Here is a 60948-nt window from a genome sequence, read left to right as displayed (position 1 = left end):
CAGTTGCATGGCCATAAAAATATTTCATTTGATTTAGACCACATCTTAATGTGGTTTAAAATGGGGCTGATGTTTGTTAAGACGACCCAAAGGAAATTAGAGTTGAGTCATACATTATATTCGAGTCACTTCAAACTGCCAATATGAACAGGCCTAGATTAGACAGTGAAAAATGTCTGTGCTTTGGCAACCCCATTCACACGCAGGAAGTATTCACAACCACATTTCCCCAGGTTTATAACACACCGTTGCTTCTTTATTTCTTAATCATACTGTACACACCCAAAAAGTCTCACAGTTAAAACATACAAATATTCAATTATAATTTCATCCGGGTAATCATTAAGTTGGTATATATGCAATATACAAATGCATGCCAACAAATCTTTTTATTTAATACCCCACACATTCTACTCATTTATACAAAATCCTCACACTTCACTTCCTGCCTTGTGTCCTCAACTGAGCTACTCCTACTGTTCTGTCTGGGGCTCATTATAACTACACAAACCACTCCGTCCTAGACGTCAGTCCCACACAATCTGCTCTTACTAACAAAGCAACATTGTAGCCTAAAAACTTGTAATAATTAGTCAATAAAAGTCTCATGTAACTCAAGTGAAATTTGTAAAAAGCTTGTGGTTTTAGGCACCCAATTTTCCTTGCCAAAAAATAACAGTTTACCCCACATTTAAAACATTATGCTTGCATAACATATACTGTACGCATCTTAAACGCTCAGTTCACTATGAGCTCATGTCGATTCAAACAAAAGGCGGTATATTCGGACTCTATGTAAACTTTACAGAATGACAAGACTTTACAGCATGACCAGAGTATCTTTAGCCTCCTATTGATCAGTTATGGGTCCTGCAGTCCACATTCCAAGTGCGGTCTCTTCATTATAAAAAATGTGTTTTGGCAAAGAAGATAGAGATGCTACCGTGCCTGGCTGAGGTATGGACAGACTGAAAACTATGATAACGTAGGCTACTGAGATCCGTATTAAAGTATTAACAAAGTATGAATGAAGCTGGCAGCCCTAATCCACATTTAGGCTTCCACTTGTTCCGTAAGCTTCTGCCGACAGTTTACTCCACCAGGAATCATCTTCTAAACTGTGGTCTTGATAGGATGCAGAGGCACAGACCTGGGACAAACACTGCAAATATTTGAGGTGCATTTGATCTCCACTCCCGTTCGCACCTCCGGGACTGTTCCATTGGTTTCCTTGCACTTTGAGTGGAACTAAATCAAGCGCTCCTCTCGGCAAAGCAGTATTCTGTGGAGACGAGCTATAGGCCGCAGGTCAGCAGGAAGAAGAGGAGGCCGGTGGAGCACAGTGGGAGAGGAGAGGAAGGGTCAGTAAGTAAAGTCTGTGTCAGTAAGAGAGCTGTGACCATGGCTAGCCCTTAGCCGCTAGGCCCCATCTGCAGCCTTTCCTGCCTATGCTTGTCCAGCCACTGTAAGATCTGCTGCTTGAGCTCCTCGTTGGGCCTGATCTGGTCCATGGTGAGAGGGCTACGGTTGAAGGGGTCCGTCTGATCGCTGTGGAGAAACAACACCATACGGTTTACTGTTACAGCCAACACTTACAACACTGACAGCTGCCAATGATGTTTCCCTATTCTACCTTCACAGGAGGAGGGCTGACACTACATCCAGTTTCAAAAGGGGGAGACATTTTGACAAGGATCTAATTACCAAGGAAGGGAGACAGACAAAGGAGCTGAGCTCTGGTCTTCCCAGGGTAACAGGGCAGCTGGCTGAGGCGGAGAGAGAGAATGGGTGTCTCACCTGAGCAGGTGTCTGGCGATGGTGGATCGGTCCACAGTCACGTTAGACGAGGGCAGCAAGACCGGGTCCAGCATCAGGGTGGACATGATGGGGTCCAGGAAGTCATCTGGGGCGTCGGCGAATGTCTCCTCCTCCTGCTGCTGCCGGTCAGCATGAGACTGAGTAGGGGAGGGAGGGAGACAGGTGGGTGGGGATGCAGATTAGAGAGATAGAGAGACAGACAGGTAGGCACCGAGACAGATAGATGGGCAGACAAAGACTTCATCACCATGGCAGCAGCTCCTACCTTGATCTTGTCGGCCACGAGGCCAAAGCCTACGATCATCTCTCCGGGCTTGTTGATCTTCTTCAGGACGCGCACGGTCTGGGAGAACAGAATGGGGGAGTAGGAGCGGCCATCTTTAGGCACCGTGGCACAGAAGTTCTCCTCATCCCTGGGACATGATGAGGAATACAAGACGGCAAACAGGTTATGGAGAGCCAGGGAGTATGGGATACCTACTGTACCTGGAACAGCTGCAGGTGAGTGGAGAAATGAGGGGCAGGGAGAACCTGTGTGTGTGAGGGAGTTTACATGTGTGAGAGAGTGCATGTTAGTGAGAGAGTATGTGAGTGAGTTTGTATTAGAAGAGTATGAGTGAGTCTGTGTGTGTGTGTGTGTGTGTGTGTGTGTGTGTGTGTGTGTGTGAGAGTCTGTGTGTGTGTGACTTTGTATGTGCTTGAGTGCGTGTGTAGAGAACGTACCCCAGGTTGAGGTAGATGGTGCAGATGTCAGAGACCAGTTGCTGGGGTTTGAAGTCAAACTCGCTGAAGTCCTTCACCTTCAGGGCCCCCATCTTTGGCCCCACCAGATGCTGCAGGAAGTAGTTCAACATGGAGATGATCCTCTCAGCCAGGAATGGGTGGACGAAGATCCCCTTTATCTCTGGAGGGAGACAGGGGGAGGAGAGGAAGGGAGAGAGGGGGAGGAGAGATAAAGATGGATGAGTGAGAGCTCAGACACATCCTATTTCAAGACATCCTTTGAACACAACATTATCACATAATCTTACATCCATAGCCTACAATACTATAGGATTCAACAAAAACACTAACCACCCTGCTACAATGGGATTCCAACCCCAGGTCAGCTCAGCTGGTCTCTCTCAAGACTGGTAGGCTTTCTCTGGGTCTCTCTAAGCTAAGTAGGGTTCATATTCTGGAGTGTTCCGTACCAGAGGTGAGGAAGGCCAGAGTCCCGATGGTCTCGTTTGACATGATGTTGTGGAAGCGTCCGAGCTGACCAAACATCTGCAGGCTGGACTCCTTCTCCTTCCTGGCGTCCGGCGCTAGGCCCTCCCACTCGCCACGGTCCCTCTCCAGCTGCAGCAGCTTGATCTTGCTCAGATACTGACAAGGACATAGGATGTGAATACAGACAGAGTTGAGGACCAATAAGGGGGCAGCATTAGGAGTACTGACAGGGACGCAAGCCAATCATTACAAGGTCAGCCCGGGTCTTGATGACAACATAACCCGGCCATGGCCTAGAAGAAGGGAAAAGGATGGTGGGTGTATGGGGGGCGATCAATGGAGGTAGAGAGCTGAAGGAGTGGTTCTGACCTGTATGGCCTCGTCTAGAAGGAAGATGGCATCGTTCATCAGCAAGTTGAGGTACCGGAGGAACAGAGGAGGGTTCATGGCCTCCAGGTTCTCAGACGCGTACACAGCCAGTCGCTGGCACACACACACACACACAGTTAGCATACTGGTGCATGACGTGGTTCATGCTCTGTTGACTTCCACAGGGTGCATGAGCCAACCCATGTTTCTAGTGAAAGTTCTATTGTGTTATTGTTTTTATGTGAGCATAATGTCAGCGTGTGGAGTTGTCTAACCTTGACGCTCTCTCGGTAGCTTTCCTTCTCCCACATGTACCGGAGGATGGGGTACATGGGTCTGCGGTAGTTGAACTTCTGCTCAAACTGGTGGGGGTCACCTGTGTGTGTGTGTGTGTGGGGGGGGGGGGGGGGGGGGAGTTAGGGACGAGAAGAAGTTTCATATGACTGTCCAGAGGCCTGTTCCATAAAGCGAGTTTACCGAATAAGCCAGACTTGTGTCAGTTAGTCTGACTCATTTCTAGTTCATTCGGTTCCATAAAGCTAGCTCAACGTAGTTCAAACTCGGTTACTATGGCAACTTAGGCTGCGAAACTAGTCTGGTCCGGGGCAGGTAAACTGTCAGGCTTAGCATGACTTGGTGCTTAACCAGACCTTCCTGTAACACTGACCCAACGGGAAAACGATGATTTACCATGGATATTCTCATTTTCTTATTCTCATCAGTTCAATATGTTCAACATTGATAGAAAATCAACTTAAATAGCCTACAACATTTAGCCTAATGTATTAAACGATGATGAACAATGATTTGATACACGCCACGTTAAACGTAGCCTATGGCTAGCCTAGTTTGTGATTTCAAATGTTTAGGCATCAGGGATAGGCCTATCTCAATCTAAATTATCAGAGTATAATTATCATAGCTATATAGTTGTTAACAGTAGTCTACAATTGCAAAACAAACCTAAATCCATAGGCTACATCTATATCCTCCATTTTCCAGACACAACCATGTTAAAAAGTTAGGCTACTGGGTAATGTATTGATTAATAGTAAGCTATTTATTTAAAACAATGTCAAAAAAGTAAATTTACATGTGTTTAGAGGGTGTCTGTTTTTTAATCAACGAAGTAAAGGTCTAAAAAAGGACCTTGACCTACGTAGCCTATCGTTCACTTCAATCATGGCGTGTCGTTTCATTTTGATGAAGCGGTGGATGAGGGAGCTGTCATAGTACAAGGCTTAAAGGGAACGTTCTTTCTGGAAGAAGTCACGTGGTCGTGTGCATTGCTTTTGCCGTGGTGGATCAATATGATCCATGTTTTACCTCTCAGGCTGCTTAAGAATAGGGTGCACGCGCAATTAGCTTGACTACTTAAATCTGACTTGAATTAGTAGGACTGCGTGAGCTGAAATTGGCCTTTATGGAACCGCTTTAGCCCCGCTTGACTTGTTAAGCTAATTCAAGTCTGGTTTGGGACTTTAAGTCCAACTTATTTGAGCGGCCTTTATGGAACAGGCCCCAGGTCTAGGAAGACTTTCAAACACTACGCTCTCTCACTCTCTCACACACACACACACAGTTGCCCTGCCTCACCAGTGAACTCGATGTCCACGAACACAGAGATGAGAGCCTCGGCCAGGTTGGGGGCGTGGCGATAGGAGCAGAACACCCTCTCCCGCTGAAACATGATTGGCTGAGTCGTGCCTGGAGCCGCGGGTTCCATGTGCGGCATCACAGCCTCCAGGACCTCTGCCAGCTTGGCCCGCAGGTGAGGGTTCTTCATCCTGGAGGGAGAACAAGGGAACCAGGTGGAACAGAGAACATGGTGAACCTCGGTGGCAAGATGATAGGTTCTTCCTCTCATTCTTTCTCCCTCTCTCTTTCTGCTCCTTGTCTACATCTGTTCTCTGATCTCTTTCCCTCTCTTCCTGCCTTCCACCTCCTCACCTCTCCACGTTGCCCATGAAGACAGTGATGAAGTTAAGCACTTGCTCCAGGCTCTCAGCAGAAGACTCCAGGACCTCGTCAGCGAACCGGCGCAGAAAGATGAAGAAATCTCCCAGGTTCTCCGCAAAGAACTCTGAGGAACACGCAGAACAGAACCACCTTAGATTCAGAACCTGGGCTACGCGGACACAAGCCCTGTCAGACGGTTGGAGGAGACAGGAGGAAAGGGAGAAGGCTGGCGGAGAGACAGCGGAGAACAAGAGACATGGGATGAAGAAAGAAAAAGAGAAAACGAGAGAGAGAGGCAGACAGAGAGAGAGAGAGAGAGAGAGAGAGAGAGAGAGAGAGAGAGAGAGAGAGAGAGAGAGAGAGAGAGAGAGAGAGAGAGAGCACAAGAGAGCGAAAGAGACATGCAGAAATTGCAAAATCCGGTTTCTAAGTGTGCCATTGGTGGGCCTAATAATGTCAGAATCATTTTGGTAGTAATGCTTAAATAGAGAGAAAAAAGCTAAAGATACCCACCAGGAACACAGCAGAGCATGTTATTGTTTAGTGGCAGCAGGGGGAAGTTGAGGGGCATGTGCTCCGGCCCCTGGTTGTCCAGGCCCAGCTGCACCAGCAGGGCAGCCGTGGAGGCCTGGAGGTTGAGGCAGCACTGCAGCATGGCGGGCTGCGTGGCGGCAGCCTTGGTGGACAGGTAGACCGTCATCAGGCGCTCAAACTGCTCCCGGAGCTGCTCCGTCACCGTGCCCCCCGCCAGCTGGGCCTCTCGCCACGTCCCCTGGAGGCGGTGAAGGGACTGGTTCATCTTCACCATCTGGTCGTGGAGCCTGGAGGGACACACACACACTGGAGTAAAAAAAAAAGTTGCGTAGGAATGTACACACAGGTATTCCAAAATGTGGACGCCCAGGTGTGTGTTACCTGTGGAAGCCCAGGTGCAGGGTGAGCTGGGTGAGGATGAGGTTCTCCGTCAGCAGGCTGTAAGACTGGGCATACTCCACTGGTTGCTGGGGCAGAGCAGGGATCAAACAGGTCTCCTTATCTAGACCTGGAGTAGACCACACACACACACACACAGGTCTTAGAGCCAGCAAAATTGCTTTACACACTCAAAACATAGACTCACTCTCACCACACCCACAAGTGTATTCAGCACACACACACAGACACTTACCCCGGGCATGTACATTGCGGTTGCGTCTCTCCTCCTCGCTGAGCTCTTTTAGGGCGCAGTAGCTGGGGTTAAAGGTCAACAGTTTGGGCGAGCGCGGCCGACAGAAGGGCTGGCAAAGCTTAAGGAGGGCAGAGCCTAAGTTCAGGAAGAAGGCGTCAGAGGCGTACATCTGGAAGAAGATCTCCGGCATCTGATTGGCCCAGATCTTGGTGCGTCCGGCATTGGCCTGGAGACAGCCGCCCAACCAGGAGAGAAGGAGGTGTCGCGTCTCCCCAGAGCGCTGGAGCAGGTTCTTCAGGATCTGGTGCAGCTTGTCATGGAACTGACCCATGAACTGGAACACAGGACAGGAGTTCCAGGGCAGGGACAGAGGGTCAGGGGTCAGTCACTAAACCAAATACATTATTTCTCTTTCAAGATCTCCTGGCATTTCATTGTAATTGCAATTATTTTGACCCACAGACTACAACGTCTTTAAAGCTCAGCCCAGCAGACAGAACAAACCAGGCCAGACCAGACAGACCAGAGGACAGGAACCTCACCTGCTGTATGTTGGCCTCCTGCACCTTCATCTCCTGGGGGCTGGAGCTGGAGGGGTTGAGGAAGTACCCGTGTCCCTCCACCACCCCAGGGGTCTTCAGCAGGCAGGACACGCTCAGCACCGCCCCCAGCAGGCTCTTCTGGTACTGCAGCCCGTTGCTGGGGTCCTTAGGCTGGATGTACTCCACCAGGACCTGAGAAGGAGGAGGGAGAGAAAAAGGTGGGTGGGAGTTGGAAGGCGGGAGGGGTGAAGGAGAAAGGAAAAGAGAGTGGAAGAAAAAAGGGAAGGAGAGTGGAAAGAGAGAGGTAAGGAAGGAGAAGTTAAGGGGGAAGAAGAGAGACGGAGAAAAGGGCAGTGGAATGGAGAGATGAATGTGGAGAATGGAGGGATGTAAAACAGGTTAGGTGAAAAAGTCAAAAGTTAAAGTGAGATAAGAATTGCTAACAGCTCCTCTGAGGACAGAGGTTATATAACCACACAAGTAACTGTGTGTCGACTGAATGCATTGAACCACATCCTCCGGCATAGTTTGGTGTGTACAAGCAATATCGACATACAAGTTAATATAAAAGTATGCGTGTGTGTGTTGGCCTCTTCCTGTGAGGAGTTTGGTGTGCTATGACAATCAGAGTTAATAAAAAAATTAAAAAGTATCTCTGTGTAGTCAGCTTCTGACAGACTTAATTAAAAAATCGGCTGTGTGCAGCAAACGCTTCCCTGGGGTGGGGGCTGACCTTGGCGATGTCCTTCTGGTGGCTGAAGTAGAGCAGGATGTCCAGGTAGGAGTAGAACAGAGGCTGGCACAGGTCCAGCTCCTTCAGCCTCCCCTGGAAGATGTCCAGCACAGGCACCACCACCTCCGCAAACGTACGCACCTCCTGGTCCGCCAGCAGGCCGACTATCACCTCCTCCACAAACTCCACCACCTCCTCTGGTTCTGGGACAGAACACACACACACAGAGATAATGTTACCAGTCAGGAGAGGAGGGGAGGGAAGAAGAGAGAGGAGAAGAGGAAGAGGAGAGGAGTGAAGAGTGAAGAGGGGAGGAGAGAGTAGGAGGGGAGCGACGAGGGACGAGCAGGAGGAGAGAGAGAGAGAGAGAGAGAGAACCTACGCGCTCTGCGGACGCCCTCCAGCAGCAGGTCCAGCAGCTGCTCGTAGATGTTCTGACTGACGTACATCTCCGGCGTGAGGAGGACCGTGCGCGTGTTGGACACCGTGAGGTTCTTACAGCGCACCGCGTTGGGCAGCATCTTCTCTGGGACCTTGGTCACCTGGAACAGGGAGGACAGGAACAGGGATGAGCTGAGGAGAGAGTGTGTATGTGTATGGGTGTGTTTGTGTGTTTGTGCCCCACCTCTTCCTTGGCCCTCTGGTAGCAGGCAAAGAGGTAGGGAATGGCGGACATCTCTCCGGCGTCGCGGTCAGCTGACAGGTTGACCGTGCTGCAGGACGTCATGTAGATCAGGTTGTTCCCTGGCTCCAGCAGCAGCAGGCGGTTAAACAGAGCCTGGGGGGGCAGCAGGGAGGGGGGGGGGGGGGGTCACAGACAGCTAGGACAGGTACCACATCATCTCCACTTCACTGTGTTGCAGTCTGCCGATTACACAATGAGGAGGTGATGAGTGAAGGAGTGAGCGTGACAGAGAAACTGAGAGAGAGAGAGAGAGAGAGAGAGAGAGAGAGAGAGAGAGAGAGAGAGAGAGAGAGAGAGAGAGAGAGAGAGAGAGAGAGAGAGAGAGAGAGAGAGAGAGAGAGAGAGAGAGAGAGAGAGAGAGAGAGAGAGAGAGAGAGAGAGAGAGAGAGAGAGAGACGTAGAGTATGAAGGCGTGTGTACCTGCTCTATGTTGTCCATGTCCAGCCAGTCCTGCCCGTCCAGGTCGGCAGCCATCTCCTCCAGGTACACACAGCGGGGGGGGATGCCGTTCCCCCCTCTCAGACTGGGGTCACCTGGGGGAGGAGGGGGCAGCTGCTTACAACAGGAAGCTCAACCAACAGTTCACACAAAGACACAAAAAGCTCAACAGAATTATGAATCAATAACAACATCAAATATGTCACTATCATGACATGTGTCATCTGAAACTCAAAGAGGAATACAAATATATAAAAGACATTGGGAAAACCGATGAGTTTGTTTACTTCACAAACCCTCAACAATACAGCAAGTATACAGGAAGCTGCCACATGATGACGTCTTGATCAGCCCTGCCCTGACGGGCTGCCAGTGAGTTCTGGGTTAGCAGCAAACAAGACAATAACTCATCTGTGATGAGTATCTCCAGGACAGCAGCAGCTCTGAGCATCATAATCACCATCATCACTATCTATCATCTATCTGCGGGGCAAGGCTGCCTGACTCATCCAGGGCCGGCAGCAGACTGAAATCAGGTGGCACTCTACACTACAGCGAGGCTTAGCTTGAGGTAGATACCAGTAAGCTACCCAAATCTATATCACCCGCTCTTCCCGTCACTGCCAGAGATGATGAGGTGGAGGACGAGAGGGGGAGGTGGGGAGCAGGGCAGGGCTTTGGGAGCAGTGAGGATGAGCTCCCGATGACATCAACTCTCTGAGTCAGAGGCTTGATGTCCTCTAGCTACGTCAATCACTCTCTCTTCCCTCCATCAGAGGGGCGGGGTGAGGGGAGCTAGCAGGAGGAGGAGGGGGGGGGGGACTCTCTTGGGCCAAACACGAGGCTTCACTCTTCACCTCTTTCCTCTCCTGTCCATTATCTCCCCCTCCTCTTATCTTCTGTCCCCTTTTCTTACATTACTTTTTACATTTTAGTCATTTAAGCAGGAGCTTTTATCTTAAGCAAAACACAAAGGAGAGAAGGAGCGAGCCAGACTCTTCATCTACCCACACCCCTCCTTCATCCCACCCTCCTCTTCTTCTATCCCCATTTCTCTTCTTCTTACCCCTCTTCCTCTTCCCCTCCCCAACCCCCTCCCCACCCTTCCTCGGTTCATCTCCGACACTAATCAATTCCAGCAGACTAATAAGAGTGCAGGAGGCCGCCAAGGGCTTTCCATCAGTCTACAAGAGGACAACAGGGGCTTGTTAGTGGTGATGAATCATCATTGTTCAAGTTGCACAGGTGTGTGTGCCCCTCTGTGGATCGACCAAAGCAGTCTGAGCAGGAGTGATGTAAGCTGTTACTCCTGCCATTCACTGGCCTTGAGAAACTACACAGGAACAGTCTACAGTGTAGGGTTGCATGGCTTGCATGAGCTGTAAGTGTGCTCAGAGACAAATCTTTACAGACCACATGCCTCCACCCTGACAGAAGTGAGCGTGTCTCCCCGGAGAACAGAACACAGGGACTTCCACCTCGTCGCAAGCTCCTCTGCTGGAGCGAGCGGTCACTCACTGTTGTCGAGGGTGATGAGGAAGATCCTCTGGATCATGTGATTGATGTTGAGCTGCTCGCAGAGTTCCTGCCGCGAGCGGAAGGACCGGCTGATCTCCGCCACCGAGTCATCGTTGTCCTCGATGCTGTCGCTCACAGAGTTCTCCGACTCTGAATGGCTCTCCCCCGAGTCTTCCGCTGTAACAAAGGAAGACGAATCAGAATAAGCCATTTAGGGTACTATGATGTCAGCCAACACAAATAATATCTGCTGGCTGACATCACAGTAAGGAAAGATCTGAACACTGTATCCTATGTACTGTATATTTATAGACTGATACTTGCAGTGGTCATGTACTGTATAGATGTAGGCAGTGTTTATTGGGTTTTTAGATTATAATAACATTATTTTTAAATGTATTCATTTAGCAGATGCTTGACTTATCCAACTACTGAGCTATACCTATCCCGGGATCATCAGGGCTGCTGCTCTATGACTTACAGGGTTGTTCTGCATGCTGCTGGGGAGTCTGGCCCGACGCAAACTGCTTGGCATCGGCCAGGGAGCTGAAGAGAGCAGCGAAGGGGTTCCGGGAGATATTCTGATTGTTGTTTCCCTGGTCAGTCATCTCACTGGAGCTCCAGCCACTCACCCCATCCACAGGGACTACTGACTCGCACCCGTCTGTAGTCGGTCTGCACCGGCCTGTATACACACGCAGCACGCACGCCTCAGTCATCACTAGTAAATACAACAGGTTGAGAGAACCCTTGTCTACTAAGATGTGCACGCTTGACAGAAAACTACACTGGCGGTACCTTAACACCGGTTCGTTAACACCATTAGACGCACAGAAATGGGCGTTACTGGATTTGATCTGCCTTAAGTAGTTGGCTAAAATGGAGCTGGGAAGTATTGCAGTAATCATTGTAGTTCCGTAAAACAACGGTAACATTAAAATTAGGTGGTAGTTGGGTAACACCTAGTTAACGGGTAACATAGCAGGCATTCGTGACAGCTGTCAGATCGTTCTAGCTTAGCTAGCATAACTACCCAACGTGTTAGCTACCTGGCTACGTACAGTAGCTCTAGCTATCTTAGCTGACGTTAGCTAAAATGTGTCCCACAAACTAAGGCCAACTCGATGTGCTCACTTGTCATCAATGATTAAAATCCATGAAGATGCATTTGTCTTTGCATAAAAAAGAGGATGACAATCTTAGCTAACTATGTCCGAAAGTTATCGGGTTCAAATTCACACATTAGCTAGCTAGCTAACAAGTCTAGTATGCCAGGAAGCAGCCATTAGCGAAAGCTATCTAGCCAGGTACTTCTGTCTGCCTAAACTAGCTAGTGCTAGCTAGCTGGTTACTTATATGTGACTTGGACGTTACGTATTTTCTATCACTTTACATTACTGTATTGCATAAACTAATAGCTCAGAATATATCATTTCAACTACAAGCATGTTGTCATACCTGGTTGTTGGATATTTTCAGGTTTGTTTCAGAACTGCTGCCCTGCGAAATTCTCGTAGCTAGGCTCACAGTAAACATAGATGGTTCAACGTCATCAGTAGACGACCGTGCCTCTGCCTATGGTTTCTGCTCGTCTCCTTAAGTTCCCATTAACCCTAACCCAAAATGTGACAAATACAAGGACCCCATGTGAATTGAAATGTCTTTTTAATACAACCATGGTAGAATATAATTTAGAAAGATGACACAAATAACGTATACAAAATCATACCACACAAAATTAGATATTTCCCTTTAAAATCACATTATAGGGCACATTTTTATTCAGTTGCATGGCTTTTGAAACCATGCATATCCATAACCTTGAATGACCTTGGTAAATCAGTGCGAAGATAGGCTACAATTATCATAGATCCTTAAAACCATGTCCGTGCTCACTCATTTTACCACATCCCAGACTCCTGAGACACAAATAATTATAAACAATGTACAAACAGCTTGGGTCAAATTAAGTCTAAACTATTCTTTAGCAGCACACAGTAGGCAGTTTCCAACAGCTTGAAGAATAATAGATGAAGAGAAGAGGAGGAGGGATGGACAGGAAAACAGTGTCAGACACTACAGCCACAAAGTGTTTTTACCACACAGTCTCTCTCCAGTGAAGTTGTACAGAGAGGTTGGCGTACATGGATCAAGTTCACCCTTCCTGTAAGTTATAATGTAAGTCTTCAGTGTGAAATTGGCTGCTGCCTTGATATCTTGATATATTTGGTCCAATGAGATGCTAGGGTGTTCACCGTGACGATGATAATTAAGGAGAAGTTGCTTCTTAACATCCAATCATAAGGAAGCAATGGTGATTTTCTCAGAATTCTCTTTTACCTGCAACAATTGACAGATAAGAAAGATTATTCAGAAACCAAAAGTAAGCTTTGGATGAGTGTGTGTGTGTGTGCAAGTGTGCGTTCTACCTGAGCACTGTGAATGATGAGGCCAGCTGTGATAGGCAGACCAGTCCTCTTGAGCTGCTCGTACCCTGACCTCTCCACCACCAGCATCCGGAGAGATGAGTCACTGTGCTTTATCATCAGCACCACCTCCTTGAAATACTCTTCCTCCACGTTCTGTCCATTTACCTCCACCAGCATGTCCCCTTCCCACAGCCCAGCACGCTGTCCGGAGCTCCCTGGTTCCACCTACAGGACAGACATGAAATTGCAGCCAAACATCCCAAACCTCATTAACACACCTGCAACTACAGGATTGCAGGAGGCAACAGAAGCTGGTCGGTATGAAGAGTTGTTGACTTTAGACCTGACGGAGGATAGCTATTTAAGCATTACTACCAAAATGATTCTGACATTATTAGGCCCACCAATGGCACCGGATTAGAAACCGGATATTGCCATTTCTTCATGTCTCTCTCTCTCTCTCTCTCTCTCTCTCTCTCTCTCTCTCTCTCTCTCTCTCTCTCTCTCTCTCTCTCTCTCTCTCTCTCTCTCTCTCTCTCTCTCTCTCTCTATATATATCTTTCTCCTACATTTATAGTCTATCTCAACTGTCTCTGTCTAAAAAAAATAGATAAGGTTTAAGATAAGGAAGTGCTGGAGCAGTACCTGGCTAATGAAGGTGCCTGGCTCATGCTGGGCACAGCCCAGGTGGAAGCCGAACCCTGACTCTTCTCTCTGTAGGACGCAGAGTCTGGGGCAGGGCAGAGATGCATTGTGGGCCGGTGCACAATGCCCCTTGAGTAGCTGAGAGCAGCGGGATGCCGACCTCTGAAGCCCCTGCTTCCCAGGAGAGACCTGGTCCTCGTGGAACAGCAGGGGAGGAATGCCCAGCTGACGAAAGACAGGAAACACATGAGGAGAGTCATATTTATCTCTCTATATTTATAGAACCAGGAGATGTGTGAAGGCACTACTGTACATGTAACTAACATGAACTTTTACTGTTCTGAACAGTCCTTGATTCTGCACTAATATTTGTATGTCGCTTTGGATAGAAAGCCTCTGCTAAATGCCCCCCCCCCCCCCCCCCCTCAGACACCAGAGTGTGAAGGTCTCTCCAGCCCTCACTTGATTGGAAGTATATTCAGCTCTCACCTGAGTGTAGAACTGTCGACCCTTCAGTGATATGGAGGTGAGGCTGACCCTCGGGCTACTCTTCCTGACCCTGCGGACGATGTCCTCGTGCTCCAGGCACTCTGATGGTGTTCCGTTGACCGCCAGCAGCAGCTCGCCGTCCTGCATTCCTGCCTCTTCTGCCGGGCTCCCTGCATCCACCTCACGCAGGAAATGGACTGTGGCCGGTTGACAACACACAGCCAACAGGTAGTTGTGTTTGTGTGTCTGAGTGTGCGTGTGTGACTGAGCAACATAAATTATTTCTCATGGTATTACCACAATAAAAAAAGGTCACTTAGCATACCAGAGTTAATAGTAAACATTCTAGGTAAGACCGAGTGAAAGTCCATTGTAATCATTCACTCAGAGTGTGGGTTCTGGGAACCAAGATCAGGCTGTATGAGTGTGTGTGTATATGAGGAAGAGAGTGACTGTGTGTGAGAGAGAATGAGAATGAGAGTGGGTGTGAAGTGTGGAGTGTGTGGGCCTGCTTGTGTGTGTGCAGGCCAGTGTGTGTGTGGGCCAGTGTGTGTGTGTGAGCGTATGTGTGTGTACAGACTCTCACCGATGCGTCCTGAAGGCAGCCTCTCCTGGCGCAGCAGGAAGCCGTAGCCGTCGGCCCCCATGGTCAGGTAGATGGTCCTGGGCCTGTGAGGCAGGTGGTGGGCCTCCGCCAGACAGGGCTGGACGGCCAGCTTCCGTCTGGCGTAGCTGGACTCACTCTCAGCATCGATCACCAGCAAGGTCACAGAGTCACTGCCTCTCTTCACCTGAAGGAGGAAAACATGGGGAAGAAGGAAATATGGGTGAACTCATCTGCAAGCATCAATAGTTTTACCCGCTTTACTGGTTAACCACTTGCGGAATAGACTGTTTTGTCATTTGTTGAATAGTAAAAGCATAATATACGTACAATAGGTTCTAAACACTATACCAGTCCTAAATCAGAAAGGTGTAAAACACGTACCAGTAGTTTAAATAGTAATGAGTAATCTAACATGGTGAGCATCATGACATAGCTGTGTCTGAACCCTTTCGTTTATTTATCCACCAATTCCTACTCTTGACACACTTAAGGTTGGAGGGACCAAATGCAAATAGCTCATGTATGATAGGTTAAGTCTGAGGCTCGTACCATTCTGTTGAGGGCGGAGTGTGTGAGGGTGGACACCATGGCGCCGTTGATCCACACCAGCCTGTCTCCGCTGCGGACACCCGCCCTCTCCGACGGTCCATCGTTCGTTGGGCTCAGCATATACCTGCCTCTCTGGCCTGCGACACACACAGGGTCAAGGGTCATACTGGGCCAGCCAGAACATCAGTGGTCTCCCACCCAGGGGGCTCATTTATAAAACTTTTGCGAAATACAGAAAGTGCGTCCGCACATAAATATTCTGATTTATAAAACAGTGTGCGGTTTCCCCTTTTCAAGTTTTGTGCATACGCATGGGTCAAAGTGTGTGTGGAGAATCGCATATTCTCAAATAATGTTTTCTTTTTTCCGAATCCCAAAGTTTGTGTTGGACATGGCGTGCACATTCACTCTGGTCCTCAGGGCCCACTGTCCTGAATATTGTGGATGTTTTCCTGCTCCAACACACCTGATTCAAATGAACTGTCGTTATCTGGCTTCTGCAGGATATGATAGCTTGATAACTACCCATTCGTTTGAATCAGGTGTGTGGGAGCAGGGAAACATCGAAAACATACAGGACAGTGGGACACTAGGATTTCTGTCAGAGTTCAAATGGAGAACCAGCTGTTACCTTCTATAGGGATGAGGCTGATGCCCAGGCCCAGGACAGGGTCTCTGGTGACGTGGCAGAGTCTGGGTCTGGAACAACCCCCCCCTCGGTGCTCCCTGGCCAGAGCCTGCAGGTCCAGCCCCCTGGACACAGCCTCTTCGTACTCCTCTTCCTTCAGAACAAGCAGGACCAGCTGCAAACCGCAAAACTCGACCTTCTGAATCACCTGGCAACCCAAACCAGAGGAGTGAGATCCAATCCGATTGTCACCTGTGGGAAGAACCACTTCTCAATCACATCCTCACCTTGAAGAACTCCATGTTTTCTACAAACTCCTCGTTGACCTCAAGTAGTCTGTCTCCATCCCTGAGGCCACTCATCCCTGCGGGGCTCCAGGGCCCCACCTGCCGGACTACATACCCCCTCCGGTCCCTCTCCACCCTCAGGCAGAAGCCAAAACTCTGGCCCTCCTGACGGCTCAGCTGGCATAACCGAGGCACCGGGGTCCGGTCCGGCTCTGAGGAGGAAGGAAAACATGGTCCGACACATTGGACTGGACCACTGGACAGGACTAGAGTAGACTAGACCGGACTGAACGGAAATGGACTAGACTAGACTTGACTAGACTACACTGAACAATTCTAGACTAGACTGTACTATTCTGGACTGAACTATTCTAGACTGGACTGGACTATTGTAGAATAGACTAGACTGGCTTGGTGGTGGAGATGCTATCAAAGACAAGCAGTCTATCCGTGGCCATCCTTGAGTCCTCGTCAGCCCAGTTCAGCGTACCTGGATCATCAGATATGACCAGCGCTGGGTTGTCTATGCCCTCCTTAGGGTTAAAGGTGAATCTACACAGAGGAAAAGGTAAAACAGGAATTAGTTAGGCTTAGTTTCATGAATGACAACATTATGTTTGGCTTCACCTGAACAGATCAGATAGATCATGTTTGTTGTTATGTAAATAGTTTCTAGACCTCAGGGCCCATGGAAACAAGATGAGGATGTTGACAGAGCTTACCGTGGAAACTCCATGTCATTGTCCACACCTGTAAGGATGACAGATACAGTCAGACTTAACTACTGGGGTTACAACCACATTCACCTTCCTCCCTCCGATTGTCTCTCCGAACTGGACGTGACCATCGCTTCCTGTTTTTTCCTCCTCCTCCTCCTTCCCCTCCTCCTCCTTCTTTTCTTCCATTACCTCATCAGCAGGCTGACCTAGTCAGTCTGATCAATCATCTCTCTTTTTAGCAACCCTGTCAGGCTGCAAGGACGTCACAGGAGACCCTGCCGAGGGACCCGTTAGCCCCTCCTCCCCTCACCCTTCACCTTGCCCTGGTGTGCTAAGGTCAGTCTTGTATTTCCTGCTCCGCTCACTGTTGTGCACCGACGCACGGAATAGAACGCTGGCAGAGCACAGAACACCAATACAACTAGACTCCAAAGTAAAACACGAAACACTACCTGCAAAGATCCACGCTGCTACTGTTCCATGTGTTCCACATGTCACCCTCTGGTTGAGACACCGGGCTTCATGTGTTCTGTTGTAATATCCCATCAGACTAGGCTAAACTTTAGCTTGTAGCAGTGAAGGGACTCACAGCATGCCTGGAAGCTTCCAGGCATTTCTCATTTGTGTATAGAATTCCTCCCCTCCTTCCCAGCTCAACTGTTACACACACACACGCACACACCACACACAGACACAAATAACACCACACACACACACACACACCCTACAGGGCAGGAACAGGTCCGTAGAGAAGGCGAGGCTGTCATTCTGTAAAAGTAAATATCTTCCAGCTCATGTTTCCTGGTATCTGCTGACTGACGTTTTTCTGCAGGAACAGAAGCTTCTATCTCAGGTTCTAGATAGGTGGAGAAATCCACCCTGCTCAGCACTGATGGTACTGTGAGATTCGGAGACAGCGCGGGGATGGGTCCTGAGAGCTAAGTGGCACGAACGAGTCCAGAACTAGATGTTCCAGTGAACATTTCATCACATCCACCTCTCATTATCAGCCTTTACCTCAGAGCAGCAGAGCCAGTGTTGACTCTTGATCTCCTGACCCCAGCCTCATGACGATGGCCACAGATGAAGGCTAAACTACATATTAGTCGTACCCTGATATTCAAACCCAACACCATGCTGTTTCCGACCATCCTCTGTCTAAAGTGTGAAACAACTCCCTTCTGAACCGAGATAACTCAGTCGTCTGTAGAAACAAATCAAATACTTGTCCTGCCTTTTTATGTCTTCAACCATTGCTGTTAACAGTGAGTATGTGGTCTCATTAAAAACACATGCACACCGTGAACACACACACATACCGTGAATACACACACACTGGAGACAAGCATGGGACCCTTACCTCCAATGTACTTCATGGTGCTGGTGCCCTGTCTGGCTGTCTGTCTGGTAATGGTTAGAAGAATGTTGTGTTGGGTTGTGCGAGGTGCAAGGTGCACAGGAGAGAAGGGGCATAAAGACTGTTAAGCAATGACCTGAGATGGTAGTAACTCTCTCTCTCTTTACTACCCTCCTAGTGGACTGGGCCTGGGTTTAATGTTTAATCTGGCCTAGCTGAGTGACGAAGACTAACTGAGACTAGGAGTGGGCGTGTGTTTGTGCTTGTTGCATGTGTGCTTACGTGTGTGTGTGTGGGCAGGTGTTTAGAATCCATCCCAACAATCCAGAGGCCGTCTTACGTAACTGTATGATCACAGCCAAGTTTTATGATGCTGGACAGCTGATGGGAGCTGGAACAGCAGCCCTCAGAGCTAGGCCCTGTTATCAGCTGTTCATGCAGTTCATGAATGTTATACTGGAGGACAGACAATAGTTAGGACCTGATTAATACAGTCCTGTACATACACATCAGTCAGACCATCTGATTGGTTAGGTAGACAGAAGTAGGAAACGAATGAGGAGGAAGACGAGGGGAATCGATTTGGAAACTGGCTTTTAATTATTCATAGGTTCTTATGAAGAATCAATACATTCATTTCTCAGAACCTACACAAAGCCAGCATTTTGCTTGGGATGCTCATTAAACATCTACAGTACTAGTTAGTCAGGGGAAATACAGTTATGGCTTGATCTGGGCTGAGTTAAGCCTGAGCTGCCCTCCAGGAAGTAAAGGACTCCACATAGGAAGTATATTCTGAAGAACAACACAAAAGCATGATGAGGCAGTTTGATCCAATACCTTAATGTAATCTCTTCAATAAGTCTACCGAGAAAAATATAGTTTTTTGTTAAGTCCCTTATCAATATTAACAATTAATAAATGTTCAATTCACATAAAATCTGAGAAATCACATGTAAAAACATGCACAAAGTTCATACATGACACTAACAATGTCTGCATATAATATCAACGTGCGTATTCACACATACAGAGACAGGACAAGGACTAAAAGGACAGTAGGCACTTGCATTCTCAAACAATAACCTCTGCTCCATTTGCATAGATATGGAAGCTTTCCTTGTTAGTCTGAATCCTATCACTACCTCATGCTTATGTCTGAACACTGGAAGACTAGGACCAAAAAGTTACTCACGAAACACCATAACATCTTTTCTTTTTAAGAGTCTGCTAAATTTCCAGTAAAACTCCATATTCTTAGCCTGGCTCTTTCCACACATATCAAAGTAACACATACACTGCTTTGTTGTGGTCTTTATAGTCAGCATACACTCCAAGAAACACAGGATTAGTCTGTTCCTTAGAAACACACACTTGGTCTTTTGCGCTACTTGGCAGGGGGCATGTCCTTGTCCAGCATGCGCAGGGTCTGTCTAATGCCTCTCTCGACACGCAGGAAGTGCAGTCTCTTCAGGAAGCTGCTCTGCTGTCTCCGCCCCCATTCCAGATCCTTCAGGAACACCTGGGAGGAGCAAAGCATCGGCACGGCGTCACGTTTCGAACGTGGAGCCGTTAAGCAACCGTTAAAGATATTACGACCCTGATTCGAGTCCAAATCTTATCTTGAAATCTAAGTGACATCACCTGCAGCTGATCCCGCACGCGGCCCCGATCCCACGACGACGCGTTCTCACGGATGACGGCCAGGATGGGGTGCCAGTCCTCAGAGAGGTCCGCTCCCTCTGTCACCGAGGCGAGGACCTTGACGTGGCGGGCGACGGCCCCGGCTGCGTCTCCGCCCCGGACGTACAGAGACTGCTTCCCTCCGTCACTCAGAGGGTTCAGGTACAGGCTGAGGGTGGAGGAGAGAGGCGGTACACACACTACGGTTGAATCTCTCTCTCCCCCACACACACACTCAGCTGACTGACACATACACAGCTGTCATCTCTCACACACACACACACACACTTACTGTACCGTGTGTAAGATGGGGTATGTCTATCCTTACTGTACTGTGTGAATGCTGGGGTGTTCTCTGCAGGCGTCCACCAGGTTGAGAGCAGCGTTGTCCCCTATGTTGTTGTAGGCCACGTTGAGCTCCTGCAGTCGGGTGTGTTTGGGCAGCATCCCAGCCAGCTCCAGAGCCCCCCGGTCCCCCAGGCCCGTGTGCATCAGGGACAGCTTCTGGAGGGAGTGGTTCCCCGACAGGGCCTCCAGGAGGCAGGAGGCCCCAGACTCCAGCAGCGGGTTATCACACAGCCTGGGAAGGAGAGCACGGGGCTGAGTCAACATCCAGACTGGAGGGAGGGAGGGAGTGAGGCACTGTCTCTCGGCTAGGCCCCTGTTCTACTTGGGTCTACTCTGGAAGATACTATTCTTGAGATGGGACTGTGTTGGCATGACCCTTCAACATTCAGTTGGATCCGTTGTGCTTCTGTCTTTTTCAGCAAGTTATCAATGATTAGTGCAGTTGAACCCACGCAAAATTAAAAGCATTGCTTTAATCTAAAATAAATTAGGGCCGTTTGATTGACAGCTCACTACTTACATGTCTGTGGGTTCAAATCATATCCTCTGACCAGTACTACAGTACCTCTTGGATGAAGACCAGTAGAGGAGAACTTAGACCTGTAGGCCTACAGTACATGAGCCCTGTCCTACATCAGAGCAGGATCTATAGTAGGTCTACAATAGAAGCCTAATGCTGTATCAGAGAATCCCAAGAGTAGGCTTACATAGAAGGCCTGTCCTACATCTCACCACCACATCTGAACCTACCTGGGCCCAGTCGGTCAGGCAGGGGAGCAGAGGGGTTAGAGGAACAGAGTCTTACTGTAGTGATCTAACACAGCTGTCAGGGTCTAGTAGCAGATCCCTCAGTAGCACGCAGGAGTCAGGACCCAGGCTGTTAAACTGGAGACTGGGAGAAAGGCAAACACAGCTATCACACACACACTCATGCGTTATCTAGTCACGCATGGAACTCACAAACACAAATTGAAACACAACAAACAAAACATGATTAAAAACGGGGCTGTGTAAATGGGGAAGTCCATCTGGGCTGTCCCATCATGCTCATTCTCCACGGTGATGAGGGGGGGGTCGGTCAGGGTGACCTGACCAGAACCACAGAGGTTCCATAACACAGCTCTGTGATCCTGAACCTGTTGTGTGTATGAAGTGGTACCGTTAGACCTCCCAACCACCACATCAATGTACTGGAAGGCAAATCAAATGCAGAGTTGTATGGTGGTCTTTAGTCTCTCAGACTTCAAGCTAGGACAGGTTTATACTGACAAACCTACTGTACCTGAGGGGAAAATGGAAGTCACCGGATGGATCAAGTTGAAAGATGGATCGAGTTAGGACTTGACACGATGGCTTGCAATTAATGGTTTTAGCACTCACTTGTTGGCTCGCAAACATTTATTAGCAACGCTGGCAAAGATGGCCGACGTCGCTGCATGTTTGGACCCCCCATTGGTCACATGGAGGGTCGGGTTTGGAAGGTTCTAGATGAGGGTTAGGTGTGTTACATTACCAGCTGTCTCCAAGAGATGATAAAGGTAAACACAAGCATAGAGGATCCACACTAGACCCCTTCAAAAATGTGATGCTTAAACCGTTGTGCCGTTTAGACTAATGACGGCTAACATGAGAAGGGAATGATGGTTGATGGTCAATTAATAAATATATAATAACCAATCAAATGTTATGTAACTCCATTCCTAGAAAAGATGGAAATACTCCTCAAAGATTTACAAGGATGATCAACAGTTAGCACCTCCACCAGCATCAATCCCAAAAACCATGTGTGTGTGGGTGTGTCTCACTTGAGGTGTTGAGTCTGTTTGAAGGCTGGCCAGAGCATCTTCAGCAGGTTGTGGGTCAGGTGACAGGAAGACAGGTCCAGGGTGTCCAGCAGGAAGCTGGGTGGGGCGCAGTCGAGCACAGAGTTCAGTACAAAGCACTTGAGGGGTGTCATGCGCACGTTGGACAGCCGGACGGTCCGTACGGAGGAGATGACCTCGGCCGTGAGCCGGGGGTTCTGGAACTCATACAGCAGCACCAGCAGGTCCATCAGCTCCTCGGGGGGCTGCTGTTTGGAGATCTCCCGGACCAGGTACTTCCTGAGATGAGATCACATTACATTAGATTAGACTAGACTACACCACATTAGATTAGACTCGATTCCATTAGATCGCATTAGATTCCATTAGATTAAATCACATTATACTAGATTCAATCTAAATACATTTAATTTGAATCACATTAGATTACTAAACATTGCCTATTTTAAAGCATACAGTAATTTGTATGAACCCGATAATAACCTATGGAGCTCAGTGCAACCCATGATGAGTTCATCTGAGGATGTGATCATCATGATGACCAGAGTGAGGGTTAGGGTTGTCAAATCAAATAAAAATCAAATCAAATTTATTTGTATAGCCCTTTTTACACGCAAGCATGTCACAGAGGGCTTCACATATGCCCATAGAACACCTGAGTGTGTGCGTGATCTGTGACACTGTGGTGCTCTTGATGTTGCAACCCAGCTGCTGCAGCAGCACACGGTTTCCATAATGCAACAGCCCGCCCATGAAGATGGGGTAGAGCTCCAAGGCCTTCCTGTCGTCCCGGTGACGAGGCTGGGGGCCATGGACTCCCAGCAGGCTCTGCTCCACCTGGTCCAGCACGTCTTCGTTGAAGCTGTCCTCGGTACGGAACATCTCTTCGGCCAGCGTCCGAGCGATGTGGCCCTTGCTGAGGTTACTGACGCGCTCAAACAGCCGGGGGAAGAGCTTGAGCAGGTTGAAGATGGCAAAGATGCGGAGCGGGATGAACTTGGACAGGATGTTGAACAGAGCGTTGACGTCCTCGCCGGCCTGGCCTATGGCCTCCGACACCTGCTTGGTCACCTTCTCCAGGGCGGTCTTGTTCTCCCCCAGGACCACATACAGAGCTGCCAGGTACTCCTGCATGGCCGGTACCGCAAACACGTAGCGTTTCTCCTCGCCCGGGTCCGCCGCGCCCGACGCCACGCAGGGAACGAGGAAGAAGTCCAGGACGTCGGTGCGGAACACGGCCAGCTGCTGCAGCTCCTCGTCCGTCTTGGTCTTGCCGCCCACCCACTGCTCCAGCTCCCCCTCCGAGAAGGACGTGCGTTTCTTGGACACGCCGTCGAACGCCATCTTGCCCACGGTGCGGACCACGTACAGCATCAAGGAGTCCTGCTGCTCCTGGGAGGACTCGCTCCCGCGGCCCACGTGCAGCACCTCCCCGCCGAAGTTCAGCCTGAGGAAGCTGGTGTAGATGCCGGTGAGCGTGCGGATGGGCGCACTGGCGTCCGTGAAGTGCAGGAAGTGGAGCGTGGCGCAGGTGAGCCAGCAGTAGGAGGGCAGGAAGCAGGCAGCTGCTAGCTGGCTCTCTCTCTGCAGGTTGAGGTACAGAAGCTGGATGAGGGCCTGTGCCTCACTGTCCGGCCCCGGCCCCGGCCCATCGCCCTGGTTCGCCTCTTGGCTCTGCTGCAGCAGCCGGCTGGTGAAGTAGGCCCGCTGGCGCTCGGGGTCCCTGAAGCCACAGATCTGGGCGTAGCGGCTCACGTACTTCTTGGGGATGCGGTCCAGAGCAGACAGGCGGGTGGTCACCAAGACGCTGGCCTGAGAAGACAGAGAAGTGTGTTAAAAACACAGGAAGTATTGCAAGGTACTCTCACTAGAACAGGACTCCTCACAACACTATCACTCTGCCATATCACCAGAGATACACCCACTGCCCCTCACCAGACCCCGACCCCACCTCCCATGTACATACAGGGAGCATTACCCTCACAATAACCACTAGGGGGCGCTACTGGGCCCTCACCTCAGGCAGCAGGTACTTGCGCAGCAGGTTGACCACCACAGCCCCTGACGGCTGCGGCTCGTTGGGGTCGCTGCACAGCTCGTTGGAACCGATACGGAAGTCCAGCTTCATTTTCTCCATGCCGTTGAACAGGAAGAGGACATCTTGGGCCTGGCTCCCCTCTCCGCTCAGCAGGGGGGTCTTCTTCAGGTGCAGGTACTTCCTGCCCACCAGGTCCCTCAGAGAACACGCCCGGCCCAGCTGAGACAGGTCCTCGCAGGAGAACGGCACCACCAGCCTGAATTGGGTCAGGCTGGTACCGGCGCACCAGTCCAGAACCAGCTTGCGGACCACGGTGCTCTTCCCGGTCCCCACCGCCCCATAGAGAATCACGTTCAGCCCCCGTTCCTGGCCCCCTACCCCCTCGAACAGCTGCTCCACGGTGACAGAGGGGCTGGGGGGGGCCGCGGACGGGCCGGGGAAGCTGAGGGGGGGTCGACACTCCTCTGGGAGTCTCTCCAGGATCAGGGGGTCGACGTGCATGGTCTCTGGGGTGAAATAGCCCCCAAACTGCTTCTCCTCCTGGGGAAGGTGGCTGAACCATAACACCAGCTTCCTCTTATGGGTCTCTATGGGGTCTGGGGGAAGGATATAAGCATATTACTGAAGATGTACTGATATAACCTTACATATTATCTTGTGTTTATAACAGGTACATGGTTCACTGTAATAAAAACTTAAAGATCCTGTAAATGATTTGCTTCTCAGTACATTAGATACGTGTGAAATGAGTTCCTGAAAGCATGTACAAAGCACTAAAACTTTTTTTTCGCACTGAAATATGGAGTTAGACCATTGAACAGTTTCTTTTCCATTTTCAGCTCAGGTTTTGTATAGGCGGAGCCAAAACTCAACCGATCTACATCACAGCGACCGATCTAAGTCAGATCACAGACGGTTGCATTCTGTTACTGGTACGATGCATAGACAAAGTAATTAACACATAAAACACTCAGAGACTGCAGGTATGGCTGTTCTGATATCTGCAATTGATTTAGATAGTGTTGCTGTTGTTGCTAAATTCAATAAATTCGAGGGGGCGGAGCTTCAGCTCCACCAGGCAACACGCCCCCACAGTCTCAAGCAGAGAAGACTGCTAATTTTCTCAGGATTTCAAATCCTAATTTTACATACTTGTCTGTTTTTTTTTCATTCAAATTTGGATGGGTAGTAAACAACACATTCTTCTGTAGTGTGATGAACTGAAAAGTCATTTTCAATTCCACTTTACAGGATCTTTAAAGACAGTTCTCTAATGACGGCATGCCGCAGACTTTAAAATGTTGGCCCTGAACCGCGTGACTAAATGAGACAGCTCTTTGGTGAGACATCCCTTCCCCCCATCCAAAACATTACCTGCCATGATTAATTTGTCATGGCTCAGTTACCTGTCTCTGAGCTGCTGGAACAGAAGCACCTGGCGTGCTGGTTGGTCGGCTCTCTGACAGCTCTTAAGAGTCTCCATTGGGCCCTAAGCACACCTGAACCCCTCAGGTATAGCTCCATTGTCCTGGGTGGATAGGTGGGTGGGTGGAGGCTATCCTTCTACAATGGAAGATGGGGGTCAGAGGTATATAAAGAGGCGGTACCTGTGCTATTTCTTATTCTAGGGATTTCATAGTCTGAGAAACACTTGTCTATTCACTGTGTATGAACATCAAACAAGAGAACAAGCTGGAACTGGTTCACCAATAAGGGCGAAGGAGAATCGTTTATAAAACTTGGCATGCAAAAAAGCTGTCCTTTAACGGATAACATGACTTACCTTGACCCAGCTACCCACACATCCCTCAGAAACCTGTAAATCCTGTTGCTGTTGATCTTGGTCTGCACGTGTCCTGCTCTTAGGGTGTCCACCCTACTGCAACACCATCTCCCTGCCACAGCCTGTAACATTATACAGTTAGTTACAGAAGTTAGAGCCTGCTCTGGATGGTATCACTGACTGGAAAAAAAAACAGGAAGCGTTTTGCACCCAGAGAGCTACCCTAGAAAACCACAGACGGATGCAACTCAACAGATGTACAAAGATATATGTTTACTCACATAGCACAGCAGAAGAAAACCAAATACACCAAAGTTGTTCACTTCATTGTTTCCTCTCTTTCTTCCTCTCCTGTCTCTTATCTCATTTAATTGTTCTCTCGAGGGTGTGTCCAGACTTATCAGGTCTCCTGTGTTCAGCCACTGGCTAGCCACAGAACGGTCAATCAGATGGGCTGAGTCATCATTTACATGAGATCAGGTGACACCCAAAACACTGTTCAACACCTCCCTTTTCTCAGTCTACCTCTTCTTCACTCCACTTCAGGGAATCTTGCCATCCCATAGTTGGCTTGTATTCCACAATAAGGCAAGCTGACTCAACAAGTGTGGCTAATTGTAGTGACAGCTTTAGAACCGTCACGAACTATCCAGTGGCTTTGCTCAACGACATGAAATAGACAGACCAGTGTTTAACAACAGTAGACGAGTTCCACAACATTACAAGAACAAACTTACCCTGTTCACAGAACAATGTAGACGTGTACGGTATGCATTTCAATCCTTTCGAGATGATAGTTTGGAGTTATCGGTCAAAACATCTGCTTGCTTTCATAACTGGTCCTGTGCAGGTAAATTGCATGCGAGTACATGCCCACCACAAGCCACGGAGGACAAAGGGGCGTGGGACTAAAACGTGTAGAAAGTAACTGGAGGATATCTAGGCTACACGAGACGACATTTGTGTGTCTGGTGAACAGTTCAGCTGTATAGGCATGCTGTCCCGAGTTTCGGGAGTCACGTCAAGAACACTGTAAAGGTTACGTTATATAACGTTAACGTAACCTTTACAGTTAGACGCTCAATGTGACCTTTTCATTGCAGATATCCGTCCAGATTTGCGTAAGTAATTATAATAAAAGTATGAGGAAGACAGATCCGGTAGTCTGTCATTTAACTAGTAACGTTATAGGTTTCAACAAGGAATGCAGCCGGTCGCACGACAGCCTGTGTTGGTGTGTCTACCGTGCGTGCGTGCCTACGTCGCTGCGCACACTCACAATATTATGTAACACATCGTAGAAAAAAAGCCCTATAAGCGCAAATTTGCATTACAGTATGCTAAACTTTCTCGAAATGTTGGTGGACCGACCGGCAGAAAGAATCACAGAGCTGCAGTTGCTTGTAGCTATAAACTGGACATTCAGGGTGAAAATATGTTGCTAGCTTGCTGAGGACAGAAAATAGCCTATAGATGACAAAACATGACACATGGTGTAGGTCTGTTATTGCTGCCACATCTCTAGAATTGATGACGTTTTTACACATTACAACATTGTCCTAAGTTAGGTAAGTGACAAGGCTTTATTTTAACGGCATACATTTGCTTTGTACAGTTTAACTGAAAGATAATTTGTTTTGTCATAATTTAAACATCATAAGACTTGGCCACCAGTAGACCATTCAGGATTGTCACAATTAAGATGAAACAAGATGGTGAAAAAATCACTATATTGTTTCTTCTTGATCCTCTTTGGTTATCTTCCCCGAGCTGATCCCTTGTTTTCACAGTGCAAACACAGCTACCTGGTGGATGACCAACAAACCCAGACAGCTACTCAAGCCATCAATAAGATCAAGGTCAAACTGATATGGGCAGGAGCGTAGGTTTCATTACACACTCTGAAATCGGCAAATCGGTCACCCTCACTTTTATCAAGAACATTAGTTAATGGCTGCATCCTCAGTTATTAAAAAAAGCTGTCCCACCCACATTTGGGAAAGTCTGACCCGAATATCGGCAATAGAAGGCCACAGATATCAGGACTGTTTTGAGGGTTAAGGCTACACGTCAACTGCCTCTTTGAAATGAAACTAAACTCAACAATGTATTTTACACATACAGTACATATAATATGTAGCACAATATAAAAACATGTGGGATTAAAAATACGAATTTAAACTACGTTAATATCTTTATAGGTATAATAGCAACTGATCACAGTATGAGAAATTATTAATCGACACGAGAAAGACTACATCTCACAATATCAAAAAACATAAAAGATTTGACTTTCATGAGCAGAAAACAAAGATTGCTGTCGTGTCTTAGCTAGGCGACTGTCTGTCAGTAACCAAACCTTAATGGACCTGAGAGGCAGGGTGAGAAGAGGCCTGAATAATGGTCACTTGATCGCTTCTGAATCACTCATTCAAACAGACACTCAATCACTGCAGTGCCACTCCAGAATGTCCATCGGGTCGGCTTAGATACAAACGACATGTAAACATTCTCTGTTTTTGGTTCTGTCTGCAGGCAGGGGTCCTTAGACCAGTCTGTGTGTGGTGCCCTCCACAGTACCTGATGTCCAATGTGTCCACAGTAGTGAGGTTTTAAGTCCAGTCAATGTACAGTAGTTGAGGTATAAAACGTGAATGTGTGTGTGTGTGACAAGCCGTTGTCTTCTCTCTGCTACCACCATGTATAAGCACCAAACCATCATCTTACAGAAGGATCTTCTTCTGAGCAGCATTTTGTGGTTCTGAGATTTGAAGCCAAAACAGGAGTCCCTGGAAGTACAGAAAGTGGATCCCAGAAGGGACCGGAATAGTTTGTGGGAAGGACAGAAAGTGGATCGCAAAAGATGTGCAGAATAGTTGCTGTGCACAGACCAGACTAGACCAGACCAGACCCAATCAGACCGGAACAGACCCAATCAGACCGGACCAGACCCGATCAGACGGACTAGACCCAATCAGACCGGAACAGACCCAATCAGACCGGACCAGACCCGATCAGACCGGACCAGACCAAGTAGCGAGGAAGGCCCGGTCCAAGGTCTATCGCTCACACTTGATCTTGTATCGCAGGACCAGATACGTGGCCAGTCTGAAGACGATGAAGAAGATGCCCAGCACAATGAAGTCCATGTAGAGCTTGGCGTCCTCCACGTCCAGCAGCTGCAGCACCTCCTCTGGCCGCTGGAACTTGCACACCTTCCCCGGACACTCCAACTCCGAGCGGTTCATCCCATATATGGACAAGATCACACCCTCAAAGCCGTACCTGAGAGGGAGAGTTGGGGGGCACAGAACACAGGCTGTTACCCCGAGGATTCTAGAACCTAACAAACCGATTCCATGACTCGATTCATTCCAACTGTGGTCAACGTTCTGCAATATCTATACATTTTGTCTGTCATGCTTAAAAAAGCAGTTTGATTTGAGTGTGTGAGGACGTGGTGTGGAACAGACCGGACGTAGGACACATAGGAGCTCCACTGCAGGTAGCTGGGGATGGTGTCGAAGTTGACGAAGAAGCCGGAGAACAGCAGGACGGGGATGGCGGTGACGGGGCCCACGAACGTGGCCACCTGGGGAGGCAGACATACCGTGGAGGAGGTGAGGTCAATCCCACGTAAGCAAACGCTGAGCCCAGGGTTCCATTCACTATTTACTCCTCTGTTCCAGTCATTAACGCCACTCATTCATTCCCTCCTCATGTGATTCATTCGCTTATTCACCTCCAACCATTCACTCCTCATGTGATTGATTGTTTCAGTCATTAACTCCATTCATTCATTCATTTATTCCCTCCTCGTGTGATTCATTCGCTTATTCACCTCCATCCATTCACTCCTCATGTGATTGATCGTTTCAGTCATTAACTCCATTCATTCATTCATTTATTCCCTCCTCATGTGATTCATTCGCTTATTCACCTCCATCCATTCACTCCTCATGGGATTGATTCACTCATTAACTCCTCCATTCATCCATTCCCTCCTCGTGTGATTGTTCACTCTCCCCATGGGTCCTGTCCATCCCTCCTGGTCCCAGTAGGCCTACCTGTAGTGAGGGGCAGGCGGCCCCTACCAGCAGCCCCAGGGACTGGGCCACCAGGGCTGTGCAGGTGGACAGAGCCACGAAGAGCAGGTAGCGACAGGCCTCCGGAGGCTGCTCTGTCATCCAGTACACGATGCTGCAATACATGATAGGGCACAGCACCTGGAGAGAGGCGCAGTACCTGGGATCAACACTGGGTGGCACTGTTGTTTCACCTACAAAACAGCACTGTTGGATATACTGTAGTAGGTGGATAGACAGACACACACACACCGTCCAACCAATGTATCTCTCTTTCTTAGTGTCTATGTGTGTCTCTCTCATACACATGCAAAGCAAAGAAACATACTAACTTGGCGAATGACTCGACTTTTTGTCACACACACACACACACACTCTCACCTGGAAGGGTATGTCTGCCATGGTCTTGGCCAGGTAGTAAGCCTTCAGACTGTACCAGTAGTTGAGATGCTCCCTCAGGAACACTGACATCTCCAGGGGAACTGCATCCATGCACAGAGGAGAGGTGGGGGTCAACTCAGTTGCCTAGCAGCCTCAGACTGATAACTGAAAATTATGGTTAACATGGAGTTTTCCTGAGTTTCGGAGATTCTGAGTTGAGTTGAGTCTGACTCACAGGTCAGCACGGTGGGCATGAGGGCTCCGAACATGATGAAGAGCATGGAGAAGAACAGGAAGCCTGTGTTGTTGAACACCTTGCTGGCGTCGTTACCAATGTTCAGGTAGAGCAGACCAATCAGAACGCCGATGGAGATGTGGGACATCAGTCTGAGGTGAGTCAGAACCTGACACACACAGACACACACACAAACAGAAACAGACACACATGTTACACATCTCGGGGGTTCATATATAGGTCTGTTAGCACCATAACCCTGAGTGTGCCTGTAGCATGAAGAAGCATCTACAGCCGATCCCCTACCTGGTCTCTGCAGATGGTGATGAGCGCCCTCTTGAAGAGGATACAGAACTGTGTCAGGGTGCTGGTGGCAAACGTGTGGCTCTCTATGTGTCCTGAATCCTGGAGAAGAGGAGAACAACATCAGGGTCAAGGCTGGTCTACCAGACACTCTCTGATCTGTAGCAGCTAGGTATGCAGTGCCCCCTAGCAATGGCAGTACCACAACCTGTAGTTACAACCCCAGTGCCTCTGACCAAAGCACCCCCCCCCCCCCCCCCACACTCTAGCGAGAGCCCCAGCACTCACATTGGGGCACTTTGTGGGGCAGACGGCTGCAGGGTCTTTCTTGTCTGACAGGGTATTCTTCTCCTCTAAGGCACACATCCCCCCCTGAACAGCCTCGAACAGCACCGGGTTCAAGTCCCCGTACTCCCCTGACGCCACCTCGATGACTGAGGACACACCACATCACAGGACAGCATGAACGGGGGAAGGGATTCAACATGGATTGATGGATGGCTGAATGAATACATGAATGAGTCAATGTCTGAATGAATAAATAAAGTGATTACGTGAGTGAGAGAAAAATGGTGGTGATTGAGTGAATGAATGTCGGAATGCATGTGTGAGTGAGCAAACGAATGAATGAGCGAATGAGTAGATTCTAGTACTCTACTAGGTGTACTAGGTGCTCCTCTGTGTGAACTCACTGAAGTCGGCAGGGTTGTGGTAGGTGGGGCAGTGCAGGCCCAGGGTCTTCAGGTAGGGGATGAGGTGAGGGACACTCCCCTTGTAGATGCACTGTCCCTGGCTCAGGATATAAAGCTGGAGACACCCAGAGACACACATCAGCTCTGCCACTGTCACAACACAACACCGCACTGCAGAAACACCCTCTATGGGCCTTCTGTGTCTGTGGTTCTGATTGGAGGAGAGCTGGGGAGGGACGCAGGCTCTGATAGGAGGAGAGCTGGCGAGAGTAGTGCTCACCTTGTCAAACATCTCAAAGAGCTTGGCACTGGGCTGGTGGATAGTGCATATGATGGTTCTTCCCCCCAGGGCCAGAGAACGCATCAGGGAGACCACCTGGTAGCATGAGGCACTGTCTAGACCGCTGGGGGGGGTTACACAAACAGTGTTACACAAACACTGTCAGAGTTCAATTACACAAACACTGTCAAATAGCACAGGGTTATAGCAGTGTGCATGCTAGTTAAGTCATTGAGATGTTATTGTTGAACTGATCCTTGACTCTGACCATTGAAATACTGTTAGAACTATAACACTTCTGATCATAGATCTCCTGCAGTATTTTCTACATGCAATATGTGTACGTCGTTTGGATAAAAGTGTCTGCTAAGTGAATAAAATGTCAAATGTATTGGAATGCGGTTGGGTTGGACAGTGAGGTGTGTGTGTGAGTCAGTTGGGTTGGACAGTGAGGTGTGTGTGAGGCAGTTAGGTTGGACAGTGAGGTGTGTGTGAGGCAGTTAGGTTGGACAGTGAGGTGTGTGTGAGGCAGTTAGGTTGGACAGTGAGGTGTGTGTGAATCAGTTGGGTTGGACAGTGAGGTGTGTGTGAGGCAGTTAGGTTGGACAGTGAGGTGTGTGTGAGGCAGTTAGGTTGGACAGTGAGGTGTGTGTGAGGCAGTTAGGTTGGACAGTGAGGTGTGTGTGAGGCAGTTAGGTTGGACAGTGAGGTGTGTGAGGCAGTTAGGTTGGACAGTGAGGTGTGTGTGAGGCAGTTAGTTTGGACAGTGAGGTGTGTGTGAGGCAGTTAGGTTGGACAGTGAGGTGTGTGTGAGGCAGTTAGGTTGGACAGTGAGGTGTGTGAGGCAGTTAGGTTGGACAGTGAGGTGTGTGTGAGGCAGTTAGGTTGGACAGTGAGGTGTGTGTGAGGCAGTTAGGTTGGACAGTGAGGTGTGTGTGAGGCAGTGGTAGTGTGACGGGGCGACGTATCTGCTGGAACGGCGAGGTGTGTGTGTCTCACCTGGTGGGCTCATCAAAGAACATGACAGGGGGGTTGTTGACCAGCTCTAGAGCGATGGCGAGCCGTTTGCATTGCCCCCCCGACAGGGAGCTGGTTCGGGTATGGGCACACTCCTGCAGACCCAGCGCGGTCAGGATCTCATTCACCTGGGTGGAGAAGCACACGGCATCTTTTGACTGTGCTGGGCAGGACAGTACAGGGCAGTACAGGGCAGTTACAGGGCAGAGAGCTGCAGGACTCACATCCTCCACACACAGAAGGGGAAGCACACACGCACAAGCATGCCACCACACACATACACACACACACAACACACACAAACCACATCTTCACTTTCCCATGTGACTCACCAGCTTCTTTTTCACTTCCATATTCTCACTCAGCTTCAAGTTGGCAGAGACCTGAAATGACACACCGTTCAAACAACTAGGAGCATATTTTGACAACTCTTATGAGAACTCCCACAATCCACCCTGGTCTACTTCTACAGAAAGTACATTTCTGCATGTGTGATTGGGTGTGTACCTATTTTGTGAGTGTGTATGTGTGTTTTGAATTGGGTGTGTGAGAGTGCGTTCGTGTGTGCATTGTTGTGTGTGTGTATGTGGGTGTATATATCTTTGTGTTGTGTGTGTGTGTCGTCACCATCATGGCCTCCCTGGTGGTGAGGTGGGGCAGCAGCATGTCGTCCTGCATGATGTAGCAGGACATCTTCCTGAAGGTCCTCAACTCTCTGGGCTTCCCATTCACCAGGATCTGGCCCTTCATCCCTGTTTCCCTGGAGAACCCACACACACACACACACATATACATGCAGGTGCATACACACACATACATACACACTCACACATACACGTACATGCACACACATACATACATATACACAGTCAAAAACACACACACACACACACATGCAGGCACCAGACATACACACTGCTGTCAGTGACAATTTTGTTCAGCAGTAACTATAAGATAGTAATTAAGGAGTTGGGTCTAAACAGTGATACTGGCATCCAGGTGACTGGTCTCACCTGTACCCAGGTGACTGGTCTCACCTATACACAGGTGACTGGTCTCACCTGTACTCAGGTGACTGGTCTCACCTATACACAGGTGACTGGTCTCACCTGTACCCAGGTGACTGGTCTCACCTATACACAGGTGACTGGTCTCACCTGTACACAGGTGACTGGTCTCACCTGTACTCAGGTGACTGGTCTCACCTGTACCCAGCCAGGATGTTCATCAGGGTGGACTTTCCAGCCCCCGAGGGCCCCATGATGCCGATGAGCTCCCTGCTGCAGAACCTTCCGGACAGGCACTTCAGCAAAGCTTTAAACCCTATAGAGAGACACAAGCACTTTGTTAAAGGACCACCTTGAATCCCTGTAAAGACACCTTCAAAAGAATCAGGTGTCTGACTCAGGTGTCTGATTTGCGTCTACACTGGCCTCCAGTCACAGACACACCCTACAGAGTCCCTTGTGCCTCTGGGTGTCACTGTGAGAGCACTGAATACAACCAGCCCTACTGTTGATGGTCCTGAAAACAGCTATCGATGAACAGGGTTAGAGAGAAAAAGATAGAGAGGAGGAGGGAGGGAGTCCACCTTGTGTGATGGATGGTCGATAGCAGCCTACGTGTGATGGATGACAGTCTGAAACACACAGTTTAGGCTACAAAGCTTCAGAGATGCAACCCAAGCTTTAGGTGGAAACTCGATAAAAACACACCCTGTAGTGATCTGACGCGTCACTGCTTTTTCCCCTGTGAAAACTCCAGTAGAAATCCTATAAATAACTAATGGGTTAATACGCTCGTAGACAAACCGTTTACCAACACAGGGCCCAGGGGACCTCACAGGACTATTTGTTATTCTGTGGACTCCCTGCCGCTGGAGGGACCTTGTCAGGTATATCAGTTGTGTCAGTCAGTCAGTCAGGCAGCCAGGCAGGCAGTGAGTAATCCATCAGACAATCAGTCATGTTTGTCATGTAGGCATAGAATAATTCAGACAGACAGCCAGTCTACCAGCCAGTCAGGTTACCAGTATTCGTATGCTGATGGTGTGGTATCCATTAAGTAGCTGAAATCCCCTGCCAGGCATGAAACCAGTCATGTGAGCACTAACCCCAACAACAAGCTTCTGTTTCCATGTCAAGTGTGCATAATAGTGTGTGGAGACAGAAAATGTAAACGAGTGTGTATTGATCTGCCCTGTCCCATCACCCTGTCATGTGACTGCACCCTTCGGTCACCCTGCTGATGGACTGAAGTGAACGGAGCCGTTCAGATCCACGTTTGGATCTCCCCCCTCCCAAACAAGCCAGCGGCCAGGCGAGCCTCTGACCACAGCAACAACACATCCATCTGAGAAGGTTGCTGTTTCACAAGGAAGTTATCCAAACTGCGACGTTCTTACAGGAAGAACAGATCACTTTGATCTGTATTGATTGTCAACTAGCTGTGGATGGTTGTATTCACTCTCTTGGCCAGGGGAGCACTATAGCCTGACTCTGAATGGATCTGCCGTCTCCAGGCATCATTGACTGATCCCAAGGTCATCAGGTCAGGTCAGGACACCTTTGTTTGTCTCCAAATAAATGCAAAATCTGGTCAAAACGAAAAAAGTTGAATACAAAACTATTCTCATCAAATTTAAAACAGCAAATATGAAATATTTTTTGTTTGTGTATGTCCGATCCCTTGTTGTATCTACCACTGACCATACTAGACCGATGGGTCGGGTAGAGAATGATTTACAGACATGAACAGACAAAATAACATGGTTATTGTACACAGAGAAGAGCTGACTGATGTTCCTGTCCCCTTTCTGAAACATAATTTCTCTTCCTGCCCACTCTGTCACCAGGCTCATCATAGAAACTCAGACTTTGGCCTGTGGGGCTGTCTGCTTGTGTGTCAATGGGTTGTGTGTTTGTGTGTGAGAGTGTGTCTTCTGTGTGTATCTCCCTGTGTGTGTGTGTCTCACCCCTCCTCCTCCAGCAGGGCCCTTCCCGGATGGTGTAGGAGAGGTTGGTGAACTCCAGGTCCACGGTGGAGCGTTTGGGCAGGTGGGAGAAGCGCTGGGCTTCGGTGATCTGGTTCTCCACATTCTTCAGGTGCGTCAGCATGGAGGCGTCCTGAGGACCTCCGCTCCCGTTACACAGCCCCTCCCCGTTACACAGCCCCTCCCCGTTACACAGCCCCTCCCCGTTACACAGCCCCTCCCCGTTACACAGCCCCTCCCCGTTACACAGCCCCTCCCCGTTACACAGCCCCTCCCCGTTACACAGCCCCTCCCCGTTACACAGCCCCTCCCCGTTACACAGCCCCTCCCCGTTACACAGCCCCTCCCCGTTGCACAGCGCTTTACCGTTGCACAGCGCGTCCCCATTGCTCAACGCTTGGCTGTTGTGCAGCCTCTCCTCCATGGGGATGCTCACGGACTCACCCAGCTCCCCAGGCCTCTCTGCTGTCTGATCCGCCATACCTACGCTCTGGAGAGAGGAGAGAGAGAGGGAGATGGGAGAGAGAGAGAGAGAGAGAGAGAAGGGGGGGAGGAAGAAAAGGAGGGAGGGCAGAAAGTGCAACAGCAAGAGAGAGAGAAGGAACCAAATGAGGGGGCACAAGAGAGGAACAGACAGAGAGAGAGAGAAAGACAGAAAGAGAGGGAAAGGAAGAAAGAGACAAAGACAGAGAGACAGGGTTGATCATGGGCTGGGTCAGGCACAGGGGCGAGGGGATTCGGGAGGGCGACACTACACACATGACTCTGTTCCGGCTCAGCTCCAGTTCAACATCAAAGGTCGACGTTGTGGTGTGGTCCAACAGGAAGGAGAGCTTACTGAATAACAAGCTTGTTACCTACAGTGCGTTAGACAGTATATACCTTAGCAGACAGAACAGACACAGGACACACTGTACCTGAGGCAGAGACAGAACAGGCTGTGGCAGTTCCAGGGTGCTCCGTGTCCTTATCTGTCCATACAGCATGAGCTACATTATAGATAAAAACACTCCAGGGGATGACACATTGAAGGACGGGGTGCCTGGGACCACAACAGGGACAAGACTAAGACAGAGACTGGGACTGGGTGTTTAAGGCTTTGATCAGGGCGATAGTCAACCTGGCCCTGGGACTAGGACTATGTTGGAAGGGTCCAGGCTAGAGCGATCCTGGGACTGGGCTGGAGGGTGTAGGGTCAGGGCTAGAGTGAGTTTTGAGGTGGAGGGTCTAGGGTCAAGGCTAGATTGAGCCTGGGGACTGAGATTTGGGGTGGGGGGGGGGGTCACATGTCTGGGGGGAGAGGTGCTGTAGTCTGGGAAGGTCGCCCTCATCCAGCCAACATGTCAGACACATCCAGCAGCAGTGTCTGCAATGATGCTAAGCGCCTGAAATATGCAGCCTTTTCTCTGATCATCAGGTGATTAATCCCTTATTATGATGATCATCAAAATAGAGATCTGTAATCTGGACTTTGTTCTCTGAAAACTTGGTGCTGGGTTCCCAGTGCTGTCCTGGTACTGTACTGTATTCCCTTGGAGACGGAAGTCACATTTAATCACTCATGGGGTACTAATCCCTCCAGGGGGATTAAAATCGACTTCTTTACGTCTCCTTGATGTGGGAGGACTGGTGTAGCAGGTGGGGGCGGGGGGGCTAGTGGAGGTTTGGGGGTTCTCAGAGACTTCTGAAGAGCTGGGAGAGAGGGGTAAGGGTGGGGAGAGAGGGTAGGGAGGAAGGGGGGGCAGTGGTGAGAGAGGCGTGGGGCAGAAGTGAGAGCTGGTGGGGGCTCTCAGGGTTTGGGGAGGACCTGGGAGAGTTGGGGGTAGCTGGAGGGGGGGGGGGGGGGGGGGGGCTTGGGAAAAAGCAGTCATCAAGTACAGCACAGTAGGCACATCACTGACCCAACCTGAGGTATGAGACTGGTCTGGCCCTCCGCTCACCCCCTTGTACAAGGCCTCGCACGTACACCTCACTTTGACAGAGGGGGGAGAGGTGGATACAGGAAAATGGGAGGAGGAAGGAGAGGGGGAAATAGGAGAGTGGAAGAAAAGTGGGAGTAGAGAAGAGGGGGAGCGTGGGGGGGGGACCTTTGGGTGTCAAGGGCTGAAGTAGAATCAAACCACGTGTGTGTGGTACATGCCAACATGTCACATCAGACAATACTGTACTTTTCTCTCTCTTTCTCTCTCTCCCCTCATTCCCACGCAGGTCAGTCCCTCTCCTGGATGGGAGGAGGGGGAGAGGAGAGGACTCGCTGACCCCCAGCACTCCACCGGAGGTCCCTGTGTTTCTACAGCAACATCTACTGTATCCCTCCAAGTCCTTCCACTACACATTTGCTACACGGCCAACAGACCAAAACCTGGTACCCGGTACACACCTGGTACACCACCCCAGACCAGCACACCTGGTCCTGTTACTAGACACCTGGTACATCACCACCAGACAAACAGTCTTGGTCCTGCTTCCAAACAGCTGGAACAGAATCGAACATTCTGGTCCGAGTTATCAGTATTGTTACAGAGGTGCTGCCCCCAGTGAGAGCGGACTAATGAGCTCAACTAACTAGGTCAGGGAGCTGCTCACTCATGACTTGGAGTATAAGGTCGCCAATTCATAGAAGAGGCTTTGGAAGACTAAAGGCTTGCATTCTTGTTGAGGACCTACTACACTGTGTTCCTAGAGTCAGAACCTGCATATCCCTATCCTAACCCAGCCTTGGTACTGTACCCTGTCACGTGAACGAAGCGGAGGGGAAGAGCCCATGAGAAACGCAGAGGTAGAGCTAACTCCTTGACCTGGGCCTTTGGCGGTAGACACATTGACTAGTGACGCTGGCAAGACGTTTACTTTTGAAAATGATCAACTAGTCCATATTTAATTTGGCCTAACTGACAAATAATGGCAAGATAGAATGTAATAAATTAGAACGAGACAGAATAATGATTTGATAATCATAAAATAATAACTCACCTTTGCTCCACTCATAAGGTTTTCTTCGATTCCTTGTTCTGTAAAATAGAATCACAAGGATCACACTGATGTAAAAATGTAGCCTATTAAAGAAAATGTTTGTATAATATAATGGATAATGGTCTTCGTTGTATATAAAATATGTTAAGTATAAAGTTATAAATTGATGGGTGGGTACTGTCATTCAAAGCCATTCAGCATAAAAATTAATAAATGTTGCATTTATAACGGGACTACCGAGGATCTGTTACCGAGTATCTAGCTAAATGCAGAAGTATCCTACAACAACAGATATTACAGTAGCCCATTCTGACACAAAACATGCAGAGAGAAAAACACTTATCTTAAATTACATGAGCCGCTGGCTGCTTTCTCTGTGACAAATAGACCTAATCAACAACACGTAGATTTGTTGACCTGATAACAAATTTGCCGACCTGATAATATTCCTTGGAATGTGCGTTATCCTTGTATTCAGTCAATCATCCCACCAAGACGGACAGTTGTTTCCACTGGTACAGTCAGCTGTAGCCTACAGTGTCTGACGCTGCACGAGGGCAGTCTCAGGTAGGGCGTAACTGGAGGGCTAGAGCTCATACCGCGCAACCGAGGAGGCAGCGTTAAAGAGCCAAGTATCGCTTTTTTCACATGGGAAAACTTCTATGTACACTTAGTTCATAAAAACACACCCGAAGTTAATCCTGATCAAACTTGACAAATGTTGGCTATTGCTAGAATGCAGTTTTTATGTAACTACATCGGAATTGGATGGCTGATGTTCACGATCACGTAGGCCACAGGCACTGCTGTGAAGCCAAGACTTACTTGGAAGTAGGCTATTTTACTCATCGGCCAGAAACCCGCTCCCTTGCTCAGAAAACGGAGTTGTCAGGAATGAGTGCTGGGTCTAGTTATCTCTAGTTTTTTTTTACCACAATGCGCGTGTGTTAGCGTGTATCCATGTCAAAATGATGTCTCTTGTTTTCTGTCAATGATCATAATAGGCAGTGTTGTGCCTGAACGCGTTTATTGAACGAAAGTTCATGAACTCGTTCAAAATTTTGGTGAACGTGAACTGAACGTACTGTATTACTGCCTGATGAACGATACTGTGAACGCGTTCATTCTGGTGTCTGTGAATGGCACGTTCACTCTTTTTAATTTTGTTCAATAAGGTGCCAGATTTCTAGAGACTTTCAAGCGAAAAACACAGTTGACAGTACTGTATCCAGGGTTGCCCAATCAGTCAATCGCTGCGTGTGTTTTCTTCAAAATGTCTATGCCTGGCAAGTGTGAGAGCGCCGAAGTTGCGTAGAGGCCGAGAGCGGTATTGCAGACATATAGAGATTTCAATCTGGCAACGGCAGCCACCTGTGTCGCACCGCAGCACCGTCTGTGGTTCAATATGGGCTGTGGAAATAATTTTGACAAATTATAGCCCGCAACATATAGAAAAAGAACTGAACATTTATTGGAACTTAGTTCAAAATGTTGAATTATGAACTATGAACTGAACCAGTTCATTTTAAAATGTGTGAACTATGAACTGAACTAGTTCATGTAGAAAGTGAACTTTCCCAACACTGATAATAGGTGCCTTCAGGTGTTTGACGAAGTAGGCTACTAGATTCCTGGCGATCTTCGGGGATGAGAAGAGCTTGGCTGCGTGCTGGGGCTTGTCGCCAAAGGGGTTGCTTTTCTCTGAGACGGAACTGACTTCCAAACACAGCCTGACAAGATCATACTTGAAACGTGAACATTGAATAAACAGCCACAATGCAAGTGACTCATTCAGGCCTATAAACCACCATAGGGCACACATTCTTTCTTTATTTTATTCAGCAAAGAAGCATGGTTGGAGGTAGGGGTATACCAGCACAGTTAAAGAACAAGAAGACTTCAACTGTCAAATGACCTGTTTACGGCAAGTCTTACATTCTAAGATGATTTATCCAAGATGCCTCTTTCCAAGTTCCAAATGACTGAAGACCAATTAGACAGGTGTTAGGCCCTAGTCATGCTGGTTGTTGACGTTATCTGGAATGTTACCTCGTGTTCAATCTCAAATTGATAACTTTAAGGAGTTGTGTTCTGATCAGAATGTGTCCATCATGCCATGTTCTGAAAAATTCTGTCTTGTCTCAGACTGTCTCAATCAGCAGGTCATGTTATGGGTCACCACCCGGCTCTTAGGCCAATCCACACTGCCAGACTAGAGGTCCAGTGTCGACCCAAGGTGGACAGGAGTTGTAATGACACGTGTCAGTTATTGGACAACAACAATTACAGGAGTTATGTGTTTGTTTTTGTGATCATTATAAAGTACCTACATTGCACAGGATACCAGTCCTTATAATCCTTAAATGCATTTGAAATGTGAGTTTGTCTGTGTCAGCGATCATAGAAAAAGTTTATTTGATAGATGTACTGATACAGGATGGTATTAGGATGGACTGAGACCCTGTGAAGTGGGATCTCCTACAGACTCTGTTTCACCGCGGCACTGTGTCACCTGCTGGAATTTAATATTTTTTGTATTTGAAGATGATTTCCTGGTTGGCTTCTGGGATGTAGCAGCCAATACCTGCAGAGGAGATCCAGAAAGAACTCTGTGTTAGTAGGTGCTCAGTACACAACCTAGCATATCGTATTGTACGATATGAACAGTCAAGGAAGTTGAAAGATAACAGTTGAGGACAAAAATAGCAACAAATACACAGACAGAAAGAGAATAAGAAGAGAGAGAGGATAGTCCTACTCACCAACATCAGGTCTGATTATAGTCCCGTTCACCAACTTCACCAGCAGCTCCCAGTACGTCTGTTTGGCGTCTTCTCCAGCGACCCCGTTGATGCTCTCCAGGTAGGGTCCGTAATCATCGGTGTCGTAGTAGGAAAAGCTGACAAAGCACAACCACAAGCATGACTCAACTATATAACTGGACACATGGGCCAAATCACTCTACACCACACTCAGCCCAGCCCTCACCCATGGGGGTGTACGTAAATCCCATCCTCAGCACAACACAGTTGACCATGCATTTCCAATTGACAAATAAAACAACGATAAAGTTAAAAGAGTCGGAAGTGTGTAGGAATGTGTGTGGTTGCGTGTACTGACTTGAAGCCGGAGCTGGAGTCCTTCAGCCTCCTCATGGCCCCCAGCAGGATGCCTCCATACACCACCGAGGAGATGTAGGTCAGGTTGGAGCTGTTGGACAGGCTGTTGTACACTAGCAGCGTTACAGCATAGTTCCCATAGCAGCCTGGAAGAATGGAGAAGTAACCACAGTTTAGATGAGTCATGTAGTAACATAAGCTAACACGGAGAGGACACAAGCCAAAGATTGTAACCCTATCCCTTAGGGGTTAACTACATTGGACACAATGTGTGTGCGTGTGTGTGTGTGTGTATGTGATAGGAGGTATGTGTGCATGTGTGTGTATGTGTGTGGGTGTGTGTGTAAGTGAGACAGAGATAATGTGTGTGTGAGAGAGAGAGATTGTATGTGTGTGTGTCATAGGAGATACGTGTGTTTGGGTAATGTGCGTGTAAGTGAGACTGAGAGATTGTGTGTGTGTGTGTGTGTGTGTGTTACCTTTCCCTGCCAGGAGTCTTGGAACCAGCAGAGTAGCAATGAGAAAAACTGAAATTTTCTTATCCATCCTGTTTGCCTGTCCACCTTGTCTGTCAGCCAAGCTAACCTGCTGTTAGTTTAGAGTGGTCTCATGATCTCCCTCTGTCTCTTTTATACCTCCCCTCACCACCACACATGACTGAGCTATCACTGGGACACAGGGTTTGTTGTGAGAGAAAAAGAAAAGTCCCACTCGCCAACATCAGGTCTGATAATGGCCTTCAAAACAACACCATTTTGTGCGTACATTTTGAAATGACTAATAAGACAGTGATAAGGTTTGGGAATATGACTGTTCAGAAACGTGTAGTTCTGTATCCTGACTGACTGTGTTGGAATCCTGCGGTCTCCTAGACCACGGCCGAGGTCTGGTTGGAGCTGTTCATCAGGGTGTCAGACACTGCTGTCACATCAGTGTCACACAGCTGTCATCAGTTGTGAGGACCTCTCTCAAGCCAGAAGGTTATAACAGCTGTGATCTACGTTGTTTCAGTGATGTTGTAATTGATGATGTAAACCATATTTTGTGCCATCATATTTTCCCATAAGCCCTCAATTGGCCTCATAGTCTGTCATCAGGCAGATACTGTAGTTTTTATTAGAAATCTTTGGTAAGAGACTGCTCATGGTATTTCTCTGAAAGGCTGTAAATACTGTGTTTCCCAGTACCTTTAGCGATGATCACACGGTTACTGGATTCCGGAAGGTGTTTGGTGTTCAAACAATGACTCAATAACAGCTGTGTCCAGTCCTGAAGGTAGTACAAGCGGTCTATTGTAGACTCACGGAAGTTGGCTCAAAATGGAAAATCCAAAATCTATCTGATACACACAATAAACACTGCCATTGTGTTCCAGTGTTAACTTAGTGAGCTCAGATATGAGAGAAAGTGCCAAGCGAGGTATAAAACAGAGAGAGGAGGAGAGCTCTCCACAGAAGTAAGCAGCAGGTATACTGGCTGACCGAACACGCTGAACAAGCAGACATGATGGATATGAAGATGGCCGCTCTTCTCTTCGCTGCGTTGCTGGTTCCAGGGCTTCTGGCCAAGGAAGGTAACACACACACACACACAGCTGAACTGACACAGGACATGAATATGAACTATTAGTAACTTCTCATTGCTGGTCTACATAGCTGCATGTCTTATCTGGACTGTGTGGTTGTCTGTCTGTATATCCCGCAGACTTACAGGGCTACCCCATAGGACTACAAGTGTATGACAGCCTGAACAACAGTCCCAACCTGACCTACACCACTAACATGGCCCCCAGGGGCATCCTTCTGGGGGGCATGAAGAATCTGCAGAAGACCAACTCAAACTTCAAGTCAGTTTCATAGAATTACAGAGCACGTATGGTTGTGGTTGTCCCCAGGTATTGCTGCCTGTGGGCAGAGGTTGGACTGGGTATTGTCTGGGCACATGTCTAGATGTTTGTGTTGTGTCAGGTTCGAGTACCACGAGACCGATGATTATGGACCCTACCTGGACAGCATCAACGGTGTCGCTGGAGTAGATGCCAAACAGACGTACTGGGAGCTGCTGGTGAGGTTGGTGAACGGGACTGTAATCAGACCTGATGTTGGTGAGTGTGGCAGGACTCCTCTCTCTGTCTCGTGTTTTTGATCCTGATTTCTTTGATATTGATAATAATGATACATTTAGCAGCCTGCTACCACTGAGCTAGACCCACCCCTCCGCTTTACCAACTTATACCTTCAACCCTGCTTGACTGTTTGTCATCTACTCGTATCTTACACACACACACACACACACACACACACACACACACACACACACACACACACACACACACACTCTCCCTCTCTCTCTCCATTTTGTGTACTGAGCACATACTAACAGGATCTCTGGATCTCCTCTGCAGGTATTGGCTGCTACATCCCAGAAGCCAACCAAATGGTCATCTTCAAATACACCACATGGTCAAAGACCAGCGTGTAGGTTTGACACAGAGTCTGGAGGAGATCCCACATCACAGGCCACCAGTCCATCTGATGCCATCTTGGACAAGCACAGCTATAAATCAAATAAAACACTGAATTGAAAAACTAAAGGATTTAAGGTCTTTCATTTAATGTTCATTTCAAAAGAGTTTCTCCAAGATCAGTGACACAGAAAAACTCTACCTTCCCAGATTGTATGAATGATAAATATTAAGTTAATTAAAATGGAATTAATGTGATGATGGCAAATAATTATGATGACTAAAATATGAATACCGATATAATATCACAACAATTTCAAAAGCATGTAGTAGAGAATAAGTGTTGGAAATGACTAAATGCATTGTGTTTGACCTGGATTATGAGGAAGTGCATGCAAGCATTCTGAAAGAGTTCTTATTGTGTTACAATACCACAGACAAACCCTTTCTTGTCCATATGCCCTTCAGGGTGTGACACACAACATGATGAATGCATGATTTTGGACAGCACACAAGCAGTAATACTAGCTTATACTTGGCAATCTCTCTCTAAGGGCTGTTCCAGTTCTTACTGCACTCCAGGAAATTGGAGTCACTAGTCATTTTGTTCCAGTAATGAACCCTGAAAGGCCTGTCTATCTGATAATACACTGGTAGGGTATAAAAAGAGAGACAAGAGAGAGAAAGAGAGAACTTCAATCTAGCATCTGGTAACCATACAGGTGTATGGACCAACAAGCAGACATGATGTACATGAAGATTGCTTTTCTCTTAGCTAATCTGCTGGTTCCTGGGCTCATGGCTGAGGATGGTAAGACACACACACACACACGCACACACACACACACACACACACACACATACACACACACACACACATACACACACACACACACACACACATACACACTCACACACACACACACACACACACACACACACACACACACACACACACACACACACACACTCTCTCTCACACAATCTGTAGGTTGTTTCCTCTCTGTGTTAGCCTATGTGACTACATGGCTCATCTTGATTGTGGTTGTCTGTTGTTATGTCTCCAGGCTGCTATGGGAACTCTCCTGTAAAGCTGCTAGTGTACAACAGCCTGACCAACAGCCCCAACCTGACCTACATCTCCTCGGTGGTGTACAGGGGTTCCGTGTTTGGGGCCATGAAGAGGCTGCAGAACACCAGCGCTGGCTTCAAGTCAGTACACACAACCACACACATTCCTACACACTTCATTGTTGTCCTGTTTGTCATGTAGACAATCATAGGCAATCGTGTTATGTTGTGTGATTTTGATTGAGTTAGGGTTGGTGTAAAGTGATTTGGCCCGTGTGTCTAGTTTAATCATGCATGTGGTTGTACTGTGTCAGATTCACCTACACAGAGCATATTGACTATGGACCCTACCTGGAAAGCATCAACGGAGTTTCTGGGGACCAAATCAAACAGACGTACTGGGAGCTGCTGGTGAAAATGGTCAATGGCACTATTTTCACCGCTAATGTTGGTGAGCAGGACTTTTCCTTTCTGTCAATTATCTCTCTCTCTCTAAATGTGCTGGGTTGTGTACTGAGCACCTACTAACACAGAGTTCTTTCTGGATCTCCTCTGCAGGTATCGGCTGCTACATCCCAGAAACCAACCAGGAAATCATCTTCAAATACAAAAAATATTAAACTCCAGCAGCTGACACAGTGCAGAGCTGAAACAGAGTCTGGAGGAGATCCCACTTCACAGGGTCTCAGTCCATCCTAACACCATCCTGTATCTGGACATCTATTAATCAAATAAAACCCTTTATTGAAAGATCCTTTGTCAACACTTTCTCTATGATCCGTGACACAGACAAACTCCTCCTTCCCAGATTGCATAAATGTAATTTGCAGATTACAGATAAATATTCACACATGAATACAGAGGTATGTATTGTAGTGAGGTCCACAAGACCACACGGAGCCAACATCTTGCCACACCTGAAGAGTGATTCAATCACATCAGAATCAGCCCTTGTGACACCCTCAGTATGCTGATTACCCACCAAACGCCGATGCAAAGGAACCATAGAATGGGGGGGGACCTCCCCAATCTACCAAATCAGCCCTCCTGCTAGCTTGCAAGCTTCAAAGGGCCTGATTTAGACAACACGTCTCCAGCGACCATTTGCTATCCGTTTCGGCGGCGATTTGAACAAAGAACATACCTTGATCAGAACTTTTGAGGAAAGTTCTTGAGACTTTACCACAAGAGTACAAGGTGGAGAATTATGAGAGGGATATTTGTGTTATGTTTGTTACTTTGTTTTAATGTTGTGTTCACTGAAATCTTGATTCTAGTAACAACTCCTTCTTCCTGAAAGATAACCACGTCATTCTTGGTATCTACACGAAGCTATCATAATAAAACAATCATTCAACTATATTTTGTAACTGTACCAAGATGTCCAGAACAATATTTGAACCATCGAATGATCAGCCAGAGATCAGATCACACCTTTGGTAGGTGTGAAGGAAGGAGGGGGGAGTTGAGAACCCAGCTTCCCCCAATCCACATCTGACCCCAGACGGGTCCTCCCTCGAACTGTATAAAGCCCTAAGATGACCATCAATCTCGGACTCCAGCGAAACCGACCATGGCATGAACGCCATCAGGATTGGCGTTCCAAGGACGTCGCCAAGCTTCTCCTGAGATTCAACTTTATAGTGATCGCGACACTATCTGGACGTTTCAACAGAAGAACCAAAAACGCAATTCCAAATGCGACTTCACTGAGATCCCGCAGACTCAGTCACATGACCCAGCGCAGCCGCTGTGACTTCAGATTCTTCAAATGGACCTTTGGCGCAAACCGCCCTCAACATCATTGATCAACCCCTGATCAAACGTAACTATGGCTAACGCTCTTTCCTCCTCGACATGGCATTGGCGTGAGCTCTGTTTATGATTTGTAAGGATGTAATCACTGACTGTACAATTTCTGCCTTTCTTTAAGTTAGACCATTTCATTCTGTTCATTGAAACCAATCTCTCATATCAAACCCATAATCCAACTTTTCATAAGATCTGTTTACCTTACTTGAATAAATTCATTGTAAAGATATTTTGACGTGCGTGTTCACTGATGTTACGATTGGCTCTACTCTTAGAACGAATTCATTCCTAAAGATGAGACTGATTATTACTTATTAAACATAGGATTCCCTAATGTCCTAAACCAATATTAGGGTGGTGCCCCAGACTTTATGATAAATTAAGTATTTCTATCTTTAAACGAGCAAACCCCGCTACATATTGGAGCCCCGTGATAGGCTTTGAAACAGATTGAAATGAGCGATCTATAACGGAGATACATTTTCCGTCTGAAACCCACCCTCCCACCCTTTTGGTTAAATTAACGCTCCGTTGTATTTAACTATTCCCCCAGATAGCTACGGTTTTAAACACTGTTTGAATACTGTGCTGTGTACTCATTGAATTGGCTTTGTCGTGAACAATTGGCTATTTGTGTGTAGCTAACTAGCTTCGGAAAAGCTAGACTTGAGCGGAGGTACGCGCGTGCGCAGTGACTCTGCGACCCGTCTCATTTCATCTTGTGAAACTACAAAGGCAGCGCTTCTAAATGAAGGCATAAGAACCTTTTTATAGAGTCACAACACTACTATTTTGGTACCATACACGCTTCGGAAAGGTGTATTATAGTAGTGTTGGCCATTTGGGTTGAGTAAATCAACCAAGCAACTGATAAGTTGCCATTGTCTAGTTAGAGGTAGATAACAGACATTGATCAGTCCAAAAGGACTTTGATTTTGAAGGAGACTACGCAGCTCTCTACATTAAGCTATATGCTTCTACCTTGTTAAACAATTGGTAAATTGATTAACTTAGCTTTTCGGAAAAAGCTTCACTTTGTTTTGCATGTAATTCAACATTAATGTAAACACTCAACCTCTAGAATCAGTAAAGTAACAGTAAAATAATTATTGAGACAGGAGAAGCTGCTTATTTAAGGACCTTTATTGTTGCTTAACCGGAAATAGTTACCTTTCGTGAACAAAGACCTGTACTTTGATTTTCATTCCGCGCACTTAAAAGTGGAAGTTGTCAGAATATCGGCGTTGTTGACCATACTGAACTGTAATCCTATTTACCCCTCATCAATATACAACTTTAACAACAATCGCTAAATAATAATTAAACGTAAAGTGTATTATTTTTAGTTTGCCCACTCTATCTGCGATCAGTCCAAAAGGACTTTTGTTTGGAAGTAGCCGAACAACGCAGCTTGTACTGCCACAATATTGTTAAACAATTCCGAAATTGATAAACTAGCTTTTCGAAAAGAAGCTTCACTGTTTCGCATTCAATTCGAGGTGAATGTAAAACCCTTGCCCAATATAAAGCTACATTATAGATGCAGCAACAATTTAGTTCATTATCTGTTTGATTCTACAAGCTAAACCGGCTAACTTAATGTGCTATAGTATTTAAATACATTGTACTTTCTCAGTCCAGTTTAGGCTAAAACAAATCAACAGCTACTCAATCTAAATTCTCTAATCGTTTATAGATAATATAACAAGATTACTGAAATTAAGATTTAATATAGGCCTAAAAGAATAAATAATTTGTTTGAATCTTTGATCCTGGAAGGTGACTTTAATATTAATTTTAATTTCTGAATATTAATCTCAGTTTTTGATTGTTAATCTTTGAATATTAACTTCTGATTTTAATTTTAATATTAAGTTGGTAAACAAAAAAAAAGGGAAAAGAAAAGTATATATATTGCTACCAAAAAGAGAACCACTACAAAACTAAAGTGCCTATCAACATTATCACAATAGCATTGTGTTAATAACTTCCAATAGCCGAACCAAACATGTCTCACCTCACGGAAGCTGAGAAACTGATTGTCCACCTATCCGAAAAAGAAAACCCAAGATATGTGGAAACGCTGACCGATCTAAATTCCGATATGATCACCAAGAAAACTCAAGAAGTGGTCATAGAAAATGTAGGCCAAATATTGAGCAAATCCCAAATTGTCAAATGCCTATCCAGCCTCGGTCTCAACTATGCTGCACTACTCAGGTTATCAATAACAAAAGTCAAAACACAATGGACACAGGCTCTCCAGGATCGACAGGATGCTACCAAGGCGGCACAAAGAGAACAAGAGCACAGGAAACGATTGGAACAGGAAACCAGCAACCTGGCTGTTGAACTGGAAAGAGCTAAGACACAACTAATGGAAAAGGAAATAACCCTCAAAGATGCCCTCAAAGAAAAAGAAAAGGAACAGGACCGACGGGAGCTAATGGAACAAAAAACCAGTGACCTGACTGGAGAACTGGAAAGAGCTAAGACACAACTAATGGAAAAGGAAATAACCCTCAAAGATGCCCTCAAAGAAAAAGAAAAGGAACAGGACCGACGGGAGCTAATGGAACAAGAAACCAGTGACCTGACTGGAGAACTGGATAGAGCTAGACAACAGCTAATGGAACAGGAAACAACCCTCAGGGATGCCCTCAAGGCGAAAGAAACTGAACAAGATATCCGGGAAACACTTCAACAGGAGAACAAGGAACTCGCTACGGAACTGGGAGACCTAAAAGAAGAAATGCAGGGGGTTCAGAAAAGCAAAAAGGACTCAACCGCCCTCATGGAAAACACAATTAAGATATTGGATGAAGCTAATGAAAAAGTAGCAGACTACGACCACCTAAAAGAAGAATTGCACACTCTCTACACAAAATTCCAACACCTGGACCAAGATCTCTCACACATCACAGCTGACAGGGAGACAATGAAGGAGGAGTTACATGAAACAAAAGTGGAACTACTATCTACCATTCATAAGCTGAACAAAGCGAACGCCACAATCCAGTCCACAGAAGACCCCAACACCAACCGAAGGTGGGGAAGAGACGACAGAGAAGTAGATCGGCATTCAAGAAACCAAAACCCAAGACAGCTGCAATCACCTGAAGCACCGCTCCACTCAGAATACGAAACAAGAAGACCATATAGGGATACATCCCCTCCCAGCCAATCTCTGTACCAAGCTGACACGAATCCACGAAGGATGAGGAGAACAGAAGATGTGGAACAGCAGAGCAGAAGACTGTATGACCAGAAAATGGAGCTACAATTCCAACCTGAACGTCGCGGTCAGACCACAGCCCCAAACAGATGGGATGACCATGATGAACCCTCACGTTCAGCCTATCCACAAAATGCATGGGAAATGCATGACCTGCCACCAGCAGTGTCACTAGATCTGCTATTGAAAATTAGCAGGAACATAGAGAAGTTCGATCCAGACAATCCCACTCAGAGCATTGAGATGTATCTAGAACAACTGAACTCTAATCTCGAACGCCTGCCTACAGCTACAGACGCGGACAAGCTGTACCTGTTGAAGAACACCTCTTCCAGCTCAATCAGAGCCCTGCTTGACAGGCAACCTGCTGGAGAACGCTACAGCTATGACATGGCTTGCCGGACCCTCAAGGCTTGGCACTCAGAAAGTAAAGGCTCCTGCTGCACTATCGCCCTGCACACAAAACAAAAGGCCAACGAAAACCCAAAGACATTCTATGAGAGGCTCCGGAAAGCCTATTTTGCAACAGAAAACCAACCCGGAGGAGAAGAAACTCCCATGTTCAAGTCAGTGTTCATCAACAACCTCTCCCAATCCATAAAACCCTTCATGACGACCTTCGCGAACCAGGAAACCATGACGGCTCTGCAGCTGAGGGACATGGCATATAAATCATGGGCGAACAACAACCGAGCTCCAGACTCAAACGTCTATGCGGTGGAATCAGATTCACACCTACAACTGGAAGGAAGAGAACTCCAGAGACCCTATGAACCCAGACCCGCCTACAAGCAACATTCCTATAAAAAACGAAACCACTCAACAAGACCCACACCGTACCAAAACGAACACAACAGCCCTGGACGACATCCGTCAGAACCAGCATGACTAGAAGGCCCCAACACGGAAAACACACCTCAAATGCTCCCCATTGGATGGAAGAAAAGGAAGAAGACCCAAAAACACCACAAACCCACAAGAAGACGACCTCCAGAAACAACAACACACAAACAAGCCCCACAGTTACACACATTTCTGGGTGAGCTTTCCAGAAAAGGAAGAGCTAACCGAAGCTATGTCCCCATCACACTTGAAGATGAAGTGCCCTGCGAAGGATTGCTGGACACGGGTGCAGAAATCTGCCTGATTGCACCCACCTTGGCCGCTCAGCTAAAAGGAATAGCCAGGTCAAACAGAAGATGGATTAAAAGTGAAGATAGTGAATTCAACATCACAAGCTTCACCCAAAACAAAGCTCCAGTCACAGAGACGCTGTACTTGAAGCTAACGTTTGGGGAAATGTCCCTAATCCACCCCATCCATGTCTCACCGCTTGAGACCGAAAAGCTGCTGATTGGACACGATCTACTCAACAGACTGGAACCCCTCATTGACTTCAAACGAAACCAGATGTGGACCAACGTCGAGAAGCCCTATCCACTGCCTCACCCTGAAGCCCAGAACACAGTCTTCACAGTGGAAGGGGGGGGAGATTCCACGTCTGATCCACATCTCTCAGAAGAGGACCGAATCCATGATTTAGATGGCCGCTCCAGACCGCCCCAGAGCTACGCCACTCACCCATCAAGACACAAGATTCAAACAAAATCAACACAACGCCATGACCGTCGGGTGCCATCAGAAACCCACCTGCGACGAGAAGCATCACAGGTCCAAAAGAAGTCATATGATGCCAACTGGATGAGAGTGCCGAAAGTAGGAAGACCTACTATGGCCACCAAGCATCCCAGAAGAAGCACCCCAGCTGCAACAAGCTGGCACAACCCCCGGAAGAAACCATCACTACTCGCGGGGACAACAGGCCATGCACAGAGGCCTGGCCTGGCCTTATACCAGCAACCTGACCCTGTCAAACTGCTGACGAAACAAGTGCACAACAGGTGCCTTAGCCAAAATGCCTCAAAGTTCAAGAATGAATGTTCCTTTAAACCAAAAATAATAGGAAAATACTGTCATGAGACAAATATGGCTCCACCAATCTATCAAATTTTTTAATCTGTTACCAGAAAACCCAACATGAATGACCTTGAGGTACTGTCAAAATAATAGGCTACAACGCCTCATAACCAAACTACCCTGGCCCCTGACAAATGAGGTTTATGACTCCAGGAAGTCAAAGCCCACTCCCACTCCTATCATTTTATTTTATTTTAATCTTTCTCCTTTCTTTCCCTTTCCTTTTTCCTTTTATTTCCTTTCATTTTTAGGCATAGAACCTTAGCCCAGAGAAACTTAATAATAGGACCCAAGTTAGCCCCATTGATTCCTACATTGTTTAGAGTCCACTCATGCCAATGTGTCCAGTAGAAATGCTATCGTACTGTCGTGTTTGTCTGTTCTCTGCTCTTCTTACGTGCCAACAGCCCGACGACGTCGAATCATCGGACGTTGCCAGCAGGGGGATATGTAGCACAGTCCACAGACAAAGCACGGTACCATCACACCTTCTCCTACCCCTGACAAGGAAAGGGTCTTCCCCCTTTGTCCTTCTCCCAGAGGAGAAGCTTCAAAGCTTCTGACCCAGCATGGGGTCAGATACAGAGGCCACACGGCCCACAGTATCAGACAAAGGATTTACAAGGAAGAACTTTCTTATGTGGATTTACAAACATATTCTCAAGGACTACATGGCTCATGGACACTATTTCAATGACAGTAGTTGATGTGTTATAATGTGTGTTTTTCCCATTTACTTAGAACGTTGTTTAATTGAGGTTTGATTATAACTTCCCTTCAAGTATAGTTAAGTCAGCCAATCTTGATATCAAAATGATTGTACCATACTAACAAAACCATTTACGAATGTTGTATTGTTATATTCTGAAGTTTGAGCATTCCATGGACAGTTGAAATAACGGAACTCAAAAGGTACAGCTACTTCACACCTAGGCAGATCTCAGGACGACGCCCAGGTGGGGGGAAACTGACCAATGAAAGAGGTCACCTTCACGGGAACCCCCCTTGTTCTTTGGAGTATAAAACCCCAAACGTACAATCACCCTCGCTTGTTCGTAGGATTAAACTGAAGTGCTCGCGACATTTCTAAACTATTCCTCTCAACCTGCAAATTCACTGAGCGCCCGGAACTTTGGCCAAAGATTCCGTTGTTTTATTTTCGTTGGACGATAACGAAACCATTGACTCTACCCTTCTTCAAACCGACAAAAGTAACTACGATTTGCAATATTTCTTACCTGTGACATAATGGCGCCCCGTGTGAGGCTAAGATAGATTGAAATGAGCAATCGTAACTTTTGTGAAACGAACTGTTAAAATAGAGCGAGCTCTAACTGTATGTAGCACCATGTATTTAATACTACTGTGCCTGGGCTACAGTGGCTGTGTGCGTATTCAATTGTTTTTCGTGAAATAGCTGCTAGTGTGTGTGTGGGACCAGCTAGCTCAAAGGAAGCAGCTAGGTTTGACCGGAGGTACGCGCGTGCTCAGAAACACCGCTTCCCCGACATTTACGTTGTAATCTGCCTCGGCCAGCTCTTCAAGGAAAGTAGCATAAGAGCCTTTATTATAGCCCCTATTTTAATAGTGTAGCTATTTGGTTAAGTGAATTAACCAACCAACTAATACGTTGGTGCACATGTCTAGTTCAGGGAAACAGACAGTAGTGCTTAGTCCTGAAGGACTTTTGTTTAGAAGCAACTAAACAATGCAGTTTCTACACGTAACCTATTATGCCGCCACGATATAGCTTGTCGAAAAAAGCATTGACTATTCCCACAGCTAACTGTGTTTTAAAATAACAGTGGTTGCCAAACTAAAGTTACATTATTAGATGCAGTTCATCAATGTGGTTTAGTTACGTTGACTTCAAGAAGCTACTTAGTAACTATAATTGTGTAAAGTATGTACTATAATTACCTTGTACCTTTATTTGTTATTTGTATACGTCTTTGGCAGTCAATTGTAACCATAACCTAAATGAGTTTATTGAAACTAGTTTGATTTAAAAAGATTGGAAAGCCGACAACTTTTCCCTCATCTAGACCCCTAGTCACAAAGCTTCAATTGCTACGGCCATTGTAAGCCACTTCAAGTGCCTCTTTTTGTTTCAATAATTTCCTCTCAACCTTTTTCCTATGTCATGTCATAGCTTAATCACTCATAGCCATGCCAATGTCTGGGGAGGGGGGGTGACATGCTGTTACGCTGCTGTGGTCTTTCTTCTCTTGTCTTCATGTCAACAGTTTCATCGACGACGGTCTATGAAAGTTGACATCCGGGGGGATGTAGTGAGGTCCACAAGACCACACGGAGCCAACATCTTGCCACACCTGAAGAGTGATTCAATCACATCAGAATCAGCCCTTGTGACACTCTCAGTATGCTGATTACCCACCAAACGCCGATGCAAAGGAACCATAGAATGGGGGGGGGGGGACCTCCCCAATCTACCAAATCAGCCCTCCTGCTAGCTTGCAAGCTTCAAAGGGCCTGATTTAGACAACACGTCTCCAGCGACCATTTGCTATCCGTTTCGGCGGCGATTTGAACAAAGAACATACCTTGATCAGAACTTTTGAGGAAAGTTCTTGAGACTTTACCACAAGAGTACAAGGTGGAGAATTATGAGAGGGATATTTGTGTTATGTTTGTTACTTTGTTTTAATGTTGTGTTCACTGAAATCTTGATTCTAGTAACAACTCCTTCTTCCTGAAAGATAACCACGTCATTCTTGGTATCTACACGAAGCTATCATAATAAAACAATCATTCAACTATATTTTGTAACTGTACCAAGATGTCCAGAACAATATTTGAACCATCGAATGATCAGCCAGAGATCAGATCACACCTTTGGTAGGTGTGAAGGAAGGAGGGGGGAGTTGAGAACCCAGCTTCCCCCAATCCACATCTGACCCCAGACGGGTCCTCCCTCGAACTGTATAAAGCCCTAAGATGACCATCAATCTCGGACTCCAGCGAAACCGACCATGGCATGAACGCCATCAGGATTGGCGTTCCAAGGACGTCGCCAAGCTTCTCCTGAGATTCAACTTTATAGTGAACGCGTCACTATCTGGACGTTTCAACAGAAGAACCAAAAACGCAATTCCAAATGCGACTTCACTGAGATCCCGCAGACTCAGTCACATGACCCAGCGCAGCCGCGCTGTGACTTCAGATTCTTCAAATGGACCTTTGGCGCAAACCGCCCTCAACATCATTGATCAACCCCTGATCAAACGTAACTATGGCTAACGCTCTTTCCTCCTCGACATGGCATTGGCGTGAGCTCTGTTTATGATTTGTAAGGATGTAATCACTGACTGTACAATTTCTGCCTTTCTTTAAGTTAGACCATTTCATTCTGTTCATTGAAACCAATCTCTCATATCAAACCCATAATCCAACTTTTCATAAGATCTGTTTACCTTACTTGAATAAATTCATTGTAAAGATATTTTGACGTGCGTGTTCACTGATGTTACGATTGGCTCTACTCTTAGAACAAATTCATTCCTAAAGATGAGACTGATTATTACATATTAAACATAGGATTCCCTAATGTCCTAAACCAATATTAGGGTGGTGCCCCAGTCTTTATGATAAATTAAGTATTTCTATCTTTAAACGAGCAAACCCCGCTACAGTATGCTTCATGTTTTGGCTGCCCGCAATGTTTGGGGTTATCTCATTGTTATGATCAGTGACCTATGCACTTTTGTAAAGCTCTCTCTTGGAAGTCGCTTTGGATAAAAGCGTCTGCTAAATGAATACATGTAAATGTATTTCACAACCATTTCAAAAACATTGAGGGAAAATAAGGATTGGTATTATGGGCCATCTACATAGATGATACGGATGAGAAAAACATAGGACCATTAATATGGAAAAAGAAAAGAAAAAAAAAGAATTTGTTTGAAGCATTGCATTCGAACAATAGAAATCTATGAAAACCTTAAACCTTGTGCTGCCTTCGGGTCATTGTGACCCACCATGTGATAAACAGTGATATGACCCTTGTTGAGGCCTGTTCTGAAGGCCATCTTCTTGCACTGAGTACTTGGGGGTGAGAGGACACTTGGGCAGGGCCTGGCTTTGGTGTTTTTGAAACTGATTTCTTTGATAGTGATAATAATGATACATTTAGCAGCATGCTACCACTGAGCTAGACCCACCCGTCATCTTTAACAACTGATACCTTCTACCCTGCTTGACTGTTATCTACTCGTATCTTACACACACACACACACACACACACACACACACACACACACACACACACACACACACACACACACACACACACACACACACACACTCTCTCTCCATTTCGTGTACTGAGCACATACTAACAGGATCTCTGGATCTCCTCTGCAGGTATTGGCTGCTACATCCCAGAAGCCAACCAAATGGTCATCTTCAAATACACCACATGGTCAAAGACCAGCGTGTAGGTTTGACACAGAGTCTGGAGGAGATCCCACATCACAGGCCACCAGTCCATCTGATGCCATCCTGGACAAGCACAGCTATTAATCAAATAAAACACTGAATTGAACAACGAAAGGATTTAAGGTCTTTCATTTAAAGTTTATTTCAAAAAAGTTTCTCCAAGATCAGTGACACAGAAAAACTCTACCTTCCCATATTGTATGAATGATAAATATTAAATTGATTAAAATGGAATCCATGTGCTGACAGCAAATAATTATGATTATTCAAATATGAATACCGATATAATATCACAACAATTTCAAAAACATGGAGAAAATAAGTGTTGGTAATGACTAAATGCATTGTTTTTGACCTGGAGTATTAGGACAGAAGTGGATGTACGCATTCTGAAAGAGTTCTTATTGTGCTACAATACCACAGGCACACCCCTTCTTGTCCATACGTCCTTCAAGGGTATGATACCCAAAATGATGAATGCATGGTTTTAGTATTAACCAGTATGAATCACTGTAATCTGTTATGTACTTTTTTATGTCTCTTTGGATAAAAGCTCCTTCTGAATGACTGAATGTAAATATAAAGGAAACTTAAATGCGACACAAGAATGTCCAACCATCTTGTTTGGCAATCCGTATGGGCTTGAAAAGGTCATTGTGTTCTAGTTATGACCCTGAAAGGCCTGTTTATCTGACAATACACTGGTAGGGTATAAATAGAGAGACAAAAGAGAGAAAGAGAGAACTTCAAACTAGCATCTGGTAACCAGACAGGTGTACGGACCAACAAGCAGACATGATGTACATGAAGATTGCTTTTCTCTTAACTAATCTGCTGGTTGCAGGGCTCATGGCTGAGGATGGTAAGACACACACACACTCTCTCACACACTAACACACACACACACTCTCTCACACACTAACACACACACACTCTCTCACACACTAACACACACACTCTCACACACAATCTGTAGGTTTTTTCCTCTCTGTGTTAGCCTATGTTACTACATGGCTCATCTTGATTGTGGTTGTCTGTTGTTATGTCTCCAGGCTGCTATGGGAACTCTCCTGTAAAGCTGCTAGTGTACAACAGCCTGACCAACAGCCCCAACCTGACCTACATCTCCTCGGTGGTGTACAGGGGTTCCGTGTTTGGGGCCATGAAGAGGCTGCAGAACACACGCCCTGACTTCACGTCAGTACACGCAACCACACACACTCCTACACACTTCATCGTTGTCCTGTTTGTCATGTAGACATTCATAGGCGATCGTATTGTGTTGTGTGATTTTGATTGAGTGAGGGTTGGTGTTAAGTGATTTGGCCCGTGTGTCTAGTTTAATCATGCATGTGGTTGTACTGTGTCAGTTTCACCTACACAGTGAACTTTGACTACGGACCCTACCTGGAAAGCATCAACGGAGTTTATGGGGACCAAATCAAACAGACGTACTGGGAGCTGCTGGTGAAAATGGTCAATGGCACTATTTTCACCGCTAATTTTGGTGAGCAGGACTTTTCCTTTCTGTCAATTATCTCTCTCTCTCTAAATGTGCTGGGTTGTGTACTGAGCACCTACTAACACAGAGTTCTTTCTGGATCTCCTCTGCAGGTATCGGCTGCTACATCCCAGAAACCAACCAGGAAATCATCTTCAAATACAAAAAATATTAAACTCCAGCAGCTGACACAGTGCAGAGCTGAAACAAAGTCTGGAGGAGATCCCACTTCACAGGGTCTCAGTCCATCCTAACACCATCCTGAAATCAGTACATTAATCAAATAAAACCCTTTATTGAAAGATCCTTTCTCAACACTCTCTCTATGATCCGTGACACAGACAAACTCCTCCTTCCCAGATTGCATAAATGTAATTAGCAGAATACAGATACATATTTAAACATGAATACAGAGGTATTTCACAACCATTTCAAAAACATTGAGGGGAAATAAGGATTGGTATTATGGGCCATCTACATAGATAATACTGATGAGAAAAACATAGGACCATTGATATGGAAAAAGAAAATAATTTGTTTGAGGCATTGCATTAGAATAATAGAAATCTATGAAAACCTTAAACCTTGTGCTGCCTTCGGGTCATTGTGACCCACCATGTGATAAACAGTGATATGACCCTTGTTGAGGCCTGTTCTGAAGGCCATCTTCTTGCACTGAGTACTTGGGGGTGAGAGGACACTTGGGCAGGGCCTGGCTTTGGTGTTTTTGAAACTCGAAAAAGGCACAACATTACTGTGATCTACTGTACAGGTGTTGGGTAGGTTGGAAAATGACAAAATATATGTAAAAGGTACATTCTGTTCAATCTGTTGAACTCAACCCTTACTAGCCATATTATACAGAACATTAAAGGTTAGCTGGAGGCTGATTACCTATGGGGGAGTCCAAGCTTCATTGAAGATGGCTGGTAGAAAAAGGCTTAAGATGTAATTAGATATCACTCTAATTTTAAATTTGTCAAAGGTTGAGACATCTTTACAGTTCTGATTGAAGGTCTACCATCTGCACTGTCTTGTGTTACACGGAAGTCCTGACCCAGTCACACATAACATATCTTACCTCACACACACACACACACACACACACACACACACACACACACACACACACACACACACACACACACACACAACTCCATCCAAGTACCTCCAAGCTGGGTTAGGGTAACTCTACCACATCTACAACAACACAGTGCACAAGGCCACACAGTGAGAACACCCTGGTCATTTTTGAACAAACTGTCTATAAAGATAAGCCGGCGCTAATGGATACTGCAGCCTCCTGGGTTGTGTAGTTGATATCAGGTCTATTTTTTAGCTTTGCTTTAGATCCCTCGTGTTTAGGGGTCCGGTGTTCAGTGCTGAACAGGAGCTGAACATTCTCCCAGCATGTTTCCTGTGTTTGGTAAACAGGCTTTTCTCTTGTCAACTACACGTCCTTCAACTGAGAAGGCGTTTACATAATAGGTGTGGCCTGTGCAGCATAGTGCTAAATGAAAGCAATAATATGACTAAGTGTAATAAAGAGTTAGAGTTACACTAGCACCTCTAACCCCCCCCCCCCCCCCCCCCCCCAAACACCCCACAGCTCTGCATCTCGGAGCTACTATGAGGCATCGTTGAGCTGCCTGGCTACAGTCAGGATCTCCTTGGCTCCCTTGCTCAGCAGTAGATTAGCCAGGTCTAGCCCCAGCTTCTCTGCTGCGTCCTGGGCGGAGGCCGAAATCTTGGTGGCCGTCACGCCCACGTGCTGCATGCGCTCGTCCACCTCCTCCAGCTCCTAGGAGACAAGGTGGGTGGGGGGGGGCAGACAGTCAGAATGCTGAAATACCATCTCACATCAGGACCACATCACAAAGTAACCACATATCAGCTACCAGGTGTAGTGGACAAAACTATTTACAGTCGCTAGCTGACATGTATGGGGAACGATAATAATATCATAGTGATCCAGGAGTTAGATACACTGTGATGAAAGCCTTGCAGGAGGTCATTTTTGATCCACTTTGATAAGTGTCAACATGGGCTGTGAAGACCAGTCATAGTTGGACTGTGAGGTTCTGGTCTCTATGACGACAAGATGGATGGGACTGTGCGGTTCTGGTCTCTATGACGACAGGATGGATGGGACTGTGCGGTTCTGGTCTCTATGACGACAGGATGGATGGGACTGAGAGGTTCTGACCTGCTTGTCGTCAGCCAGGCTGGTCTGCATGGTCTCCTTCAGACTGTCACTCCCATCCAGGCTGTACACTGCCCCCGTCAGGTACAGCTGGGGATTGCAGCACAACAGCAGGGTCACACAGGTTGCACGTACACACACACACACACACACACACTGCAAACACACCAGCGGGCAGGTCAGGACACATGCACACACACACACTGCACACAAACAGCTATTGAGACAGAGGAGGAAGATGAATTTCAGGAAGTCTTACCTGAGAGTCCTTGACCTCGGTGTTGACAGCCACAGGAACACTGCAGCCTCCCTCCTACAAACAA

General features: G+C 47.1%; 5 protein-coding genes across 11 annotated transcripts in view; all 5 read right to left on the bottom strand.

Annotated features, from left to right (window-relative positions):
- Positions 1-230: 230 nt before the first annotated feature.
- ube4a (ubiquitination factor E4A (UFD2 homolog, yeast)) lies at positions 231-12006 on the bottom strand. Its single transcript, XM_062472814.1, has 20 exons — positions 11901-12006; positions 10924-11127; positions 10443-10619; positions 8907-9019; positions 8427-8579; positions 8184-8343; positions 7802-8004; positions 7069-7260; positions 6527-6860; positions 6274-6400; positions 5872-6179; positions 5350-5482; positions 4996-5186; positions 3675-3775; positions 3400-3513; positions 3012-3186; positions 2542-2722; positions 2084-2231; positions 1798-1955; positions 231-1548 (listed from the first exon to the last, which is right to left on the bottom strand). Exons 2-20 carry the CDS (start codon positions 11048-11050, stop codon positions 1413-1415), a joined length of 3231 nt encoding a protein of 1076 aa, XP_062328798.1. The 5' UTR covers positions 11051-11127; positions 11901-12006; the 3' UTR covers positions 231-1412.
- Positions 12007-12099: 93 nt separating this feature from the next.
- Positions 12100-18551, bottom strand: nherf4a (NHERF family PDZ scaffold protein 4a). 3 transcript variants are annotated; one of them, XM_062472832.1, is made up of 12 exons: positions 18435-18551; positions 18156-18195; positions 16799-16826; positions 16567-16628; positions 16077-16288; positions 15793-15997; positions 15162-15298; positions 14592-14796; positions 14006-14202; positions 13517-13741; positions 12872-13096; positions 12100-12782 (listed from the first exon to the last, which is right to left on the bottom strand). In XM_062472832.1, exons 1-12 carry the CDS (start codon positions 18465-18467, stop codon positions 12741-12743), a joined length of 1611 nt encoding a protein of 536 aa, XP_062328816.1. In that variant the 5' UTR covers positions 18468-18551; the 3' UTR covers positions 12100-12740. The 3 variants fall into 3 exon arrangements, with proteins under 3 accessions (XP_062328816.1, XP_062328817.1, XP_062328815.1); XM_062472833.1 differs by lacking the exon at positions 18435-18551 and having other exon boundaries at positions 18156-18241; XM_062472831.1 differs by lacking the exons at positions 18156-18195; positions 18435-18551 and adding an exon at positions 17248-17375.
- Positions 18552-18739: 188 nt separating this feature from the next.
- nlrx1 (NLR family member X1) lies at positions 18740-26851 on the bottom strand. 4 transcript variants are annotated; one of them, XM_062472861.1, is made up of 11 exons: positions 26565-26851; positions 26109-26253; positions 25828-25949; positions 25451-25607; positions 24024-24640; positions 22662-23818; positions 21989-22285; positions 20989-21075; positions 20164-20415; positions 19797-20004; positions 18740-19674 (listed from the first exon to the last, which is right to left on the bottom strand). In XM_062472861.1, the coding sequence occupies exons 4-11, from the start codon at positions 25566-25568 to the stop codon at positions 19540-19542; spliced, it is 2871 nt and encodes a 956-aa protein (XP_062328845.1). In that variant the 5' UTR covers positions 25569-25607; positions 25828-25949; positions 26109-26253; positions 26565-26851; the 3' UTR covers positions 18740-19539. The 4 variants fall into 4 exon arrangements, with proteins under 4 accessions (XP_062328845.1, XP_062328846.1, XP_062328847.1 ...); XM_062472862.1 differs by having other exon boundaries at positions 26109-26249; XM_062472863.1 differs by lacking the exon at positions 26109-26253.
- Positions 26852-27397: 546 nt separating this feature from the next.
- On the bottom strand, positions 27398-39629 carry abcg4b (ATP-binding cassette, sub-family G (WHITE), member 4b). Its single transcript, XM_062473445.1, has 17 exons — positions 39223-39629; positions 38786-38823; positions 36208-36302; positions 35795-35958; positions 34026-34143; positions 33448-33580; positions 33153-33203; positions 32803-32948; positions 31804-31927; positions 31524-31638; positions 31120-31265; positions 30835-30933; positions 30529-30697; positions 30294-30394; positions 29895-30053; positions 29301-29419; positions 27398-29112 (listed from the first exon to the last, which is right to left on the bottom strand). Exons 2-17 carry the CDS (start codon positions 38798-38800, stop codon positions 28887-28889), a joined length of 1980 nt encoding a protein of 659 aa, XP_062329429.1. The 5' UTR covers positions 38801-38823; positions 39223-39629; the 3' UTR covers positions 27398-28886.
- A 19072-nt stretch (positions 39630-58701) lies between these two features.
- Positions 58702-60948, bottom strand: part of hmbsb (hydroxymethylbilane synthase, b) — a 6788-nt gene continuing 4541 nt past the window's right edge. For both annotated transcript variants that reach the window (XM_062472325.1, XM_062472324.1), the window contains exons 12-14: positions 60885-60938; positions 60629-60715; positions 58702-60223 (exon numbers count right to left, since the gene is read on the bottom strand). In XM_062472325.1, coding sequence (XP_062328309.1) covers positions 60050-60223; positions 60629-60715; positions 60885-60938 — 315 coding nt within the window. In that variant the 3' untranslated portion in view covers positions 58702-60049. The remainder of the gene's footprint in view (positions 60224-60628; positions 60716-60884; positions 60939-60948) is intronic.

The sequence above is a fragment of the Osmerus eperlanus genome, chromosome 11 (genome assembly GCF_963692335.1).
Source record: "Osmerus eperlanus chromosome 11, fOsmEpe2.1, whole genome shotgun sequence".
NCBI classification, from domain to species: Eukaryota; Metazoa; Chordata; class Actinopteri; order Osmeriformes; family Osmeridae; genus Osmerus; species Osmerus eperlanus.
The sequence above is the reverse complement of the archived record's forward strand: the minus strand, read 5'-3'. Positions and strand labels throughout refer to the sequence as shown.

Bases quoted from the DNA above. Each gene is read 5' to 3' on its own strand.
- ube4a (XM_062472814.1), bottom strand. From the start codon at position 11,050: ATGACTGACCAGGGAAACAACAATCAGAATATCTCCCGGAACCCCTTC. The intron at 3,514-3,674 runs GTTAGACAACTC...TGTGTGTGCCAG, and splicing joins GCTACCGAGAGAGCGTCAAG to CGACTGGCTGTGTACGCGTC. The intron at 2,723-3,011 runs GTACGGAACACT...GTCTCCCTCCAG, and splicing joins TCTGGCCTTCCTCACCTCTG to AGATAAAGGGGATCTTCGTC.
- nherf4a (XM_062472831.1), bottom strand. From the start codon at position 17,341: ATGGGATATTACAACAGAACACATGAAGCCCGGTGTCTCAACCAGAGG. The intron at 15,299-15,792 runs GTAACAGCTGGT...TGTGTGTCGCAG, and splicing joins CAGCCTCATCCCTATAGAAG to GCCAGAGAGGCAGGTATATG. The intron at 13,097-13,516 runs GTACTGCTCCAG...TCTGTCCTGTAG, and splicing joins CAGGCACCTTCATTAGCCAG to GTGGAACCAGGGAGCTCCGG.
- nlrx1 (XM_062472861.1), bottom strand. From the start codon at position 25,568: ATGGAGCTATACCTGAGGGGTTCAGGTGTGCTTAGGGCCCAATGGAGA. The intron at 23,819-24,023 runs GTGAGGGCCCAG...CTGTCTTCTCAG, and splicing joins GCAAGTACCTGCTGCCTGAG to GCCAGCGTCTTGGTGACCAC. The intron at 21,076-21,988 runs GTGAGACACACC...CCTTTCTCCCAG, and splicing joins AAACAGACTCAACACCTCAA to TCTCCAGTTTAACAGCCTGG.
- abcg4b (XM_062473445.1), bottom strand. The intron at 34,144-35,794 runs GTGAGACACACA...GTCTCTCTATAG, and splicing joins GCCCTGCTGGAGGAGGAGGG to GGTTTAAAGCTTTGCTGAAG. The intron at 29,420-29,894 runs GTAGGCCTACTG...CTGCCTCCCCAG, and splicing joins CCGCCTGCCCCTCACTACAG to GTGGCCACGTTCGTGGGCCC.